Here is a 60,948-nt window from a genome sequence, read left to right as displayed (position 1 = left end):
GCTCTTGCTTTCGTTTCTTCAAGGGAAGAAGACGGTCATTGCCCCGGACCAGGGCTAATTAATTATCTTGTACTAATGGAAATGGCTTTGGGAAGTGCCCACATGCCCACATCTGAGCCAGGACTAGGCAGCCCTCCCCTGTTGCATTGTGGATGGTCTTGCCCTCGGCAGCACTGGGGCTCATGGCCATCTACAGAACGCAACCTTCTGTGACCGATACCCCTGAGTGAGTTACAGCCGGCGTCTCACCAGCCCCCCAGGCAGGCGGGTCCTGGTTAAAGCAGGAGGCATCGCTCAGGTTCTTTATTACACGTGCCTGGGGCACATAGATGATTCCCTTTCACAGAAAGGAGAGGGCCCCCCTGGATGGACCCGTCAAAGAGGTGACCTCAATGCACGCGGTCCTGCACCAGGCCATGGGGCTCAAGCTCATGCTTGTCTCCAGTGAGCTGGAGGGTGGTGTGGCGTAGTCTTCACCACATAGACAGTGAAGGGGGCAGTGGTGTTCGGGACACAGGGCTGAATCACTGTGGCCTCTCAGTGCTCTGTGTTGGGCCTGAGACTAGCAGGCCCTGCATTTAGGGCCATTCCTCTAAATGCAGAGGACAGCAGGTTTGCACGTGTGCAGGAGTCTCATGCAGGGGGAGGAGCCCTGCGGAGACCCTACCCTGGTGGCCTTCCAGAGCCCACGGTACCGAGGTTGCATTACCCATGGAGCCCACCGGGGTCAGAGCAGGTGCCATGCATAGCCAGTTCCCCACTCCCCATCTGTCACCAAAGCCTCTCCCCTCCACCAACTGGGCTGCACCAGCCCCACCCCAGCCAGGGCCATGGCTTAAGGAAGCCACCGGTGAGCAGAGCGGGTCCCGAGGCCTCATGGCTGAGATGGGAGCAGAGTCAGCATCAGCTCCGGGGCAGTGGGGTCTTTGGAAGCCCTGACCGGGAAGGGAAAGCACAGCCATTGACTGCGGATGGTGGAGGAGGGTCTCTGGCTGGATCTCAGGTGACAGAGCTGGGCTTGCACCTCAAGAAGGGCCTCTGTCTGGCAGGCCCAGTGCTGGCGAACAGGAGTTGCAGAGAGGGGTTCAGGTCTAGGAGCAGCCTGGGTCCTGCACAGTGATGACCACGGTGAACTCTGGCTCAGGAGCTGTCTCCCGGGGAGCTGGCAGTGTGGGAAACTGCAGAGCTCTCTCTCCAGGGTCTGGGCCCAGCTGCGTCACCTTCTCTCCCAGACTAGGATGGGTGACAGGCTGCCCCAGGGGCCAACACCATGGCTCTCTGGACACTCGACAGCCAGACCTTGAACCTGCTCCCCGGAGACCCCGATGGAAGGAGCTCCTGGGTGCACTGAGGACAGGGATGAGGTGCGGGACCTGTTTGTCACCTCCAAGGTTGATGTCAGAGCCACTCCACACCTCTTACAGGTGAACCTGTGGAGCGTGCTGGCTGCAGAGGTGTGGGCAGTGTCCGGCGGGCAGGAAGGGCCGAGGGCCACGTGGCAGTGGGGTGGGCGGGGGCTGAGCCTGGCGCTGCAGACAGCGCTGCTGGGTGGATGGCGCCTACACCACAAACTCCTGTAGGGGTGGGGCCTCTCCGAACAGGTCCAGGGTGAGGCAGTTGCTGGACCTCTTGCTGGGGAGAGTGGCTCTGTTCTCGCAGGGGGCTGCCAGCCCGCAGTCTGGGGCACAGTGGAAGGTACGGCTGAGTGAGGTGGGCGCTGGGTACAGGGCCAGCTGGTGCAGACGTGTGTCGTCCAGGCTGCGGCTGTGCGGCTCCTCACTGACCCCGGCTTTCATTTCCCAGATCTGCAGGGAGAGGACACGGGGTGAGGCCTGCCACCCCCTCCAGCTCCCACCACCGCAGATGGCAGCTACCCTGCTGGTGGCCACAGAGTCACACTCCTTGCCACTGCTCACCCTCCGCCGCTGTGCACGGCCAGCCTGCCCCTGGACGGGCTCCCCCAGCATATGCCTCTGTGAGAGAGGCTTGGCATTTTCTTTTTAAGCATTTTGGGAGGCCCCCACCTTGCCTAGCTTCTTTCCCAGGGCTGCTTTCTGCCTTTTAACTCAGTGGACCTGGACTCTTAATGTTTGGTGTGATTTAGGATCAGGTCTGAGTGTGGGCCTTGAACACCAGCTCTGGAAGCACCTCAGACGTCAAGAATGGCCTCTTATTTTTATACGGGAGGAAACTGGGTTCAGAGGTGACTGTCCAAGGTCTCATCCAGGTTGGCGTCCAGTGGGCAGCGTCATGGCCCTTAAGTGACACCTCCAGCCCAAGCTTCTCGGCTGCCATAGTCCCTCAGATCTGCCCTGGACCACTGTGCTCCCAGGAGGCAGATGAAGCCCCTGGAGGCTGGCAGCAGGGAGCAGGGGGCAGGGGCAGGCGGCAGGCCACGCTGAAGGCTGCCCAGCGCCAGGGTCTGACTTGCCCTTCTATGCGTGTTTTCTTGTTTTCAATCAATACGTCTTTCAAGAGTGACAGTCCCTGGCCCAGAGCTCAGGCGGCTTTGGGCGGCCGTCTCCTCCGGAGTGGGCTGACCTGGGCTTGGGATCACCCCCACTGGGATGAGTCTGTGCCTACCAGGACTTGCAGCCTCCCCTCCCTCCTCCCGTGCCCAGCCCTGTTCTCTCTCCATCCAGCCTCCTGTGCGCAGCCCTGTTCTCTCTCCATCCAGCATCACGATAACTAATCAACCACAGCTGATTTTCTCTGTCTTTCCAGGGGGATTCTGGACAGGGCTGACCAGAGGGGCCTCACCCTCCTGCGGTGGAGTCGGGGGTGGGGGTTGGGAGGGCAACTCGGAGCCTGACGGGGAACCCTGAGCCCACCTGTTCCCCACCTGGGCATCCAGGAACCACTGGCACTGCCTCTGCTCTAGCTCTCTGGGGGGACCCTAAGGCTCAGGGGCTCCACAGGAAGTGGGGGAAGGCCTGGAGCAGCCCTGCACACATGGGACCAGGTCCCAGGTGGAGGAGGTGGACGAAGGGGACGGGGGTAGCCAGTCTGCTACATGGCAGGTCGCAGGGCCCAGGTGTCCAGGTCCTGCCTACACTGGCCCGGTGACACTCAGGGCCCGGCCACCCCCGCCCCAGGCAGGACCCCTCACTCCCCCCAGTGAGCCGGCTCACTTGGCCCTGCGGCTGAGGCCTCCACCCACGCCCACCTGCCCCAGTGCCCGAGAGCCTTGCTGCTCCCTGACTTGCCCGCTGCATCTCTGATAGGCCTTGGAAGGTCCCCCGGGCCCCTGACAGGGGACCTAGGAGAAGGGGGTGGAGGAGCAGGGCCCGGGGCTTCTGGCCCATGACGGGGACTCTACCTGGTGCACAGCCTCGGTGCTCTGGCCTCTGGTCCTGACCTTGGCGCAGGGTTCCTGGCGAGTGCCTGTGGGAGGAGGCAGCCATGAGCACAGGGGTCTGGGTTCTGCCTGACATGGCTCCTCCCCAGAGCAGTTCCCTGCCGTTCTGGGGCCCTGGTCTCCGCCCAGCTTCTCCCGAGGCCCATACCGGCCCCTTGCTCTCGGTGCGGTGACTGCTTTGGCTCCGTTCCCTGACCTCTGATAAAACAGGCCCTTACTGCGCAGATGCGGGATTAGCACGGCGATTCCCGCCAGGTTACAGACCACGCAGCTTGCGTAAAACCTCAGAGATGGAGGCCAACCACCCCTTACTGGGGGACCAGACACTCCAACGGCAACGGTGGACACAGTGGGTTAGTGACAGGAATGCCTGGCCCTGGGAGGCCCTAGTGATGTTTTGTGACCCTGGATGGCCCTGGGTGACTGAGCCCTGGGGCTGGTCCCATCTGATCTCATCACATCCACCATCAGGGCCGTGGGGACACTCAGAGACCAGCAGAGCTGAGGTCCCCTTTCTGGGGCGACGAGGAAGCTCTTTACGGCCTCATACACAGGGACTGGGCAGGACGCATCCCTCAGACAGGGTGCTGCGTCCTGGGCCAGGTGGACACACGGCCCTAGAACACTCTGAATGGCTCTGTCTTTTCACTCCTACTCAACTGAGCATAAAAAGACATGAGTCTAACCCAGGCTTTCCGGCGGGAGGGAAGCTGGTGGGACAGGGCTTCCTAGGAGTAGGGGGGTTCCTAAGAGTTGGGGGGTTCCTAGGAGTCCAGGGGACTTCTTAGGAGTGGGGGGGCTTCCTAAGAGTTGGGGGGGTCTCTGGGAGTCCAGGGGACTTCCTAGGAGTGGGGGGATGAGGGGACTTGTTAGGAATGGGGGCCTCCTAGAAGTTGGGGGTTTGTGGGATGGGGTTCCTGGGAGGGGGAGGGGCTCCCTGGGCGGGGAACTTCCTAGGAGTTGGGGGGCTTCGTGTGTCGGGGGGCTTCCTAGGTGTGGGAGGGACTCCTGAGATGGGCTTCCAAGAAAGCTAAAGGACCTGGACTCATCTGCAACCCCAAGAGGACCCCACCTCTCCCGTCTCTGAAGCCAGCCTGCGGCTGCCTCATGGTGGGGACAGGGGACTTGGGCACTGCAGGCTGCAGGCAGCTCCTCGGTGCCATCTCTGTTCTTCCGGCATGTTCTGGCACATTTCCCGGGACTCAGGTCACAGTCAACCCAGCTCCTCACGTCCGGCCACTGGAGGGCAGGCCAGGGCTTTGCTGCCTCAGCATCCAAGGTCAGCTAAGCTGGGGCTGCCTGGGCTGCACTCACTGTCCCTGGGGCCTGAGCATCTCCCTCAGGCCCACCTTGGCTGTCACCACATGTGCTGGGGTGGCTGCGGCTGGTCCTGGAGCTGGAGGATGGCTCCTTCTCATGCAGCCCCTGGACCTCCAGGGGTGTGTCCACAGACATCTCTCTGGATTCCCTGAGCCAGGAGTCGGCCTCGATGCCTGACGTGTGGGAGCTGCCATGGCTGTCGGTGGAGTGGCGTGAGAGGCGGTGAGGGCAGTGCTGGCTGCTGACCCCGCTGCCCGGGGAGCCCCTGCTGTCCGGGTCCAGCTCCAGCCCATCGCTGATGTAGGACTCCCGGTAGCGCTGCTTCCCTGCAGGGAGCAGAGTGAGGACGAGCTGGAGAGGGACCATCCCCGCTGACGCAGGAGGAAGAGCCCGGGAGACAGAAACGCACACCCACAGCTCAGATGAGGACGTGGAACAGAGAGGGAGACCAGGTCTGTGGGTAAACGCTGAGGCCTTTCAGAACCTGCATTTCTTGCTCTTTGTGGGCACATGATGGGAGAAGCGGGAAACAGAACAGGAAACTGAGAAGTGGAAACCTCAGGCGGCTCCTCAAGCCCTCAGCCTCCCCCAGCCCCATCTATAGAATTCCACTCTGGGTAGAGCTGAGGGGCCACCACCTCGACCTTCAACCTGAGCATCTGGGGGATGCGGGAGCCAGGAGGCCACAACAGTGACAGACAGAGGTGCAGCCGGGCCGCAGAGCCCAGCGCGCCCAACCCAGCCCAGCCCAGCCCAGCCCAGAAGGTGCAGTCCGGCTGGGGAACCCAGTGCGCCCAGCCCAGCCCAGAAGGCTCAGTCCGGCTGTGGAACCCAGCGCGCCCAGCCCAGCCCCACCTTCTGCCTCCTCCCGCTGCCGCAGCTGCACCAGTGTGGGCCGCACGCGGAGGTGGAGCTGGTGGCTGGTGCGCAGCAGGTGCAGCAGGTGCCTTGAGCGCCAGGTGCAGCCCGTGTAGTAAACCAGCTTCTGTGTCGCGGGCAGCCCGTCCAGCTGGATCTCCAGCTTCTTCCCCTGAACAAACAGGAGAGAAGGCGCCACCCCACAGGTGGAAAACCACGCTAGCAACGGGAAAGGATGATTTTAAATTCAGCCATGGCCCCCAGGGGGACGGGGTTTAGGTTTTCACTGTGCAGTGCAGATGGCTGTTCACGGGCTCTGTGCTCAGGGCATGCTTGAGAGGACACAGCCCTCTTGGCTAGAAAGTGCCCGCAGCTGCGTGAGGGGAGCGGAGGTCCGCGGTGGGATGGGAAGACCTCAGTCTGGTTGTCCAGAGCAAGCCTGCTGCCCAGCGGCCCCCACAGTCACTGCCCTTTTACCCCTGGCACCCGGGCTGTGGGGTGGCCCTGGGTGACAGCTCTGGGGCCGAGGCGAGAGGAACAGAGGCCACACAGGAGCGTTTCTATGACCTGCTCTTATTTTCTCCCTTGGTTTTCTCAATTGAAAGCCAGTTTTCAAGCCATAACAACTAGACCTCACCGGGCAGCTAAACACCCAATGCCTGCAGGGCCAGGGTCAGGCGCAGAGCCCGAGAGGCCAGGACGGCCCTGATGCTCCTGAGAGGCCGGCAGGAAGGGACCTGCACCTCGTCGGGAAAAAATGCCCAGAAAATGCCCCAAGGATGAAGCCACCCCTGCCCAGGCTCTCCCGGGCACGGGGACCCCCCAGACACCCACCAGAAATGCCAGCTTCCCAATGTGGGGCCAGGGGAGGTCGTACAGCAGCTGCGGGGCACGGTCCACCTCCTGCGGGACAGCAGAGGCAGGGTGCGTCCAGGTGGGGCCAGCCAGCGCCCATGGCCACTGCAGGGATGCTCCACGGCCCAGACCCCAGCGGGGAAGGGAGGAGGGGGTGAGGGCAGGAGGAGGGGCTCTGTGAAGCTGAAACCCCTCGGGTCACCTGGTAGATGTGCACTCCCCTGAGGGTCAGTCCCAGGATCACGGTGGGGTGACCTTCCTTCTTGTCCTAGAGGACACAGGTCAGAGGTCAAGTTGCAGGCCTGGGGGTGCCGGGCCTCACTGATGGCAGAGTGTGGTCAGTCTGGCTAGGGGCCGAGGCCGCCATGGACCAGGCTGAGCTCTGGAGCCCATTTCAGACAGTTTCATTCACTCCAGCATCAGACCAAAGGCACAGTTGTCATAGCACAAGCCGGCCTTTCATCATGCTAAATAAACATCAGCCATGACCTACGAGAGCCCTGGCCATGCCGGCCCCGGGGTCCTGATAACACTGTCAGCTTGGGGGGCTCTGGTTACGCCTGCCCTGGGGTCCTGTTCCCACTGTTAGCCATGGGGCCTCCATCTATCCCTGGCCTGGGGTCCTGATCCCACTGTTAGCCATGGGGGCTCCGTCCATCCCTGGCCTGGGGTCCTGATCCTACTGTTAGCCATGGATGCTCTGTTCATCCCAGCCTGGGGTCCTGGTCCCACGGTTAGCCATGGATGCTCCGTCCATCCCTGACCTGGGGTCCTGATCCCACTGTTAGCCATGGATGCTCTGTTCATCCCTGGCCTGGGGTCCTGATCCCACTGTTAGCCATGGATGCTCTGTTCATCCCTGGCCTGGGGTCCTGATCCCACTGTTAGCCATGGGGGCTCCGTCCATCCCTGGCCTGGGGTCCTGATCCCACTGTTAGCCATGGGGGATCCGTCCATCTCTGGCCTGGAGTCAGAGACCAGCCCATCGCTGGCCGCCCTGGACTCAACCTTGTGCAGCCTGAAGAAGTGCACGGGTACGTCCTCCAGCCGGCAGGCCTCCTGGATGAAGCACAGCACGGCCTCCTTGGGGCTCAGGCCCTGGCGCTCACGGTGCAGGGCGGGCATGTGCCGGAGGATGTAGTCAATCCCCCTCTTGTTGATGATCTGAGGACAGAGCCGGGAGGTCACCTCAGACCCCTGCTGGTCCCCTGTTTGTCCTCGCTGGTCCCTTGCTCCGAGAAGCCCCCCCAGACTCCCACAGCTGGTGCCGACCTCAGTGGGCAGGGCTGGGGCCTGACTGCTGAGCCCAGACCCAGAGATGAAGTCTCGGTGCCCGCTCTGGCCCTGGGCTCTGTCTGATTTCCTGTCCCCCTCAAGTCCTCCCCAAGGGAAATGGCAGCAGCCAGCCCTCCTCAGGCACCTGCAGGTGGGGACTCCACCCTCAACAAGCCCTGGCTCTTGGGAACCTGCCCAATGAGGACCAGCTGGGGCCACCACCAGGACTGGGGTAAGACCCACAGGGACATGGAATCACTGAGGGTGGAAATGTGGCCAGAGGCTAAAGGCAGGTGTGGCGTCCACAGCGCTGGGAGGAAGCCTGGCTGGGTCCCACCCTGGCCTCAGCGACTGCCACTCAGAGCAAAGGTGAGAAGGCCCCAAGGTGCACAGGATAGAGAGGTACACAGCGATGAGCGATCAAGGAGAGACACCTAAAAGTTCACCCGGAACAGGACCTGCATCCCCGGGGTGACAGCTATCAACCCACGAGGCCAGCAGGCCAGACAGCGCCTGGGACCGGGCACACAGCGGCACGGCCCACGCCTCTCCATGGCCCTCCTCCCGGGGGTACAGCACTCCTTCCCTTACAGGGGAGGAAGCTGAGACTCAAAGGCTCCTACGAGTCCCAGGATACTTAGAGAAAAGCGGGAAGGTTCACAGCCATGAGGCCCGCGTGGTCACATTCCACAGCCAGGCAACCGAGGGGCTCAGAAAGGTGAAGCCAGTGAGCAGGGCCACACAGCTGGCCGGGTGCGTCAGGAGCACGGGCACCCGGACCTGCCTGCTCTGGGCCACTCCTGCCACACCGCCCGCCTTTGGGGGTGGTAAGGACCCTTGGGTCTTCAGGAGAAAAGGACAGATGATTGCCCTGTTTCGATCCCTGACCCTTCCTCCAGATCCCCTGCCAGGCCCTCAGCTCCCTGCTCCTACAGATGGCACCTGGTGGAGGTGGATAAGTACCAGGCCAACGGTGCTGGGAGGAGGTGGGCCCCGACCTTACCCACTGTGGGAAGTAGGAGTGTGGCTCGAAGTACCTCCCGGCGTGGGCCGGCTCCCGGTGGTCGCCCAGGTCAGCCTGCAGCGCACAGGCGGCCAACAGGAAGTAGGCCTCCTCCCGGTGGGCGCACTGCGACCTCAGCACACGCTCCTTCAGGTGGCAGTAGTACAGGTGCCGTGCCCTGTGGTCGCTGGAAGGCGGCAGGGAGTGAGTTCCAGGAAGGCCGGTGTGGGGACTCCTGGCCCCTCTGGCCCTGCCTTGTCCCTCCCCACGCCAGCTCCCAGGGCTGTCCTGAACCCCTGGTACCTTGTTCCTGTCTTGTTCTACCCACAGCTGTGTCCCTGCAGGGCCAGCGTGGCACAAGCCCGCACTCTTCCTGGAGCAGGACGCAGGCAACTTCCTGCCAGCAAGCAGCCGCTAGATGAGGCTCCACCTGCCGAGGTCCCGCTCCTTCCCCAGTGAGCTCGGCCTCCATCAAACCAGGCCCCAGTGCAGGAGAGCTGCACAGAGTCTGGGTGACTCAAATCCCTGGATGTGGACAGACCTAGCTCCCAGAGCTCACCGCCCAGCACGGGGCCTGGCCATGGCTGATATTCATTAATCACAGGGGCCGGGCGGGAGGTTCGCCCAAGATGCAGGTATAAGATCTTCTCATGTAATTCCCCCGAATTGGCCCCATAGCACCAGGTAGCTCCGTCCATCAACCCAACACCTTCCAGACCTCCCCTCCAAGGCTATCCAGAACCTTCCACATATTCACACACCCCCTACTCTCCAGAACCTGACACACAACCACACACCAGTGTCTCCAGGACTCTCCACACAACCACACACCAGTGTCTCTGGGACTCTCCACACAACCACACACCAGTGTCTCCGGGACTCTCCACACAACCACACACCAGTGTCTCCGGGACTCTCCACACAACCACACGCCTTTCACTCTCCAGAACCCTCCCACATGCCCCTCACTCCCTAGAACCTTCCACACAACCGCACGCATCCCTTTTGGAACCGGGGGGGATGGTGCCTGCTTAGGGAATTCCTGGGTAACCCCCTTAGGCTCCCCCCAGGGAAAACCCTGTTCATGCATCCCTGAAGCTCTGTTCTGGAAGAAAGTTTCAGGATCCTCCTGAGGGACATCTTTGTTTTCCTAGAAACTCTAAGGCAGCTCTGGAAGAAGTAGCCCCTGTTGGTTTAGAGTGCAGCCCACCAGATGTACAACTTCTCCTCTCCTGCCGGGGAGAGCTTCCCACTAGACACCTGCAAAGTGGGCAGCGAACAGCGAGAACCGCCATGCAGAAAGCGCAGCAGCGCTTCGCCCAGCGACCTCCAGAAGCCTCGCCCAGCCCTGGATGGTGTACCCACCCTCGAGAGGACGAGTCCTGGCGTGTGAGGAAGCACTACTTTAGGCCGGGCGCGGTTGCTCACACCCGTAATCCCAGCACTTTGGGAGGCCGAGGCGGGTGGATCACCTGAGGTCGGGAGTTTGAAACCAGCTTGACCAACGTGGAGAAACCCCGTCTCTACAGAAAATACAAAATGAGCCAGGTGTGGTGGTGCCCGCCTGTAATCCCAGCTACTCTGGAGACTAAGGCAGGAGAATCGCTTGAACCTGGGAGGCGGAGGTTGCAGTGAGCCGAGACTGGGCAACGAGAGTGAAACTCCATCTCAAAAAAAAAAAAAAAAAAAAAGAAAAACAGAAAAAGAAGTACCAATTTATGACACAGTCTGTAAACCTTTCAATTAAATAGAATTCATGTGTTCCCCCAAAGCAAACAGCCAATATAGTGGTGTTTTTTGTTTGTTTGTTTTTGGAGAAACTCAAATGTAATGTGTGGCCTTCATGGGACTTCTATGTCATGTGGCAGATTTTCAGTATTCCAGGAAACATCCTTTAAAGTCAGCATGCCGTTACCTTATGACCCTTCCGTTTTCCACGTAGTGCTGCACCTGGAGGAAGGCCACGAAGGGGGCTCTGGGTTTCTCATTTTCCTGGTGGGGAAAATACAAGAAAGAGCAAGTGAGCCACAGGGAGGTGCCCCCGACTGTCCTGTCTTCCCCTTTCGGGGGGAGGGGCCTGGATTGCTTCACGCTCAGTTCAAAGCCGAAGCTCAGGGGTCCGCCGCCAGAGCTGACAACACGACTCACGGTAATTTCTACGGGAAAACTCTAAGTGGGACGTGGTCTACAGCGTTCAAGAACATCTGCGAAGATGGGCTTCGGGGCGGGCTCACCTGCCTGCAGCCTCTGGCTCACTGCAGTCCCCTGCGGACGGGGCAGCTGCGTGGACAGAAGGCAGCACATCCCCACGGTCCAGCACAGTCCACCGTGGTGCCCTGCCCTCTCCCACCCCACGCATCCCTGTGGTCCAACACAGTCCACCGTGGTGCCCTGCCCTCTCCCACCCCACGCATCCCTGTGGTCCAGCACAGTCCACCGTGGTGCCCTGGCCTCTCCCACCCCACACTCTATACTTACTTCACATATTTCTTTCTTCCAATCTTTTGAGAAGTACTTGCTGAGCTTTTGCTCCAAATCCATAAATACATACTCATTGTCTGAAAGCAAAACAAAAGGCTTCATCAGAGTGGTCACCATGCTTCTCAGGTGTCACCGTTTGTTCAAAACTGAGTGTGGCTTTGAGAGAAGAGACGCACAGCTGAAAACTGTGTGTCTCCAACTGATGCTGTGTACGGGGCTTTTCTCGGCCGACAACGCAAAGAGCATCCTAACACACGTGCGGGTGTCAAATGCTTGCTTACTAAAACGATGTTCCAGCGTGCAGGAATATTACAAGCTGATATTCAAATCTGGCACATGCTCCAGGCACGCGCTTTGGGAAAGCAATTTAGCAACATGTATCCCTCCCCTCTTCCTCTGCAACCCAGGCACTTGTCTCTCAGCTATGGAATGAGTCATTTGAAAAATAGAGATGTCAGGGTTGGATGCGGTGGCTCAAGCTTGTAATCTTAGCAATTTTGGAGGCCAAGGCAGGAGGATTGCTTGAGGCCAGGAATTCAAGGCAAGCCTGGACAACATAATGAGACCTCGGTCAACACAGGAAAAAAAAATTAGCCGGGTGTGGTGGTGCATGCATGTAGTCCTAGCTACTCAGGAGGCTGAGGCAGGAAGATTGCTTGATCCTGGGAGTTCAAGGCTGCAGAGAGCTGTGAATGTGCCACTGCACTCCAGTGTGGGTGATAAGAGTGAGACCCTGCCTCATTCAATCAGTCAATCATCAATCAATAAAAATAGAGATGTCTATAATCTAGTACCAAGTTGATCAACTTCAAGTCAATGATCCGAGTTTTACCTGTTAACCTGGTTTCCCTGGAAACTATGAGAGATGCTTCTTTCTAAATTAGGTGTTTCTATATTTTAAAAATATTTGCCACCATGTATTTTCTTTATGGCCTGGAAGTATTAAACAATTTTCCTAGAGAGGAAAATAAAGCCTAGAGAGACACCCTTCATGCTGTGACTTAAAACAACGCATGATCCCTCCGTGTCTGCTGGGAATTGGTTCCAGGACGCCCCTCGGATATCAAAACCCGGGGATGGTGTTGAGTTCGCGTGTACCCTACACACATCCTCGTGTACACTTTAAATCATCTCGAGATTCCTTATAAAACCTGATGCAATGTAAATGCTGTGGAAATATTTGTTATACTGTATTGTTAAGCTTGGATTATTTTATTGTTGTACTATTTATTGTTATTACTTTGAGTATGTTCAACATGAGGCTAGTTACATCCGAGGATGCGGAACCCATGGATACAGAGCACTGTCTACTCTTATTTATATAAGAAAACTTGCAGTCCTGAGAATAAAAGCCACAGGGAAATGTTAGTCCCAGACATGGCAGTACTCCCTGACAGCCACCTGCATTACATGTGAAGATACTCCATCCCCAAAGGCTCACACGTTCTGCAGATAAAGGAAGACACCAGTGAGGAAGACTTACCTACGGAGGCCTGTAGAAAGGGTATCACAGGGCCAGGTGCCTGGCTTGGCCCCTCTCCGCCCTGCCTGTCTTTCTAATCTTTAGTACCCAGCTCTTCTAGATGGCATTAGACCCAGAGGGGAGGCTGCAGGGCCGGGCGCATGGCTCAGTCACTCTCCGCCCTGCCTGTCTTTCTAATCCTTAGTACCCGGCTCTTCTAGACGGTTTTAGACCCAGGGGGAGGCTCCAGGGTGTCACCAGCCCCAGTTGCCTTTTGTGTCAGGGAGGATCAAACACTTGGTCTCATCGGTAACAATCAAGCAACTCACTGCTTGGACACTGCGTGCCATGCTCTGTGCTAAAGACTCTGAACCAATCCCTACATCTTTAACCTGATGGCACTGTTATCTACTCCCATCTCACAGACAGGGAAGCCCAGGCTTGCAGAGGCCATTCCTAGGGGAGTCCCCACCCCACTCCATAACAGGCCAAGGACCCTCAAAGCCAGGGGTTAGCAAACCAGGGCCCCAGGCCAAACCCCAGCAGCCACTTGCTCTTGTTAACAAAATCTTGTTGGAACACAGCCACAATCGTTCTATTACGTCGTGTCCATAGCTGCTTTCGTACTGCAAAGTCAAAATATTTACTATGTGGCCTTTTACAGAAAAACTCTGCCAATGCCTGGTCTAAGCAAATGCTGAGTGAAAAGGTCTGGATCACCATTCTCTGGTCCTGACTCCCCCGAATTCACCATTTGGGTACACGAGCTTGAACACAAGTGTTTGCAGCATGAGTAGCAGATGTTGGGCAATGTTTGCTAAAGGATCTGGGGTTAGCTTTGCCTCAGTAAGGTCAGCAAAAGGCCCTTTATTTGTACGTTCATTACCTAAATCACCCTGCTGTATCCTTCCAAATTCCACCTCAAATCACCATGAGAAGGAGAGAAAAGGAACTCCTTAAGCTTAGTCCTTCCTAGTACTTAACCTCAAACACTATGAGAACAATTCCTGCAGCAACACCAATCTGGAAGACAAAGCCACTTGTTTCTCAAAATCATCACTGTCCCCTAAACCTCCACACCTCTAAAAGCAGGACAGCAGACATCATCACTTCTGGTGATGGGTGCACCCTTCTTAGCCCAGCCACAGTGCCCCGCTGTATGGTCAAGGCAGTCTAGATGTCACCGTGAAGACATTCTTAAGGCGAGGGCAACACTCAGGCTGGGTGCGGTGGCTCATGCCTGTAATCCCAGCACTTTGGGAGGCAGAGGCAGGTGGATTGCATGAGCCCAGCAGTTTGAGACCAGCCTGGGCAACATAATGAGACCCGACTCCACAGAGAAACACAAAAGGTCGTGGTGGTATTACGGACGGAGACCACTACTACTCCCCCCACCTTGCCTAGTTCACAAGACAGGAGGAGAGAGAAAGCAAAAAGTTAGAAAGAAACCAAAGTAAGATAAATAGCCAGACAACCTTGGCACCACCACCCGGCCCTAGGAGTTAAAAAAAGTAATAATAATAACATCAACCCCTGACCTAAACTACTTGTGTTATCTGTAAATTCCAGACACTGTATGAAAAAAGCGTTGTAAAACTTTTTGTTCTGTTAGCTGGTGCATGTAGCCCCCAGTCATGTTTCCCACGCTTGCTCAATTTATCACGACCCTTTCATGTGGACCCCTTAAAGTTGTAAGCCTTTAAAATGGCCAAGAATTTCTTTTTCGGAGAGCTCTTAAGATGTGAGTCTGCCGATGCTCCCGGCCGAATAAAAAACCTCTTCCTTCTTTAATCCGGTGTCTGAGGAGTTTTGTCTGCGGCTCAACCATTTCTTGGTTCCCTGACCGATTAACAGACGGTTGAGGCAGTCCCTTAGGCAGCTTATGCCTGTCCTATAGAGCATCCCTGCAGGGGACTCTGGCCAGCTTGAGGGATGCGGATCCTGAGAGTGCTCCCGGGTAGGCATTTGCCCTGGTGGAACGTCTCGTCAAAGCAGTGCACAGCAGGCCCCCGTGGAGGATCAACGAGTGGCTGAACACCGGGAAGGAACTGGCACTTAAAACCCAGACATCTGAAACTTGGTAAGACTGGTCTTTGGAACTTGCCCACTCCATTTGAGTGGAAGTGTGGCCTGATCACCCACGGCGTGCTTGTACCGGCACTTTGGTTTTTGTTTTTGACTTGACTTGAATTAACTGCTTGATACTTTGGTTTTAGTTTTGATTTTGACTTGACTAGAATTGCTTGATAAACAGGTGTGCCTTTATTGGCACTTTGGTTTTGGTTCTGATTTTAACTTGGCTTACATTGCTTGATGAACAGGTGTGCCTTTAACAACACTTTGGTTTTAGTTTTGATTTTGATTTAGTGTGAATTAGATGAGTGAGTGACCTTTTACCCTTTCTTTCTTGTAGTGTGAATGTTGTTTTATCTCGAGAAAAAAATAGGTCAGACACAAAGTAAGCCCACTCCGCTAGGAACTGTGCTAAAAAAAAATTCAAAAAGAAAAAAAGAAACTTATCAAGTCGTCAAAACTTACTCTATTAAATGCATGTTACAGAACCTTAGGGAAGGTTTTGCAGGAGATGATAGAGTTAAGTTAACCCCTAGAGGTTAAGAACTCTGTGTGAATTAGAACTGCCCTCTTTTGGTGTTATGGCCCACCGAAGGAACTATAGATAGAGAACAATCAGCTATGTATTTAAGGTGGTGACAGGGGTCGGAGGACAGCCAGTGTACCTAGATCAAATTCCTTTATACTGACTCACGGTTAAATATAATATAGACAAAAGCAGCATAAATTTAGCCCTGTTTAACAGCTTATTGCAAAAAAGCCAAGAGTAAAAGTAAGAGCAGCTTCACCAGCAGACACAGAATTAAAAAGGGAGTCCCAGAAACAGCAAGAGAAGCCAGCTTTGCAGGAGCTGCCAGAGATAATAGAAATTCTTTCTCCATATGTCCCAGCCTACCCCGCTTTACCGAGGTCAACAGCCCTCTCAGAAATGAGATTCAGGAGCTAAGACGACCCCAGGTCTCACCTCGAAGGGGAGGATCGGAGCCTCCAGAGGCCAAGGAAGGAAGTCAAGATAGTCAAGTGGGCCGTCTAGGATCTGGTCTTGCTCGAGCTATGCAAATGCCTCTCAGGGAGACTCGAGGACCTGTCTCTTATAATGACCAGGCCCACATCCAGGGGGGTGGGGGGGCAACAGACTTTGATCTATCAGCCCTTTTCAACCATTGATCTACTAAACTGGAAACACCCTGAACCCCGCCACCTTGCTCCCGGCAGCTAGAGCCCTGTCGAGCATGACTGTGTAGAGTTGTTGGACTCAAGTTTATTCTAGCAGACCTGACCTCCGGGACCATCCTTGGGCATCAGTAGACTAGGAGCTATACGTGGACGGGAACAGCTTCATCAACCCATAAGGAGAGAGATGTGCAGAGTATGCGGTGGTAACCCTGGACGCTGTCGTTAAGCTGCATTCATTGCTTTAATTTGGGCCTTAGAACTCAGTAAAGGTAAGACTGTAAACATTTTCACTGACTCTTGGTATGCCTGTTTCACCCTCCAAGTGCATGGAAAATTATACAAAGAAAAGAGTCTGTTAAACTCTAGGAAAAAGGGGGAGAAAGACCCAAAGAATGCAACTCAGCTTCAGCGTTTGCAGAGGTACTGAGAAGCACTTCCGCAGAGGCTAAAACTTGGTAGAAAAAAGCAAGTAATATAAAAAGATTTCAGGAATGCTTCAAGGAGCTGACAAGAACCTAAGTCAGTTTTATAAGGGACTCTATAAAGCATTCTGGCTCTACAGCCCATTTAACCCTGAGGCTGCTGAAAATCAGTATATAGTGAACACTTCATTTGCAAAGCAAACCCAGGGTAACATCAAGCAGAAGCTGCAGGCATGAATACCACCTAGTCTAGAAAAGTCGCCACCAAGGTGTATGTTAACTGTGACCAAGGGACAAAACTGGAAAAGAGCAAAAGAAAAAGAAAGACTAAGAATAAAGGTGAAAAAAAGCATCAGAAGAAAACAGGAGAGACAGACAGCAGTGCGCGGGGGCAGGGCCCGTGCCGTTGCCTGGCCCCACCAACTGGCCGTGAGAGCAAGAAAACTCAGGAAAAAAAAAAAAAAAAAGTAAATTGAAGACTTCAGAAAAAAAGCCAATCTGTTAGCAACAGCTCTTATAAAAAAATTAGCAATGTGAGAAGACGTGGACGTGGATATAAACGTGAAAAAAGTCAAGTTAGGCAAGGATTCAAGAGCCAGACAAGGCTAGAGAGAGATTAATGTGGGAAATGCAAAAAGAAAGGAGACTAGAAGGGTACATGTTCAAAAGGCAATAAAGGAAACGGCCAAGGCCACGAGACAAAGAGGCCATCAGCCAAGGGCTGCCGTACCTTGGAGGAGCCAAATACTGATCTGTTCAGGCTGACAGGAGCTAACAATGTAAACACAAGACTAGGGCAGACGAGGCACCTTCCCGTCAGGCTCCCGGGAGCCCATGGTCACATTAGAAGTTAAAAGCAGCCAGATTCTGCCGTATCTGGATTCCAATTTCTCACTGAAGGATAAGCCACTAAATAGAGTTATAAAGTGGGGCGGTGGGGGAAGAAGAACCCCTCCTCTAAGAAACTTAAACAGGAAAAAGAGCCATACCTTGTGAAAACCTGCTTACAGATTTCACAGAACTGCCCCGTGCTGGAGGCTGTCGGTACAGGCTAGTGCTTGTTTGTACCTTTTCAAGGTAAGCTAAAGTTTTCCCCACCAGGACAGAACAAGTATAAGAAGTGACTAAAGTACTGTTAAAAGACATTATCTCCAGGTTTAGACTACCTCTAACTTTAAAGTCAGACAATAGGCCAGCATTTGTAGCTAAAATAGTGCAAGATTTAACAAGACTGTTAAAAATAAAATAAAAGTTACACACAGCCTATTGGCCACAAAGTTCAAGAAAAGGTAAAACGCATGACTGGACACTAAAATCTCACGCTCCCTTCACAGCCCCTGACAAGGCGCTGCAGACCCTGGGAGGATGGTGCATGGGTCCCGGTGTCCTGTGCAGGGACACCCTGGCTCACTCACTCCCCTAGACAGAGGCCGGGTTGTTCTGGGGGAGCCTGGGAGAGGTCGGTTCAGGCAGAGGTCTTGCTCCTCCTCAGGTAGCAAGGCAGGGGGATACTCAGCCACCGCTGGTGAGCACTGAGCTTCACCTCCATCTGTCTGTGCCCCGAGTAGCCTCCCTTGGCTTGGCTGGGGAGAGAGGGCCAGGGCTTGTCTGTGCTGCCAACCTCAAGCCCCCACTATAGATGAGAAGCCCCCAGTCCTTTGCAGCACTGGATACAGGCGCTGCCACTCACTTCCTGGGGCCGCAAAAAGTGCACACGAAGCACTTCGGGTTCTTATGGCTCTTCCATGTGACGCGATCCGGCTGAAGGGTCTGTGGAGCCCAGGGGGCTGGCCCCGTCCCCCCACTTGCCGTCTGCATGTACTGGAACTCCAGGTAAGAATTCACATAAATCCAGGAGCCTGCTCCTGCACAGAGGCTTCCTGGAAGCCCCTGGAGCCAACGGCCTCTCAGAACAGCACAGTCGGCACTGTGCATGTGTGGTGTGTGCATGTGTACATGTGAGTGGTGTGTAGCTGTGCATGTGTGTGGTGCATGCATGCATACATGTGTGAGTGGTGTATGTGCATGTGTGTGGTCTATGCATGTGTACATGTGAGTGGTGTGTAATTGTGTGCATGTGTGTTGTGTGTGCATGTGTACATGTGTGAGTAGTGTGTTACTGTGTGTATTGTGTGGTGTATGTATGTGGTGTATTGTGTGGTGTATGTATGCATACATGTGAGTGGTGTGTAACCGTGTGCATGTGTGTAGTGCATGATTGTGTACGTGTGAGTGGTGTGTGTGCATTGTGGTGTGTACATGTGTAAATGTGCAAGTGGTGTGTAATTGTGTGCATGTGTGTGGTGTGTGCATGTGTACATGTGTGAGTGGTGTGTAATTCTGTGCATATGTGTGGTGTGTGCATGTGTACATGTGTGAGTGGTGTGTAATTGTACCTGTGTGGTGTATGCATGTGTACAAGTGTGAGTGGTGTGTAACTGTGCACATGTGTGGTGTGTGCATGTGTACATGTGAGAGATGTGTAAATATTTGTGTACATTATGGATGTGTGTGGTGCGCCCGCCCCCTTGACCTCCGGCAGACGTGGCCCCTGGGCATTTCTGCAGGTGAGGCCTGAGCGATGCTTACTTCTGACCACACAGAGGCCAAAGAACTGGGTGTCTCTGATGCTCACCGCGTTGCACACTTGCTGGAAAAGCTCCCGGCCAGTGGCCTTCACCTGCAAAAGAGGTGGGGAGGGGCTCAGGGAGGGGCTGGCACCTGTCCCCAGGGAGGCCACCTGAGCAACCGAGGCCCAGCAGGGCACCAGGGGGACCACCCAGTCAGGCACTCCCTGAAGCTAACAGGTCTGGTTCCCTCACTCTCTCCCAAAGCTGAAGGCTAAACACCAGCCTCATGCCCATCAGAGCACCTGTGAGTGCAGGGGAGTGAGGGTGGAGGGGGTGGGGTGCTCTAGACAGTAGATCAGGGCTGCCCCCTCCATCACTGTCTGTCCCTGGTGTGAGGATTTCCCGAGATCAGTCAGGGACACATGATGCAGCGTCACCTCCAGGGCCGCCCTCTGGGCTCTGTCCTCGCACAGCACAAATGAATGCTTGGTCTGCCATGAGCGTGAGCATCGGTGTCTCTCATCATCCATCGCCCAATTGATGAGAGTGATCCCAACAGTGTCCCTACAGCTGAGCCTCTGACAGCAGCCTCTAAACACCCAGCGTCTGGCAGCGTGTCCCTGTTTCCGGTGTCCCGTGTCCACATTTCCAGCGTCCTGTGTCCACATTTCTGGTGTCCTGTGTCCACATTTCCGGCGTCCTGTGTCCACATTTCCGGTGTCCTGTGTCCACATTTCCAGCGTCCTGTGTCCACATTTCCGGTGTCCCGCACGTGACGCTACTTCACACCTGTTTGGCCCCAGCATGGATGGGACTGGCGGGCATCCCCTGCAGAGCTCTCCCTGAGTCCTGTCCGTTGCAGCTCTAGGGCGCATCTGTGGTCACCCGGCAGGAGAGGCGGCGTTCTCCGGCGGAATTGCAGCACGCCAAGCCTGTGACCGATGGTGCAGACCAGTAGCTGTGTGCTTTGCTTTCAGACTCTCCCGAGGACCCTCACTTGGGGCTCCAGGAGGATATCTCACAGCAGGGCACAGCTGGGGCAGCTGGATCTGCAGGAGGCCATTTTGCAGTTCTTCATTTGTACAGTCTCAAGTCAAATGAGGTATCCAGCTTACTCATCCTGAGTTAATCCTGAGTTATTGTAAGACTGGCTTCCTTATTGATGTGGTTTGGCTGTGTCCCCACCCAAATCTCATCCTGAATTGTAGCTCCCATAATCTCCCCATGCTGTGGAAGTCACCTGGTGGGAGGTTATTGAATCATGGGGGCGGTTTCCCCCATCCAGTTCTCATGATAGTGAGTAAGTTCTCATGAGATCTGATGGTTTTATAAGGCGCTTTCCCCTTCACTGGGCACTCATTCTCTCTCCTGCCACCCTGTGAAGAGGTGCCTTCTGCCATGACTGTAAGTTTCCTGAGGCCTCCCCAGCCATGTGGAAGTGTGAGTCAATTAAACCTCTTTCCTTTATAAATTACCTAGTCTTGGGTATGTCTTTATTAGTAGCATGAGAACAGACGAATATGATTATTGTCTGCTTAACATGGTGAAGGGCAGGTCCCACAATGGCAGTAACACAGATCTTCAGTGATGGTCTTCCCAGCCCATCCCTTTCTAATAACTGGGCTTGACACATATTTGGTTGAATACAGGGTTCCTGTCTAACTGCAGACACAGGTTTGCACACACTCCGATAGAGGGTTCCCTGTCTAACTACAGATACACACGAGTACACACCCCATTAGAGGGTTCCTGTCCAACTGTAGACATGGATGCGTGCACACCCCAATAGAGGATTCCTCTCCTACTGCAGACACAGATGCACACACACCCCAATAGAGGGTTCCTGTCCAACTGCAGACACAGAAGTGCTCACACCCTGATAGGAAGTGGGCTCAGTGATTGCCAACTTGCCGGGCCCAGCAGGGGCCACAGGAGTTGCAGAGGCACTTCAGGGGGCTCAGTCAACAACAGACGAGCATGATTCACCCAGGCGGTTCACTGTGTTCTGGCTGCACGATCCCTCAGTTAAAATCTTACTGTGAAGTTCAGTGCAAGAAACATAAAAGTTCCAGCTCTTATGGGGCAGGGGGCCAAAGCCACAGCATCTTCCCTGCAACAGGTCCTCTTATGACCCCTCCCCCAAGCCTGAGGCATCGCTGGGGACCCCAGGAAACTACGGGACACCCCCCATTAGCTCAACTCCAGCTTCCCATTGCCAGGTGGGGACACAGAGTCTTGGGGGAGATTTTGCCACAAACATAGATATGGGCATTTACTTAAACACAGAACTCTATCTCCAGGCAGACAGGAGATTCCCAGGGGACTTGTACCAAGATATTACTAGCAAGTCATACTTCATTCCAGGTAGCGCTGATAAATTAGCTATACAGAAAGTCATTGTTCTTTAACAAACCACTCTAATTTTAATTGCACGTTTTCATTATCCACATAAATCCACATAAATTTAAAATGAAAGTACTCTCTCAACTCCTGTCCCCACAAACTCAACTAAAACAGGTAGACAAAATGGGGCAAAAGGAAAGAGAGAAGCAGAGAGACAGTGACGTCTGAACACAAGACAGGAGCTACCCCTTGGAAACCGGCTTCCTGGCGCTCTTCCCTCAGCGCTCCCAGGAAAGATGTGCTGAACCATAAACTTATTTCTCACAGCAACGTCTATCAGTGATGTTTCCTTCACAGGCCCAGTAAAAGGGCTGACCATCCGACACCTCACAGGCACCTGGCGTAAGCAGAGCGAGGCGGTCCAGGGATTTCTCAGTACACAGGCTGTGTCCTGTGGTTCTGCTCACCCCATACCCCTGCTCACCCCAACGGCCCTGCTCACCCCCATGGCCACCCAGGGCCCTGCTCACCCCCATGGCTCTGTTCACCCCCAAAGCCACCCAGGGCCGTGCTCACCCCCACGGCCAGCCGTAGCTGCTCCTGGCTGGGCAGCAGCATGAGGACATCCCTGTGTTCTGAGGCCATCGCGTCCATTCCCAGGGTCGGCTCCTGCCGGTTGCATGCAGGCCTCTCAGGACTGGGCTCCATCCATCGCGACCCTGAAGGAGGGAACGTGTCAGGGTTTGTCTGGGCAGGGTCTATGCCCCACCCTCTCGGGGGCACCGCCATGCTGACATTACTGGGCTCTCCCCGGCCATGGGTCACGGGTGGGTGCTCAGCACCTCCCAGATCACAGCTGTGCCTTCCAGGACCCGCCCTTGCCGAGTTTCTCACTGGGAAGGGAACTGAGAGGGAAGCCTGGGCTGGGAATCCAGCGTGGCCAAGCCAGGGCAAGGGTCAGAGCTGCAAATAGCTGGGTGTGTGGAGGGCGCCTGGAATGCAAATAAACAACCTCAGGGCACCGGCCACGCAGCGCTCCCATGCAGGGCAGCTCAGCACCCAGCCTCGCGGTGTGGACCTCGTGAGACCCAGGCTGGGGGAGACAGGACCCAACTCCCCTACCCGATAACCCCTAGCTCCTCAGAGTGCCTGCTCCTTCTTCTATAATGTGGAGGGGGTCATGTAAACCCCACGGGCACAGATGCCAGAGCCAGGGCTACTGGGGCTGATGGAGCAGCAGCAGGGGAGGAGGAGGAGGGCGGGAGGAAGGCAGCCTGGGCGGGCAGCCTGCCCCACATACCTCCTGTGGCATCTGCCACTGAGCTTAGGAAGCTACACAGTGGCCATTCCTGGACAGGTTCTGCCAGGAGGGACCCTGGCTCCCTTTAGGGGCTGGAAACTGAGGATACTTCATTCCTTGCCTAGGGCCAGCAAATCCCTTCCTGCCTGTAGCGGCTGGAAGGCCAGGAAGGGGGTCCTGGTTCAGGTGGACAGCAGACGGGGGCATCAGCATGAGGGGTGGGGACACTCCTGCAGGGCCTGGAGCCCTGGCTGCTGCTCAGCGGAGATGAGCAATGCCTTCGAGCTCTTTGGCACAGTGTTAGGGAGGGGAAGGGACCCCAGGAATCTGCCTGGCCCTGGGAGCACCCAGACCTTTGGGCACTGCAGGTCAGGAGATGCAGTTCCCACCGGCCTGGGCTGCAGAATTCTGTCCTCAGCCATGCGCTCCTTCGGTTTCCTGTCATGGAGTCTGGGATGATCTGGGACCGTCCTCTAGTAAGGGGTCTGGACCTCCAGAGGGGCAGTTGTTCATCTCAGGAAATTCGGACTCCAGCTGCCTTAAGGCCTGGCCCAGTGGGTTTAGAAGATTTAGGAGGCTCAGGTCTCACCTTCCCCGGCCCCTGGAATGACGCTGGCTCCCTCCCTCCCTCCGCTCAGATCCGGGCCCTTCCCAGACCCTCGAGGCCACACACTCACACCCAAGACAGCAGCGGTGGCCTCTTTTCTCTCCACAGCAAACGTAGAGCTGTTGACTATGGAAGATGTGGGGACCCCTTTAGCCGCGAGCATAGAAATTTTTAAAAATGGCAAAAAAACAGCCCCAGAGAGCAGAGGCTAGATTCTCATGGCCCTGGCACTGGCTCTGGTATCTGGGCAGCTTGTCCCCGTGCCGGGCGCCCTCAGCCTCTGCTTGGAGTCACAGTGCCGGCGTATCAGGAAGGGCGGCAGCAGCTGCACCTCTCAGGGATGCTTGGGCGCAGGACAGTGGCAGAGGGCAGGCGGGGGCTGGGGGTCGAGGGACAGCAGAACACCGCCGCCACACACAGCACAGAGGGGACAACAGGCACCAGGACCTCGGTGGGGAGAGCCGGGGACATGGTGGGGTGGGGAGTTGTGCTGATTGCACTCATGATCAAAGCGATGGTGCCCCACATGTGTGCAGGTGCTGGTGTGTGTGGGCGCTGGCATGTTACAGGTGACCTGGGGCCAATGGGCTCCAAACATCACTAGTGAGAAGAAAAGGAAAAGCAACAGAAACCTCCACATTCGTATTGATAAACACAATAAACGGATTCTTGTCAAAGCAGGACGTCCCTGGCCTCAGCTCCTTCCTTCCCACCCGGGGTCTCAGGGCCCACAGTTGAGGCTCAGTGCTCCAGTGAAGGCCACCGTCCATCCGAATGCCAGGGAGATCTGGGCTTGGGAAGCCCCGTCATATTCCTGGGAGAGTGCGGCTTTTTCCTGAAAACATGCTGAAGATCCAAGGCAAGGGTGGTCGCTGTGAGCAGCTCCCTCCAGGGCACTGAGGGGACACCGCGGGAACCTCTGTACTCAGCTCATCAGGAAGACAACTTTGCACCCGGAGAAAGAAGAGGCGTGACCAGGCCCCAACACAGACCCCACCTCTGAATGTCTTGTCTTCTCGACTGGCGTGTTCGCGACAGAAGAGGCTGGCTCGCCACGTTCGTGATGTCAGGGCCAGGCAGTGGACAGGCAAGGCCACGAGGAAGACAGGCCACCACCTGCGTCTCTTCAGGGCTGAGCCCTGGAGTCCTCCTCGGCCCAACTCTCCCTTCTACTCTACAGCTGGTTTCCATCCTCTATCATGAGATGGGCCTGCTGAGAACATTCTAGAACTCAAGCTTTGGAGACCTAAGTCCACAAAGCACAGGTTTTAGAAAACAATGTGGGAATGCTGTTCCATGGTGAAAAGGAAGGCAGAACTGACACAGGGATGGGTCTAAAAAATCCCGCTGCTAGGGAGACGCTGGACGCAAAAGTCCTGTCTCCATTCTGAGACGTCCAGCAAAGGCAGCACCTTCGGGGCCAGGGAGCTGGCGGCAGGGACTGCAGAGGGGCGAGGTTTCCTCTGGGGGCAGTTGGATGGCAGTGATGGCTGCACAGTTTCTAAATGCTCTGAAGTTTATTAAATGGTTCGCTTAAGAGGAATATATTTTACAGCATGCACACTACGTCTCAATAAAGCTATTTAAAAACACCACAAGTTATAAAACGGTCACACAAAAAGCCTTCAAGATACGGCAGGAAGTGCACTCGTGCGCCATAGCTCAACCCATTCCACCATGTGGGCGTGAGTGTGAGACACATGGGTGCTGAGTGAGGGCGTGCCTGTGTAGATGTGAGTGGGTACGTGCCTGCGCACATATGTTCACATGCAGCCTTAATGTCCGGGAATGCTAGGACTGCCCACCCCTCCTCCACATCCTCCTCTGCACAATCAGCCACACGGACTAATCCTTTTCTGCACGTCACAGAACGAGGCGAGGCCCTTTACCGACTCGGCTGTGATGGCCGCAACACCCAGTCTGTGGATGAGGAGTCTGGCTGGGCTCAGAGGCCAAGCTGCTCAGTGAGTGGCCAGCCGGGGTCTTGCTCCATGCTCAGCCTCCACCTCCACCATATGGCCTATACTCTGCTCTCTCCCTTCGGCCACCCGACCCTGCCTGGTTGAAATCCAAAAAGAAACCCAGTGTCTGCTGGAAGGAGCCCAGGGCTGCCCTCTGGGTCCCTGCTGCCTGTCAGCACCGTGAGGGCTTCTCGCCGCACTCAGTAACACACTTGGTCTCCTCGCACGTTTTCCCAGAAAAGAATGTTGGCCAGATGCAGCAGATTTTGCTCCTTGGTAAGTAGGGAAACTGAGGCACACAGCAGCTAAGTGACTTGTTCAGGGCCCCAGGCTCCAAGATTCCTGAGACCCGCCACAAATCTCCTCCCTGAATCTACTGATCCCCTTCTTCAGAAATCATCTCAGAAGAGAGAGCTCATTCTTATGAACGAACCATGCAAGCCCATCTTCCGGGATGACTGAGGCTGGTATTTGGGAGATGCACCACCTGACTTTTGCTGCAGTGCCCAAGTGGATGGTGCAGGGCCTGGGTTGGGGTGCGCAGCGGGGTGCAGGGCCTGGGGCGAGGTGGGCAGGGTGCTCCCCACTGCAGTTCTTCCCCAGGCACTGCAGGGTCCAGGTAGGGTGGCTGGCGAGTGTCCCAGGCAGCCACGGGAGCCAAGGAATCCAAGCCTGGCCCAGGGCAGATGCTCTGGGCAGCCCCTTACCCGTGGCGAGTTTGCGTGTGGAGCGCAGGAGGTGCTTGCCAGAAAGGAAGGAAAAGCGCAGCTGGAGACAGCCCTGCAGGACACCGCGGGGCTGTATTTATTCACCACCTGCTCAGATCTCATAAGGTCCATGAACACCTCAGCGCAGTAAACGGTGGGAGGGTGCAGGACCCAAGCCCATCACCTGTCTCAGTGCTGCCAGCTTCTTGGTCTTCTGAACTGACCTTTGGCTGTTGAGAAAGGTCAGTGACGCACTGCAGGGCGTCTCTGCTGTCTCAGACGGGATGGGCGCTGGAAAGGCCATGACCTGCCTTACGTGTATCTGAGCAGTGTGGAGGGTAACGCATTCCTGCAGGGGAGGCAGCGGTGCCGGCGGGAACCGCCCAGATCGAACTTCAAAAAGTGATTCAGAGAAAGGAGCTGCTGTGAACCAAGTGCCATGAAATCAGAACGATCGCCATCAACTTGAATGAGAGGTTAAATCAATGAATTCAGCCCAACGGGAAAGATGACCGAGAAGCCCGCCTGTTAGGACACTCCATGGGAGGAGGGTGTGAAGGGCAGCTGTGCATTCCCCATCGGGTGGCCGGGCACGGAGCAGACTCAAAAGGTCCCTCTGCCCCTCGGGAGACAGGGTGGCCTGTCCCAGGGAATGGGGCCAGCAGGGCTGGGGCCCCAGCCTTCAGGTGTGGACAGCCTCCTTGGCAAACAGACACCGATCTGGGGTCTGGAAGGTGCAACGTTCATCCCGTCCCTGGCCAGGGAAGACAGCAGAGCGGGAGGGCAGAAGATGGCTTATCAATGGCTTCTTTCCTTCTCTTTTTGGTGAGATGGGGAGGCAGGCGATCTCTCCCTTTCCAGCCTTTAACATAAGTCAATTCACTTGTTACGAAGTCTCACCGTATTTAAGCTTCCTAAATGACGGTCTCCCATACCTGGTCCCTCTTCTGAAGCCTCACTGCGGGCCGGGGACAGAGGGTGCCCCGAGTTCTGCGGGTTCTAACCGAGGAAAAATGGCCTGCAGCTTCTAGTAACCCCCACGGCCCCCCAGGTCCAAGTTGTGGGGTGTCTTCTTGGGAGAAGACTAGAGACGGCAGGTGGGGTGAAGGAGAACCCCGTTTTCAGGGGACTGCCTCTTCCCATTGGAAACAGCTCCCCCTGGGAGCTCATCAGCTTCTAGGGATTAGATGGAAGCATGAGGCATCACGAGGTCATGAAACCCATGCTTTGGTTAGAAAGGAAAATGGATTAGGAGCCACCGGGGCCACTGCAGACGGGAAAGGTGAGTTATTTCTCAGCGCTGTGCATATTGGGTTATGATGTACAGTGTATGTGTGTGTCTCGAGTTAAACGCATTAACTGCTGAATTAAAAAAGCCATAGAAAGCCAACAATTACAGAATGCCTCTGACACGCTGCTCTTGCCATCTCTTAGAGAACAAATCCCACAAAGAAGGGGGCTGGACTGCAGGGGTTTGGGGTGCCCCTGGACCGAGAAGAAAACCTCAGAGGCGTGGTCCCGTGGGGGAGGTGCCTTGAGCTTGTTCCCAAGACTGTCTCTTCCCACGGGCCCTCCCCTGTGCTGCTCCCAAACAAATGCAGGCGTGCAGGACCCGGGCCCCTTCGTGAGAACACCCGCAGCCCCGCTGGCTCAAGCTCACTTGCCCTCTGGAATGACAACAGTGCGGAATTTCATAGGGAAAAAGTCCTCTTGTCTCTTCTGTGTTATCCTCCCAAGACCAACTCTGAGATCAGGACATAGCAGGCGTCCCATGGTCGAGAGATCTCACCTCCCACCTCATTCCTCCCTGTCACAGGGCCAGAGCAGGGCCTGCCCCACATGGGGGTGGCGACTAAACGGCCAGAGCTGGCAGCAGAAAAGGTTGAAGGGCTGCAGCAGCAGAGCGGGCTGTTGGTGGAGGGTGGGACCCGCTCCAGGCCCTGTGGACACGGGTGTCCGTCCCTTCCGTGCTCCTGGTCTGTGCCAAGCGGGCACATTCCCACAAAGGACTGGCAGGTCCCTCCACCAACACTGAGCTCCACAGTCCCTCGTTTCTGGTTATAAGGAATATTTGGGGCAGTTGGGTGGCTCTGAGTAGAGACCCTGAACCAGGCAGTCATTAACGGCAGACCAGGATTCAGGGGTGACCTGGATCCTAGAGAACTAGAAAGGCCCCAACCTGAGGGCCTGTGGGGAGCCGGGCCTGTCTCACCTGACACACAGTGTGGAAGCTGCAGGAACTGACTCCACCAGGCCAAGGGGGCCGCACAGGCCCTCACCTTCTAGAAAGCAGCAGCAGCCTGGCTCAGGGTGGCCAACACTCCAGCCTCCCTCCACATGGCCACACTGAGGCCGCCTGGAGGGAGGGAAACCTTGTGGCAGGGACATTGGAGGAGCCCTCTCAAAGGCTTGGGACAGCCGTTGGGGGGGCCTCTGGGCATTTCAGTCCCTGGGAATGTGCCCCTCTTGCCATTTCTATGAATGGCCACCCACAGCCACACAGCCGGCCATGGCTCCCCAGGATGGGCCACTGGGCTCCAAGGGGTGTGCAGAGGAGATCAGTCACTTTCAATGAAGCCACAACCTTCATGAGAACAAAGGGACCAAGGAGGCCCAGACGGAAAGGCGTGGCCACCAGCATGGCCACCGTGAGAACTGCAGGGGGATCCGCAACCACCTCCCAGGTGTCCCTGCTCCAAAGCCTTCCGTGGCTCCCTATCGCCCAGCCACAGCATCCAAAGCCGTCCATGGCTCCCTATCGCCCAGCCACAGCATCCAAAGCCGTCCATGGCCCCCTATCGCCCAGCCACAGCATCCAAAGCCGTCCATGGCCCCCTATCGCCCAGCCACACATCCAAAGCCTTCCGTGGCTCCCTATCACCCAGACACAGTATACAAAGCCTTCCACGGCTCCCTATCACCCAGCCGCAGCATCCAAAGCCGTCCACGGCCCCCTATCACCCGGCCACAGCATCCAAAGCCTTCTATGGCTCCCTGTCGCCCAGCCGCAGCATCCAAAGCCCTTGTGGTCCCCCGGCACGCTGCAGAGCCGTAGGATGAGGGCAGACCTTCTGGAATGTTGTGCTGGGTGCTAATGGTGAATCACTTCAAAATTCAAAGTTTGGCTAAAAAGTACAAAGAGTAGAACATAGAATTCACACACATTAAACAGAAAGGCCCCGCACCTCCCTGTCATGAGGGCTTCATGGGATGCTGCCTGCCTTCCGGCTCTCGAGCCACCCCATCCCCAGCAGGGACACCAGCCACGTCCCCAGCGTGGACACCACCAATGTCCCAGCATGGACACCCATGTCTCCAGCACGGTCACTGCCTACGTTCCAGCATGGACACCCGCATCTTCATTGTGGACATCCACACCCCCAGCATGGATGCCGCCATGTTCCCAGTGTGGACATGGGCCACTGGCCATGCCTGATCATACATCCCTTGGGCCCTCCTCTGTCGCTCCCTCAGCATCCCCACACTGCTGTCCTTGTGGAACAAGCTGGGTTTCTCCCTTTCTCCCCACAATGGATGGCACGAAGATCCATGGAAACTGTGGGGGCTGGGGGGAAGCCCATGTGACCCCATTCTGCCCTGGCCTGTGCCCTTGGGCACCTGTTAGCCAGGACCTTTGCTCTTTACCCAGAGTGAGCCACACTCCTCCTCCTCCTCGAGGCCTGAAGGAGTGACCCAGCTGCCTCGGAGAGCAGTCCCCGATTCTGTGGCCACCTCAGCCCCGCGCTCACCAGCCACTCACCTCTCCCTGCTCACGTTCCCTTGGGCCTGGTTTTCAACAACTGATTTCGGTCTTATTTCACTTTTTTTTTTTAATGTGGTGTCTTGCTCTGTTGTCCAGGCTGGAGTGTAGTGGTGCGGGCTTGGCTCACTGTAACCTCTGCCTCCCGGCTCAAGCCATTCTCCCACCCCAGACCCCCGAGCAGCTGGGACCACAGGCGTGAGCCACCACACCCAGCTAATGTTTTATATTTTTTAGTAGACACAGGGTTTCTCCATGTTGCCCAGACTGGTCTCCATCTCCTGACCTCAAGTGATCTGCCTGCCTTGCCTCCCAAAATCCTGGGATTACAGGCGTGAGCCACTGTGCCCGACCTTATTTCACCTTTTTTATATTAGAAAGTTTGCAGACCGTGCAAATGATTCCTCCTACAGAGTGGGGTACGTGTTGGTCAGCAGAGCCTCCCACTCCGATAACAATGTCAGTCAACCCAGGTGCACAAAGAGGTTCAAGGGCCCTGTCAGCCACACATCCTGAGACGGCTCTGCGGGGAGATCGCAGGTTGCTGTCCAGGTGAGGGTGCGGTGGCCTCTTCCCACCACTCAGAGCTCTGAGCTGCGTGGGATGGCATGTGCAATGCATGGGCTGGCATGTGAGATGCACGGGCTGGCGTGTGGAGTATGTGAGATGCGTGGACATCCCACTCTCAGGCTACTCGCTGGGGAGATCAGGCTCCTGGGTCACATCACTTAAAGAGGGGCTGAGCAGGACACGCCCCTTAAAGAGGGGCTGAAGCAGGACCTATTCCTAGGTCCATCCCCTTCTGTTTCTGTTCACAGGGTCCCCAAGGACGCTGACCTCGCCGCCTCTCCGGGCACGGAGACCCTCCCAGACCCTCACGCTTCCACCCCTCGCATGGTGCTTCCAACCCTGGCCTCAGATCACAGATTGAGAACCTCGGGACTGGGGAGGGGCAGCATGAGCCAGCTCAGACACAGGGTGTCAGTGAGGGCAGGGTTCTGTGTGTGGTCCCACCCGGGCCCCTCAGCCCCGGGACCCTGCCCCGAACAGGCTTTCTCCCTCTGGTTCCGAGTCCCCCCCGCAGCCCCTCACCCCACCACAAGCCGGGGGTTAGGGCGCTCTTCATTCCCATCTTAGAGATAAGAAAGCTGGGGCTGAGAGAAGCTGGCGGGGGATGTCAGGGCCCACGCTGCCTCTGGGATGCTCCAGCTGGGGTCTCAGGGTGGGGACCATGTGAGCCCAAAGCCTGCAGCCATCACCCTCCTGCTGTCACCTGCCCCTGCCAGGAGGCGGAGGCCTCTGCGGACTCGGGTTCAGTGCCTGCTCCCCAGAGTGACTGGCTTTTTATTCTTGGAAAGAAACTATGGGCGGGGAAGTGGCTGGGAGGGAAGGCGAGCACAAAGGCCTCTCAGCTGCTACTGCTGCCTCAGCTCTGGACTTTTCCCTCCACCCAGAGGGCACATGCTTGGAATTCTCCTGCTGCCTCCCCCGGCATCTGATCTTTCTGGGCATAAACACTTGCCTGTGGGACCTCAGCTGCTGCCGCTGTTAACTCAGCACTTCAAAGCGCTCTAACCTCCCGGAAGGAAGACAGGAGCTGTGAGCCCATCAGGACCAGAGGGCCAGAGGCTCAGGCGGGCTCAGCTGCAACCAGGCAGGTGGGAGGGCTGTGTAGACAGGACCCCCAGGCTACCCTGTCACACCTGTCCCCTGCACACAGCACCAGCTAGCACAAGCCTTCCACTGGGGTCAAGGCAAACGTTAATTCGCATAAACACGTGCACTACTAACCAGGTGTCCGTGTGACCCACGGGCCTGCCTGTCCACCTCCCCACCCAGGTGTCCATGTGACCCATGGGCCTGCCTGTCCACCTCCCCACCGAGGTATCCGTGTGACCCACGGGCCTGCCTGTCCACCTCCCCACCCAGGTGTCCGTGTGACCCACGGGCCTGCCTGTCCACCTCCCCACCCAGGTGTCTGTGTGACCCACGGGCCTGCCTGTCCACCTCCCCACCCAGGTGTCCGTGTGACCCACGGGCCTGCCTGTCCACCTCCCCACTCCTTGTGTCCGGGTGACCCACGGCCCTGCCTGTCCACCTTCCCACCCAGGTGTCCGTGTGACCCACGGGCCTGCCTGTCCACCTCCCCACCCAGGTGTCTGTGTGACCCACCGGCCTGCTGTCCACCTCCCCACTCCTTGGGCCTGCTCTCGGGACACTGACCATACGTGTGCTGCTGAGAGCCCAAGTCCTCCCTGCCAGTTTGGCTCCTGGGGAACGGGAGCTGTGGCTTAGGGGAAGGGGACAATTTGGAAAGTAAAACAACTTCGTTCCAGGGCTGGCCCACATCAGGGCCATATATGCAGAGGCAGCAGCCTCCCTGGGGATCGGCACTGGGTGGTGAGGGTGGGCCCTGACACCAGGCACAGGTTCAAACACGGATCAGCCTCTGGCAGTGGGTCCCCGGGGGTCCCTGGATTTCTGTGTGCCTTCGCTCCCTCAACAGTACAGGGAGATCCTTCTGCTGCCGGTGGGTGAAGCGTCCAGGGTGCGTCACAGCCCCTGGGACACGGTCACTGTCAGCCTCACTGTTGTTTTTAGAGAATGTTTTTTGGGAGGCAACACCAGCTCCTCCTCGAAGGCCCGTGGACCTGTAGGGGACTCTTAGGAGGCTGCGGCTGCGTCCTCCTCCTTTCAGGGACCAGCCTCAAGACAGCAGCTGGGCTCTGGTCAGCTATCCTCTCCCTTGGGGAGCAGACCTCCGGGACGCAAGTGGAGGAGGACAAGGCAGGAGAGGCCGCCTCCGGACAGCTGTGTTTATCACTCACACTGTTTACCGTCACTGCACACAGATGATCAGCAGCAGACGGACTATCAGCAGCTTCCTTGCTGCTTCTGAATTCTCGACGAGGGTGCAGCCCTTCTAGAGCACTGGGGCAGGCCCCGTCTGTCCTCAGATCCCCGGGACGTTCCTGAGGGCCGCCCAGCGGGGAGCGGAAAGTCGAAGGCAGATGGGCACAGCAACTCTGTTTCAGACAGAAACGTCGCTCAGGTTTCACTAGAAAATGGAACTCCACTCCTAAAATAAGTGGGAAGCCGGGGCAGGTGCGGGAAAGCGCGTGAGCCCTGCAGTGAGAACAGACGCTCCCACGGAGGGGCATGAATCCCACCGGCGCTGGTGGTGCCCATCATCCACTTATTGAAGGGAGGTGCTGCCCTCCTCGCTGGCAGGAAAAGCAGCTACTCAGCAATTGCAGCCCATCCTCCACCTGCTCAGGCTGCAGGACGCGGGACTCAGTCTCTCAGTCTTAGCTCGGCTCTCCACCCTGTGTCCAGACAGTGAGCAAATCCCAGCGGTGTTACCCCCAAAACCCACCCAGCCTCTGTCTGACCCCGTTCCCACATCCACGTCCACTGCTGGGACCCAGCCGTGGCTGGCTTGTCTCCCTCCTGGATGGTGGCAACGGGCTCCAGTCTCTCTGCCATTCCTGTCCCTCTGCCTCCCACACTCTCAGCCCCGTGATCATACTAAACATGGACCACAGCAGAGAACAAACAGCTCCCTGCTCCCTCCTGAGCAGCCAGAGGCCTGAGAATCACCTCAAGTCCCTTGTGGGCTGGACTTGTTCACTCTCTGGCCTCATCCTCTGCTCCCACCAAGGGGTACCTGGGCTGCAGCCACCCTGGCCCCTCACCTCCCTGCCCCTGGGCCTTTGCATGTGCTGTCTGAGGGGCTCTTCCCCAGCATGGCTGCCCTGGCCCATCTCCTGCCTGTTCTCACTGCCTGCTCTGATGCTGCATTTCTTGGGAAGCCTGTTGCAAGCCTGCATTTTCATGGCTGCATATGGCATTTAGAGTAATTTGACCTGTGCCTGTTTGTTGTCTGTCTCTCCCTGGAAGGAAAGCTCTACCAGGTCTTACTTGCTGCAGTTTTGTTCCCTTCCGTCTCCCCACTGCTGAGAGCAGTTCTTGGCCACAACGCATGCTCAGCAGTGGGTGCTGCGCTGAAGTTTGTAGGAAACAGATGCCACCCAGGGCACACCTCCACCATGCAAGGTACTTCCACGTGATTCTCAGCCACCCTCTCGGGGGCTACTCTGTCCATTTTACTGATCTGCCAATTGGGGCTCATGAAGCCAACTCCAAAATCCAGGTCTCCTGGTTTTCATTCGAGGCTTGCCCACCAATTCCAGGCCATTTGCTGGAGACCTCGGGTCAGCAGGAAGCCCTCACTGGCCATCCGAGTGGACTCCCAGCTCCGCTCCCTGTCTTGGGCTCCGTGGGGAGAAGGTGTCTGTAAACTATGGGGGGTTATGATCTTGAATGTGAACCGCAAACTTTTCAGAGCTTAGTGCAAAAAGACAAAAGATAGCCCACACCTTCTTCCCGGTTCCAGACAACTTCCTGGTAACTAGAATGGTTAGTGCCAGCCAATAATAAAAGGCCAAGGAGCCACAGGGCTGGAGACCCTGCAGTGTGCGCCTTCCCGACAGAGGGCCAGGCTGCAGGTGGAGAGGCTCCTTCTCTGAATCCTCTTCCATGGACTCTGCTCTCTGTACCCCAAAACTGCTCCAGTTGGTTTTTCTGCCTGGAATGTCCTTTCTACCTGTGTCTCTGCCCAGAGCCTTCTCTGTCCCTCCAGGTTCCCAGCAGAGTCCTCCTCCTGTCCTCACCCCTCCTCTTGTCTCAGGGTCAGGCTCCTGGCGACTCCGTGGCCTCGGTCAGGTGTCAGCAGGATGGCTCAGGTCGGATCTCCACTGTGTGTCCTCGCCCTACAGTGTCTCTGGAGCTGGTGGGTGGATCTGGATGCAGAAACTCTGGGAGCAGGCCGGCAACCGCATTTGCGGGGCCCCAGCATCTGCGTATCTAGCAAGTGTGGTGCTGCCGGTCCACGACCCTGAGAACACGGCCTCTGAGTGACACATGGGCCCAGTAGAGGCCCACGGGCTGGAACTGAATTGCAGCTCCTCAGACACAGCGGCTGGGAGGCTACTCCGCAGAAGTGAAACACAGTCAACCAGAGACAAAACGGCCTCCGTTCTGCGTCCCCAGGACCCAGACTAACAGACTCACTGCCACGGGCCCAGCTCTGCCTTCATTCTGCTCATTCCGGAGCAGGTATGTCACTAGGAAGAAATGGTCAAGAGTGGCCAGTGACCAGCAGCCCAGTGTTCAGGTGTCCAGTATGAGCCAGGCGGCTTCCCCATGAGGTCCTTGAATGAGCCAGGCTCTGTCCAGCCTCCACAGCGCTGCACTTCCTGGCCCTCTGCTGGGCTGCCACTGGCCCATCTGTCGGCTTAAATGTCATCTCTGTGGACATAGCACTGCCAACCACCCAGCCAGGGGCCTCGCCAAGGATGCACCCGTGTGCCGCCGTGTCCCATCTGCTCCGAGGTTTGATGGGACCAGGATGGTCTTCCTTACTTGTCTATTATGTGTCCTGCTCAGTATCACAGCAGCTCCTCCACCCCACAGTCCTTGCGCATCTCCAGGACTTTGCAAAATGTTCTCGATAAAGACTCACAAAACAAATGCACACCGGGCTGCTCTGGACTGAAGGTCTGTGTCACCCAAATTCACCACGTGGAAACCTTTACTTGAGGGGGACGCTGTTAGGAGGTAGGGCCTTTGGGAGGCGATGCAGTCATGTGGGTGGGGCCTCAGGAATGGGATGACCCCTTTATAAGAGAGACCGTCCGCCCCTTCGTCCTGTGAGGACACTGCAAGAAGGTGCCGTCTGCAAGGAAGCGGCCCTCACCACACACCAAATTGCCTGGTGCCTTGGTCTCAGGCTTCAAGCCTCCAGACTACGAGGACTGAGTGTCTGTTGTTTAAGCTCCTGGTCTGTGGGATTTTGCTACAGCATCCTGAAAGGACTAAGACACTGTCCCAATCCAGTCACCACCAGGGGGACCTCTGCGACAGCCACCCTGTGAGCAGGCCTGGCCAAGGACGAGAGGACAGAGGCAGCCTTGACCCTGGATGTGCACACAACGTCGGTGTATCAGTCAGTTCTCACGTGCTCATAAAGACATGCCCAGGAATGGGTACTTTATAAAGGAAAGAGGTTTAGAGGACTCACAGTTCCACATGGCTGGGGAGGCCTCACAATCATGGTGGAAGGCAAGGAGGAGCAAAGGGATGTCTTCCATGGTGGCAGGCAAGAGGGCGTGTGCAGGGGATCTCCCCTTTATAAAACCATCAGCTCTTGTCAGGCTTATTCACCGTCATGAGAACAGCACAGGAAAAACCCGTCCCCGCAATTCAATGAGCACCCTCCAGGTTCCTCCCACCACACAGAGGGATGATTACCGTTCAAGGTAATAACCTCGGGTGGGGACATGGCTCAGCCATATCAGTTAGGTCACTGAAAACAGGTCCTGGGATCCAGAGCTCTCAGAACTCAAGGTCAGGGTCATCGTTCATCAAACGTCCACAGCCCGGCCTGTTGGCAAGCCCCACCGATGGCTGTGAGCTGACTGGCCCCACCTCACACTTGGCCACGCCAGCCCTGTGGAAATGTCACCACAGACCTGACAAGCAGCCTGCAGTGTAGACATTCGCTGAACTTTCACAGGAGGCTCAGGCTGCCTGGACCAAACCCAGGGCGCCCACTTGCCCGAGGCCCGGCAGCGTCCTAGGAATCTAAATCAAGGCAAACAGTCTTTGCACGAAACCTCGAATGAGGTTCTCAGATTTTTGTGTAGGCAGACCACGGGGATCAGAGGCCAGAAAGCCTCTGGAACTATTCGGAGACTGTCCACTGGGCACATGCACAGAGCAGGATAAACATGACCTTTATGATCAGACCCTCTGAGCAGCTGAGGGCCAGCGGCTCCCCAGGCATGATTAGCACTGCCTCCTCCTCAGGAAGCAAGGTGGGTTCTGGCCAGGTGGACTCCGGCAGGGAGCAACCTCTTTTGTTCGAGGTGAAATGAGATCTAGGGTTTTTTTTGGTTTCTTTGTTCTGTGGTTGGTTTGGGGTGGTTCTAAACGGCAGCCCTCAGGGCTTGGGGTTCAGTGTGGGATGCCTGTAAGGGACCCGCGCCCTCGGCTGACCCCTGTGCTTCTCCAGACTCTCCCTAGCAGATGACCCGGCAGCTATCCCTCTCTCTAGGTTGGCCAGTTCAGGAGACCCTCCCTGCTCAGCAAGGCCTGGCCCACTCTGTTCTGTCCACCTGCCTGTCTTCCCAGGCAAGCTGTGTATTTTTAAAAATAGATTTTATTTTTTAGAATAGTTTTAGGTTCACAGCAAGATTGAGAGGAAGGTGCAGACAGCTCCCATGTGCATGCAACCCCCACCCACACATGGCCTCTCCCACCCACACATGGCCTCCCCCACCCACACATGGCCTCCCCCTACCTAAACATGGCCTTCCCCACCCACACATGGTCTCCCCCCACCCATACATGGCCTCCCCAACCCACACATGGTCTTTTCCCACCCACACATGGCCTCCCCAACCCACACATGGTCTCCCCCCACCCACACATGGCCTCCCCCACCCACACATGGTCTCCCCCCACCCACACATGGCCTCCCCCACCCACACATGGCCTCCCCCTACCTAAACATGGCCTTCCCCACCCACACATGGTCTCCCCCCACCCACACATGGCCTCCCCAACCCACACATGGTCTTTTCCCACCCACACATGGCCTCCCCAACCCACACATGGTCTCCCCCCACCCACACATGGCCTCCCCCACCCACACATGGCCTCCCCCCACCCACACATGGCCTTCCCCACCCACACATGGTCTCCCCCCACCCACACATGGCCTCCCCAACCCACACATGGTCTTCCCCCACCCACACATGGCCTCCCCAACCCACACATGGTCTCCCCCCACCCACACATGGCCTCCCCCACCCACACATGGCCTCCCCCACCCACACATGGTCTTCCCCCACCCACACGTGGCCTCCCCCACCCACACGTGGCCTCCCCCACCCACACGTGGCCTCCCCCACCCACACATGGTCTTCCCCCACCCACACGTGGCCTCCCCCACCCACACATGGTCTTCCCCCACCCACACATGGCCTCCCCCCACCCACACATGGCCTCCCCAACCCACACATGGTCTTCCCCTACTCACACATGGCCTCTCCGACTTACAGCAACTTCCACCAGAGCAGTGCATGGGTTATAATCAATGGGCCTGTGCTGACTCACCACCATTACCCAGAGTCCATGGTGACACCAGGGCCTACTGTCGGTGCCAGCCATTGAGAGTGGTTCCACTGTCCCCAACTCTCAGCCAAGGCAGAACAGCTGGAGAACGCGGTGAAGGTGCTTACCCCTTTTCCAGATGTGTTCACCCACAGAGTCACATCAAGCAAAGGGTTTACATTATCCCCATTTCACAGTTGGAGGAAACCAAGGCCCGAGAGGAATAAAGAATTGCCCAGGTGCCTGTAATCCCAGCTACTCTGGAGGCTGAGGCAGGAGAATCGCTTGAACCCGGGAGGAGGAGGTTGCAGTGAGCTGAGATAGCGCTATTGCACTCTAGCCTGGGCAACAAGGGTAAAACTCTGTCTCAAAAAACAAAACAAAACAAAACAAAAATTGCCCAAGAAACAATTACAGAAACCAGAACCAAAGTACCCGGCCAGGTGCTACTTCTACTGGCCCCTCCCTCGCCACAACCCGTCTGTAACTCACCAGGGACTGGAGCCCCAGGGCAGGTCCAGTGTCCCCAGGGGCCACAGCAGGCTCTGGGCCTAAGGATGCCCTGGTGCCTGCACAAGGGGTGCAAGGGGTCAGAGGCATCCTGGACCCTCAACAGAGAGTGGAGTTACCCCTGCGCGTTTAGAGAGACTTGACAAAGCCTCCTCTAACAGAAGGGAGAGTGACTGTTTTTTCTGTACTTCACATCATGAATTTAAAAACCAGGAATCAAACTGCAGAAGGGGCACCGAGTGACCACAGCAATGTGGTGCCTGAGCCGCCAGGGACAGAGTACGGAGCCCACCTGGCAAGATGGCAGGGATAGTACTTGCCCGTCCCAGGTTCTGTGGCAGTTTCCAATGCCCAAAAGAGGCATGTTCCCCCGACGGGCACAACGGACCATAGTGCTCCCTCCCTCCCGGGCAGCAGGAGCATGAAGCTGACCTGTTAGTTGCTCAGAGGTCAGTGAAATGCAAGTCTGACCTCGGCCTTCCTGTCGTCGTGGACAAAGCAAGTCGCCTCTCAGCCTCTACACCCACCACAGGGCGAACGCGGCCACCCAGCCCCTGCCAGACCCCTGGCAGCCCCTGGCTTTGGACCGGGTCCTCCAACTGTCCTTCCTGTCCGTGCGCTCAGCCAGAACCCCAGACGGGTCTTTGTCACAGCCCTGAACTGCTCCCTACCAGAGTCTCCAGGACCCAGCACCTGTCGCTGGGGAGCAGGCCCAGGGCCCAGGGTTCAGACACAAATGCTCAGTGACGTCGACGAAGAAACGGGCCTTGTGCCTGGTCTCCCTCCGAAAACCCAGAAAAGCGGCCAGGAAGGTGCCCTGTACGGTTCCAGAGTCTTGAAGGAAACCATTGACCCAAATTGTGGTGTTCATGGAAAGGCACCAAAACAATTAAAAATATGTGAACCTCCAATCAGCGCTCTCCGGTTAAGTTTTAAAACCCCACACACCACTGTCCATTTAATTTTGCTACATTTAAGGACAACCCAGCTGTTCGGGTTGGAGGCCAGCACCTTCCCTTTATCTGAAGTCCACAGGCCTGGTCCGGTTTCCAGGCACAGATGTGGTTTCTCCAGGTCCTTGAAGTTTACTGAGAACTATGCGTCTGGCAGCACATGGATCACTGTGAGGACAGCCCAGCCCCAAGAGCTCCCGTCTCAGGTGCCAGCACTGAGAAGCCGGCATCCTCTTTCTACAAGAGCCCAAATGGAAGAGTTCTAAGACAGAGTAACTTCAACACGTGCACCGGAATGAAGGGGAAGTCATCAGCTTGGAGCTGGCCACGCTGGTAATTCTAGGCCTGAGACAAGGACCGTGGAAAGGGAGGACCACTGGCTGCTTTCAGGTGGAACAAGGCCACCTTCTTGCTCCCACCTCCCACTCAGGAAGCCTGGGCTGCCTGCACCTCTTAGCAGGACCGGTTGATCAGATGAACAAGCCAGTCCCCTGGCAAGACCTCTGGCGTGCAGCAGCCACTGGGCAGACAGACAAGGGCCACAGGCTGACCCTGACCATGGGGCCTGGGCCAGTGTGCTGCCCACATTCAGATGCCTGGGTCGTCGCTGGGCACCCTGCAGATGGGTGCCGACGTGACCCTAGGGGATGTCCAGGCCACACAGGGCTGGCCCACCAGGAACTGGGGTGTGCGCTCTGAGCCTGGCTCCCAGGTAGGGGAGTGCGCGGCTGTTGCCTTCAGGGCTCCTTGGTCTTAGCAGGAATGGCGGCCAGATGCTCTGAAGCCTCTGTTAGGATGTGTTTCCCTTCCTAGGTGGCATCAGAGCAGTGGTCCAGCGGCTCTGGCCATGGAGGCTGGTCGAGGGACGGAGGGGGCACGGCTTTTGAGTGCGTGCTGCCGGTCGGAGGCCAGGACCTAGCTGATCTCTGACTTATTCACTCACAAAATTGTGCACCGACCGCACCGACCCGGGGACACAGAAGTCTCCAAGCCTAGGGGCACAAAGGCACCAAGAGGAAGATTCATCCTGTGAGTTCAGTGCCAGTGACCATCGCCTTGGCACATGCACAGGGGATGGGGAAGCTCCCTGGAGAGCGGGGGTTGGGGGGTCCCACACAGGTAAGACCCCTGTAAGAGGCTCTATTTCCATGTATTTTGCATTTCCTATGTGGAGCAGAGCTGAGACAGGTGCTTTACTGTCACCTCTTCCTAATTCCTGCTGTAACCTGTAAGGTTCTTGCACACTGCCCAGCGTCCCAACACCTCTCTGAGCCGAGGCCAGAGCCCAACTCAGCCTGCTGAGCCCAGAGCACCTGGCCACACTCCACCGGCTGCTCCGTGTGTTTGATCACCACCATTAGAACACAGTTCCCACTGCGACTGGGACACCATGCCCCAGTGTGTCCATAGTAGGAAGTGCGAGGCTGCCAGGCCACCCTCCCTGCAGGACACCCTACACGGTACTGGCTTGGGATGTGACATTTTGGCAGCCAGTGCTGACCAGTGCACAGCTCCATGATGCACCGATGGCCGTGGGTCATTGGTGGGGCACACAGCCCGGCACCAGGCAGCCCCAGCCCTGCTGACTGGACAGGTGGGGCCAGGTGGGCTCCCGAGGCTTGGCTGGGGGCACCCGGTGGAAAGCATGTGGGAGGTGCCTGCGCCTCTGCCCTCTCCAGAACATGGAGCCCAGCGGGGGTGAGCCCGCCCTCCCCTGCAGCAAAGCCCTCCTTGGCCAGTTCCACTGTCCACCCTGGGTCTCTGCTGTCCCCAGCTCTCCTGCTGGGTTGCAGACGCAGCAGCCTCTCCCTCTCTTGACTGTGCCCTGCCCCCATCTGGCTGCCCCAGGGGTGTCGAACATATCATGAAAGGCAACGACCTTCTGGGAAGTCTCCACTGGGCCCAGGCCTCTCCGCTGTCCACCCCCAGTCCGTCTGCCACTGTGTGCTGTACTCACCATCCAGGGCCCAGGACACCCTGGCAAGCAGCTGGCACTCCATAAACACAGACAGACTCTGACTAATTGCTTCATTAGGAGTTTTGGACTTGACAATGGGTTTATCAGGGAATCAAATGCATTTCTGCACTTACAATATGTTTGGCTTAGGAGGAGTTTATCAGAAGGCCCATTGTCATTTGAATATCTGACCTTGAAAGGCAAATGGTTCCACATGGCTCCCAGAGCACCTGGCACTGTGCTGTGTCACTCACGCCCACGATAATCTGCTGTAGGCTGCCTGCCCACTGGGCAGCAGGTGGCAGGAGACGCAAGCAGAGATGGCGCGCTCCTGCTCACTGCCCGCCCTGGCTCTATAAATATTTGTTCAAAGAAAGAAGTGACCTTCCAGCCTCAGTGGTGCCTTTCAAGTGGCACTCCCCCCACCGAGCCTACGCCTGCTCTCCCTCCCCGGGTGGCACTGGGATGGAAGAGAGACAGGGTCTGGGTGAGTTACAGGCTCTAGTCATGGCTAGGAGGGGCAGGAATGCCTGCCCAGGGCGGGGGCTGCACGCTGTGGGCCACATGGACTGAAGGAGCCTACCTGGCCCAGCCCTCAGCCTTGTGGGCCCTCAGCTTCTGGCACCCTGGGTGATGAGTGTAGGGCTGGCAACGCCTCTCCGTGGATAATGACACCCCACCAGCCCTGGTGACCGGGGCTCAGGCAGATCCTGTGCTGAACTCATGGGTGCTTCTGGCTCAGGCAACACCAAAAGGACTCCTGATGTTTGATGGGACCCCCAGCACCATTCCATCTGGGGCCATGGCCATTGTCACCTGGTGCTCCTCCAAATGTTCCGGGAGGGACCCTAGGAAAGGTGAGGTTTCACTGACCCCTGGCAGCAGCAACAGTAAGAGCCTCCGCTGGCCCTGGCCTAGTGCCTCACCCACACGCTCAAGGCGATGGGAGAGCAGCCCCAGCAGGGTGACTGTGGCTGCAGCGATGGCCGCACTGGGACAGGCAGCACCTGAGATTGTCCCGGGCAAGACAGGCTTGGGGTCCACCTATGAGGAGGGGAGACTTGAGCCTGTTCAAAATACAGCCGTTTTCAAAACTGAAGGCAAAATTCCTGTCAAATCCAAAGCCCTGGTTTGCATCTTAGTGAAGATGCTCCGGACAAAGCTTAAGGCAGGGTGGGGAAGCTGGTGTGCTTGGGAAGCCACTGTACTTTCAGAATACTGAGGCTTCCAAACAGACACCTTGTAGATGTCAAGAAAATGACCCGACTGCTTCTAAAACAACAAACAAAATTGTGAAACATCAGACAAAATCTGTGTCGTAAACAACCTTGCCCTGCCACCCCTGCCAACACCGACTTTAAAAGCTTAGAGGGCCCTAGTGACAGCGTGGATAAGTGGACCAGCTCCAGCGCCTCCTTAGCTATGGGAGGCGGTCACTGTACCTGCAGGAAGTGAGTGAACCGCTGCAAGGCCGAAGCCCCTCCATTAGCAGGGGCCGAACAGAGCTCCTCAGAGAGGAAGCAGTGATCTGTGAGGCTGAGTCTGGGAATCCCCCTCTCCAGGTGCTTAGGAGGAGCTGTGGGGTCTCAGCGGAGGAACTGCACCAAAGACAGTCAATGCAGAGCCGATGCATCCTGGCTAAACTGGGTCTCGGTGACAGGCTGCCCTGCCTGGCCTGGCTTTCGGGGAGACATTTCCTGCTGCGTCCTGCAGAGAACACCCTGCGGTCCTCAGGTTCCCAACTTCCTTAGTCTTCTCAGGGCCTAGTGTTTCCTGAGTTCAATTTCAAGTTCATATCTGAAGGGGTCTGACAGGGGCCAGGCCAGAATCCTGGAGAATTGGCACCCCAATGACAAGTAAGCTGTCTCTGGAAACTTCTCCATGGGTCTGGACCCCCTGCTCCACTCTGGGGTATATGTTCCCAACTGTGGAGCTCATACAAGCCCACCAGGCCATTCCAGCCATGCCCAGAGACTGGAAGGGGCCCTGTAATGCCCCCCGAGTCTCAAGAGGCCTCCCCATTGCATGACAAAGCCCAGGGTGCCTGGTGACCTCTTGCGCTGCATTCCTGGGCACCAGAGAATCCTTCTAAAGCCCACCGGGGAAAAGGAGACATAAAAGATGTTGAGTGGGGTACGACTGACAGAGACCCCTGTGTCCCTGGCCAACCAGGCTGCACCCCCTGCCCCACCTGGAGCGCCTGGTGCTGGGGACGGCTCCTCCCCAGCTCCTGTTCTGCCTGCCTCTTTCTCCAGAAAGACAGACTGCACCGGCCCTGGTCCGCGGGAGCAGGTGGGATAGGTGAAGGTGCAGCCCACTTTGGTCTTCAGTCATCTTTTCGTTAATGCTTCATGGGGCTGGGGTGGGGGCTGGGGGGGAGGTCTCACAGAGAAGGGCTGAAGTTCTGAAGTGGCATGGGTGGGGAGAGGCGGTATTTAGGGCTGCCCAGAGACGGTTCCCCTTCCCCACCACCCCTGCCCAGTCTACTCAGGAAACACCACCACCTAGGCCCTTCCAGACCCTTCCCGGCCCTTCTAGACCCTTCTTGAGGTCCCGCTCCCACGTTCACTCATCTCCCACTCCAGCCTTACTTTCAAAGAGGGGAGAAAGGGGGAGCTTTGGACGATCTCATGGAAGAAAGGCGAGGATGTCCTCACCTTGGTAATTAAATGCTTAGATGTCATTTTGTGACCTCATGTCCGTTCCTGCCCCTGCAGCACACAAATCACTCAAACCTGCACCTCATCTCAGGTGCCCGCCTTTTGGCTCTGGAAGCAGCCACAGCTGCGTTTCTAGAGGAGCAAACTTGGTTTGTAGAAGGCAGGAGCAGAGCCTGACTCCAGGATCCTCCAGGCTTGTGTGGGCACCTTTCAGGGTCCAAAGCCCTCTAGAAACACGCTCCAAAAAGCAAATTCCAGCCCACACCAGGGTGAGGGTGGGGCGGGGAAGCGGGCAAAGGCAGGCAGAGCTTCCGGTTCCCTTGGCCAGCTCCAGCTTCTGAGCACAGAGCCCTGGGGAGGGCAGACAGGAGGCTGGGGGAGGGGACAGGTGAAAGGGAGAGTGTTGGACTGGAGGAGAGTTGGGGAGAGATGGGAGGAAAAAGGGGGAGGTAAAGAGGAGGTGGGGGAAAGTGGGGAAAGTGGGGGGGGTGGGGGCAGGGGGAGAGGGCCGGGGCTCCTTCCAGAAGGCAGGCAGGGGGCACATAGCGCGGTGCAGGGACGCCCGTGGGCTGGCGGGTCCTCCCAGACCCGGCCTCAGTCCTGGAAGCCCCAAGCGGAGGACAGCGGAAGCCCTGGGGCGCAACCCCTGAAACTCGACAGTTCGCGCCACTCCCCGCCTCCGGGGTCCCCTCGCCTGGGGCGGCGGCTGGAGAAGGGCGCACCCCGCCCGCGGAGACCCACGCGCTCACCTGCGGGCGCCAAGGTCCGGCTCCTCGTCCGGCTCCAGGCTCCGGGCCGTCCCGCGGGCAGTGTAAAAGCGGCCGCCGCTCTTGTGCCCTCCGGGTGGGACCACGTGGGGAGGCGGCCCGCGCTCCGGATTGGCCGGCGCCGCCCGCCCCCTCCCCGCCCAGCCGACCCTCCCGGGCGGGACCGCAGGCAGTGCAGGTTCTCGGGGGTAGCACCGTCCTGGAGGTCGCACGGCCCCAGAGTTGCCTGTCCCAGGGGTCGCCCAGTCCGGAGGGTCGCTCCATCCCCGGGTCGCACGGTCCCCGATTGCCCGGCCAGGGGCTGCAGCATCCCAGCCTTGCAGAGGCGAGCGCGCCACCCACCCCAAACTGGCCTCCCCCTGCGCGGACGCACCGGGTTCCGCGCCCTGCAGGCTGCTGGCGACCCCGCCGCCGGGTTTCTCCCCGGACCTCACAGCGTGGACAGCCCACTCGGAACGGCGGTATGCATTTGAACCCATCGCTGCCTGCGTTGTCGGTGGACGCCGTGGACCCTGGGCGGGCAGCGTGGAGCACGGAGCGCGGAGGGGAGACCTGCTCTGGGGGACAGTGGCAGGGAGGGGATGGTCCTGGGATTTGCATGGGTGATGGGCCAGTTCCAGCCCTGGGAGCAGGAAGACGACGCGGAGGTGGAGCTCTAGGAAGGGGTGGATGTTACCACAGTGCAAAACCACACCACTGCCCAGGGCGATTTGCCCCCTCTGAGGGTGACATTTGGGCAGACACCTTTAGGAGCCAGGGAGGAGGCCTCCTGGATATTTGGGGCGAAGTCGGGATCCCAAATTGAGGACCAGCAAGTACAGAGGCCCCAGGCATGCTGGGGTTGAGAGAGAGCAAAGAGGGAGAGAGGGCGTCATTCCTGACCGCTGAGGCTGAGCGCCCAGAACCCAGCCTTGGCTGTGTTCTGAGGCTCTTGGGAACCAGGTTCCAAACCGCCCAGCATCGCGGCTCAGGGCACTTCTCTACCGTCCTAGTTTGGATTTCTCCTTCCCCTTCCTCCCCCTGCCCCAGGCCTCATATATTCGTGGCTGGTTTTCCTTCCATACTGATCTTCCAGCATGTGATACTATTTAGCCGTTCATTTTGACAGCCTCCCCAGGTTAGAATTTAAGTGCCAGCAGGGCAGATTTTTAAAAATCTATTTTGTTGACTGCTAAAACCCAAGCACCTCCAAGAGCTGCTGGCACTGGAGAGTTCTTGGTGGAATGAATAATTCATGTATCAGGGCCCAGATCAAATACAACAGCTCAGGTAGAGTCCTCCCACTCCGTTCAGTCACGTTCAGCAAACCTGGCACCTTGCCTTAGGGGAAGTAGCTCCTAGGTGGATTGAATTCCCTTCTCCTCCTCTTCCTTCTGCGCTCTAGAAGGAACAGAGCAATGAACCATTTAAATGAAGGTGGTTCGTGCCATCCACACACTTGCACAATAAGGACAACTGGGTGGCAAAGAGCTGGAGGGCTGAGTCAGGAGGTCACAGACCAGCAGGAGCCAGAAATAAGACTGGGCCTGATGTCATGGTGCCTGGGAGCTGTGTATCTGCCCTGAGTGATTTTTGCTTTTTGTGTTTATTTGTAAGCTGGTAGCAGACAGGTGACGACTTCCGTATTCACCTGCCCTGGTCGTCTGGAAGCAGTCTCTTCGTCACACCTTTCACCCAGGGAGTGAGCCCACTCTTGGTCCGTGATCTCCGTGGGGCCCTCGCTCAGTCGTTGCATCTGGTCCTGTCCTCTGTGGAGATGGGACGGTGTGGACTCAGTCCTCCACATAGCCCCAGATGACAGCCCGCCCGCTGTTTGGAGCTGGCTGTGATCTCATCTTTGAGTCACATCTCAGCGTTGCCTCCTTCCCTTGTAGATCTCGTTATTCTCTGCATTGCCACAAAATAACCTGCATGTGAGAATGACGAAATTACTTCGTGAAAAGGGTGGTGAAATACCAGGTATTGCTGATGCCCAGTATGTAAGTGCGTCAGTGTATGCAGAGTTATCACACATAGCAGCAGCAATGTGATGGAGAGAGCGAATTGGGACTTAACTCGGGAGCCTCTTCAGTGCCACAACGACTCGGTAGCAGTGGCCCTGCCTGGTCTAACTTACAGGACACACAACGCGTCAATCCTCATGTGTCCAGAAGGTGCTAGAATAACAGCTGCTGGTGCTGCCGTGCTGCCACCCACCTGGAGATGCAATTCCCTGGCGTGAGAGGACGTCTTATGTGACATTTGCATAATAAAACAGCAAATAACTCTTGACTGTTGGATTGGGAGTTTAATGCTTCTTTCTCCTTAGAAAAAGACAAAAGCTTTTATGTCTGGGGAAGCGAAAGAGGAGGAGAACAAGGATATCACTTCAAATTTTAATGGCGAAGACAAGGAAGACAATTCGTAAAAATCATGTTTTAATATTTACAGAGAAAAATGTCTGGCAGGAAATACATTAAAATACATCAAAAGGAGTAAGATGTCCTGGTTTTTTTTTTTTTTTTTTTTTGCTTGTTGATTATAAAAATGAATAGTTATTTGTATAATAAGAATTAACAAAAAGAATGAAAACAGCCTGAAGAGTAAATGCTTTAACTCTTGGAAACAAGGCGGGTTTCCCTGTGTTCGATTTCTGGCTGCAAACGGAGCAGAGCTTTAGGACCAGGAGCCAGCAGCCTGGCTCTTCACACCTGCTGGGGCCGGGAGAGGTGCAGCCTCTCACTGTCAATCATCTCGTCTCTAGCGGCTTCTTGAGTAACTCGCCCCAAATCACCTGTGTCAGTTTCTCCTCCGCGAGAGCTTCTGCAGTAAAATTTGGCCCCAGGTGTGTTGTATTTTGTGGCTTTAAAAGGCTCCCCATTGCCCTTCTCTGAACGTCAGCTTTGTCTTCGGACCACACCCACCTGAAATCCATGTTCCTGACTCTGGCCTTGGCTGCCACACATCACCATGTGATTCTTCTCTTCAACGGAACAGTTGTGAAGAGATATTTTTTCTTTGTTTTGGTGTCTTACTTTTTAAAGGGCAGCTACAGGAACTCTCACTCATTGCTGGTGGGAATGCAAAATGGCACAGCCACTTTGGAAGACAGTTTGGCAATATCTCAGGAGACTAAACATGCTCTGACCGTAGGATCCAGCAATCACACTGCTTGGTATTTGCCCAAAGGAAATGAACACTTAGATCCAGAAAAACCTTCATGTGCCTGTTTATAGTAGCTTTATGCATTGTTGCCAAGCTTGCAAGCAATGATGATGCCCTTCAGGAAGTGAATGAATCAATCGTAGGACCCCCAAACAAGGGGGTGCTGTGCAGCAGCAGCAGGAGCGTGGAAGGGGGCGTGGAAGGGGCTGAGCCACGGAGCAGGGTAGGTGTGGAGGAGCCTTCCAGGCAGGGCCTGCTCCGTGAAGGAAGCCGGCCTGAAAATGCTTCCACCAGCATGATTCCAAGGACGTGACATTCTAGAAAAAGCAGAAACATGGAAATGGGGAAAAGATCAGTGGTTGCCAGGGACTTGGGAGAGGAAAGGATAAACAGGTGGAGAAGAGAGGATTTTAGGGCAGTGGAACTCTTGAGTATGACATGATTATGGCAGAGACGTGCCATTGCATGTTTGTTGGAACCCAGGGATGCGCACATGGAGGCTGAGCCCCGGTGTGCACCGAGGACTTCAGTCAGCAACCACGTCCCAACGTCAGCTCACCAGTGACGACAGCTGTGCTAGGCCACACAGGATGTCAAGAATAAGGGAAATTGGGGTGCGGAGAGGGGTACATGGGAACTCTGTACTTTCTGCACAATTTTTTCTGTGAACCTAAAACTACTCAAAAAAATAAATAAAGCCTATTAGAAAAGTGGGAGTAGGATGTACTTTTAGCTACCAAGGGTGTGTGTCCCTGTAAATAAGTGTTAGGGAGGGAGGAATTGGCTGGGTGTGGAGGCTCATGCCTGTAATCTCAGCACTTGGGAGGCCGAGGCGGGTGGATAGCTTGAGCCCAGGAGTTTGAGACCAGCCTGGGAAACATGGTGAGACCCCGTCTCTACAAAAAACACACACACACACACACACACAAATTAGCAGGGCGTGGTGGCTCACGCCTGTAGTCCCAGCTACTCAGGAGGCTGAGGGGTCACTGCACTCCAGGCCGGACGACAGAGCTGCCAGGGGAGGTGTCAGAGCCCCATCATCAGAAAAATGGTCAGCTCGTGGGTGGTAGGTAGTAAGAAGAATCTACAGACAACAGCATAGGTTTGAAAAAGGAAAGTTTTAGGAGAAAGAACGCTGCAGAGGAGAGCAGTGAGCATCTCAGTGAGGGGACGGAGTATGCAACAGTGGGTATTTCTTAGGGGCATTTATGGACCTTAAAGCAGGGGCTGAGGGTAATTTAGGCCGCACTAGCCATGGAGGTCATGATAAATGACTACATCTGTGGATGTTTTTGTGCCCTGAGTCAGCAAGGGTTGCCCAGTGCGTTTCAACATGCATGCATTCCAGAGATGCATAGAAATCCTAGTTACCGATGAATTCTTGGAAAGAGGCCTGGAACCAGATGCCGGCTTTAGATAATAGGGAAGCCCAACGGCTTCTGAATTTCTCAGATAAGGAGATAAGGAGTGCTGTCTCTGGATGGCCTGCTTGATGCTCACCAGGTGACCTTTTGCTCTCCTCAAGAGCAAGACCTTGTCTCAAAAAAAAAAAAAAAAAAAAAAAGGGTGGGGTGAGTAGAGAGGGGAGGGGAGCATTTTGAAGACTTGAAGATGAGTTAATAGGCAGTGACAGGGCTGTCTGAGGGTTTTGCCTGATGGTTGCTCCCTGGGCTGTGGGCAGGTTCTAGCCAGGCGGAGGGAACCCCCGGGCAGGTGGCACCCTTGCTCCAGGGGTGGAAGGAGGTGTGAATGGCAGAGGCTGCCGTTCCTCGGCCAGGGCTGATCTCTGCGGGAGGGAGGACGTGTGAAGGAAGGAGGGGGAGGAATGGAGGACGGAGGAGGGACGAGGGTGGGACTGTGCCAGACCCTCCATGTCGGGGCTGGGTCAGGTCTGGTGGCTCCTGGGAGAAAATTTCCCCCTTTCATTCTCAAAAGACGACATCAAAACAACTTAAAATCTTTCCAAACACAGTTCCCTGCACTCACCACTGAAGGCCATGCTACAAGGAGAAACATATGAAGGAAACATGTTCCTCTCATGCATCCCTAACGAGCAGGCTGTAGGAGCTCGTCTGTTGTGAGATGGAGCAGGTCCTGAAGTCATTCCTGATGGCTGGAATTTTCACAAACCTTTCTCACTGCATAGCACTAAGAATCCAGTCATTTGAAAAATCGTGAGTTATTTCCTCAACAATTTGCAAAGGTCAGAATTATTATTTCTTTGCCATTCCTTTGATAACAAAAGTTTTCTTCCTTGTCATTTGTGGGATGTTTTTGCTGGGTGACAGGCAAGTAACATGACACCACCCTATGAGCTGTGTTTTAGCAGAATTTGAAAAACAAGGGGCTGGGCACAATGGCTCACGCCTGTAATCCCAGCACTTTGGGAGGCCCAGGCAGGTGGATCCCTTGAGGTGAGGAGTTTGAGACCAGCCTGGCCAACATGGTGAAACCCCATCCCTACTACAAATACAAAAATTAGCTGGGCGTGGTGGTGGGTGCCTGTAATTCTAGCTACTGGGGAGGCTGAGGCAGGGGAATCGCTTGAACCCAGGAAGCAGAGGTTGCAGTGAGCTGAGATTGCATCACTGCACTCCAGCCTGGGCGATAGGGCAAGACTCAGTCCAAAACACAAAAAAATAAGGTGGCTGGGGAGGAGGTGGGAGGACCATGAGAAGGGAATCTGCAGTCCTCTGAGGCCTGGCCGGGCTGGACCGATGCCACCTGCACCCAAATAGCTGCTGGCAGGATGCCCAAGGTGCCCACTCTGATCTGAGCATCCTCTCAGGGAACATTTGCAAATTGAGGCCAACAAGAACCCACTTACCAACAATTTTGAATTTTTGTGTTGTGAGTCAGGCATCCTCTCACCCCAACACAATAAGGCTTCTGTATGACAAAATCCAATTATTTGCCTAATAAAAATCTCTGAGAACATTTCATGCTGACCTTTCTTAAAAATAAATGTGGAAGCTGGTAGGGGTTTGAGAGAGCTCTCTTCCCAGCGTTGGGTCAGGTTGACACAGTTGGGATGTGGAGTGTCCTGGTGATATCCGCCTGCTTATATTTATATTACCCACCTGCAGCTTGTCCCAAATGCTGTCAGCATAGGCTGGTTCCCTTCATGACTGAGAGGCTTTGAATATTTGGAAAACATCCAGTCACGTATTTCTGTTCCCAGGAAATATGTAACAGTGTTTTCACCATTTCTTCATTGCACTAGGTCTGGAAGATTAAAAATTTTGTGTGAGTTTAACATTTAGTAACAGAATATGAACAGTGTTTTCTTTCTAATTACTAATTTGTTCATCTCACCTCAAAATTTAACTGATTAGCACGTTTAAACAAATCAAAATTAACATTTAAGCAAATCAAACTTAAGATTAAGATTTTAAATCTTAAAAGAAGCAAGATTTTGCAAACTCAATTTTGATTAGTAAAACAAAACATGTTTTTATTAACTACAGCAACCTTCTGAGTCTTTGCAAATACTGTCTCGAAAGGTAGAGGCATGCTTCTAGAACATTTTGTGAAGATAGTTTTCGTAGCCATCCAGCTTTGAAAAGGCTCTTGCATTTGCACCTGTGTTCCTGGGAAAGCGAGGCGGGGAGGGAGGGAAAGAGGAATAGGGGAGCTCTGTGAGACATGGGCCAGGCTCAGCGATGTCTGGAGCCATGAGCTTCAGGAGACTGTGCCCTCCTCATGTGTCCAAGACCCCCAGAGAGGAGTGCTCAGGGTGGGAGTAGGTGCCTTGGCCAGCCTCCAGTAGACAGTGAGGATGTGGCTTAAACTGGAGAGAGAGGGGTTTACACTTCTAATTCCAAAGAGTCAGTAAACAATGCCCCATTCTTGAGTTTTCCAGGGTACACCTGACCTCGTGTGGAGGGCTCGGTTTTTTGCCTCACAGACACAAGCCGCAGCCATGAAATCAGTTTCTTAAGGGCTGCGGTGACAAAGGGCCACAAACCCGGCAGCTTAAAACAATGGACCTCTACTGTCCCACAGCTCTGGAGGCTGCAGCCCAAAACCACGGTGTGGGTAGGGCTGTGCTCCCCTAAGTCTCTGGGATTATCCTGCTTGCCTCTTCCTGGTTCCTGGCATTGCTGGTGGTGCCTGGTCCTCTCTGACTTGCAGACACACTGGTCCAAGCTCTGCCTTCCCATCACGGGCGGTCCTCTCTGTGAGTCTCTGTCTCGTTTTCTCTCTAATGAGGACACCATCATATTGAATTAAGGATCCACTCTATTCCAGGTGGCCTCGTCTTAACTAATTACATCTCTGAAATGACGTAATTTCCAAGCAAGGGCACATCCTGACGTCCTGGGGGTTAGGACATCAGCTCTTTTGGGAGAGGACACAGTTCAGCCCGTATGATACATCCCTAGGACATTATTCTTTATTTCAAGGTTGGGGCTGCTGTCACCAGGACCAGGGTCAAAGGGAGGAAGGGCAGAGCCGAGGGAGAGAGGAAAGGCCATTTTCCAAGCTAATGTGATGCGTGCTGCCTGTTTCTAGGGTAAATGCAGGAGTTGGCAGCACTGATCCATGGGTGGAGGGACGTGGTTTCTCCCAGACCAGATCGACTTTCTAGCCATGTTTTCTAGGAACACACCTGCCTTCTGACCCACCTGAGCCAAGAGATTCACTGTAAGAAGACTCCGCTGCCAGCCGATGGCACTCAGGCCTAACAGGCAGCCCCGCTGGCAGCTAGCCCTGCATTGATGACAAGGACGCCTCACTTTACCTTTTATATGGGCCCCACCAGCTGCATAGGGTGACAGTTCCAGCTTAGCAGCAAAGTGGCATTATCAATGCCATCAAGCTTGTTCCAACGGAAAGAGCTCTAAGTGAAATTTAAGTACTGCATTAGGGAGATGAGGCCAAGCTTTCCACATGCCCGGGGTGGGGTGCCTGGGAAGGATGGAGACCCCACTGAATTGTCTTCTTATCAAATAAAGAATAGCAGCAAGTGGGAACCAGTGTCTGAGGTTTCACTGAGCTCAGAATCAAGCCAGATGGAATTCTTCTCTACGCTGAGATCTAGAGTGGGGAGATTTCAGTAAGGCAGCCTTGGAAAGTCAGCAGGTGCCCAGGTAACAGATACACAGTCACTCAACCGCAAAGCTTTAAGAACACTGTCCACAATAGACTGGGCACCTCCATAGTATATGCACTGTGCCTTTCTGGCTACCTCTGGCATAATGACTATATTTTATTTTTTTTAATTGATGGAGCTAAGTTTTTAAGATGTGCTATGTCGCACAGTGATGCCTTCAGAATGAATAAGGTACCTGTCACTGAATGCTCCCACCCTAGGGGCTCCAGACGCTGTTACATGAACAAAAATTCCTATTATCTTTCATTTTAACTTTCTTCCCCCTTCAGTATCAGCCCATCAGTTATCACTTCTTGACATGATCAATATTTCTTCTCTTGCCCCCTTAATTTCCTTTTTCCAGTCTGCCATGGCAAACCAGCTCAAGAAAGGCTATAAGAATAGAAGCTTAGGTAATGGTCAATTGGCTCTGTGTGTAAATGGTCAGTCATACCTAGCTGAGTAAAATGAATGACCTTTGTACATGAACTTTGGGGCCTTAGAAAAATTATTCAGAGATATATTTTCAGCCCACTTCTTAATTCTTTGTTGTGTTATGGACAGCTGAGCTTCTCTAAGAAGGGACTTTCAGACAGGATACATGTCATCTGCAGTGTCTCAAAAAAGACTCAAATCCAACCTGTTATGAAATGCAGGATGGAAGCAAGTGAGCAATAAAATGAATTCAAAGAATGTTGTCTCAGTAAAAGCCAGACATTTTTATAACAGATTATTATATCCTAGTGACTTAGAGTTCCTAATTACTGTGGTTAAAAATTAAAATTTTATATTGTTTTCTATTTAATAACTCTGTAAACTTTATACAGCATGACTAAGTGTCATACTCAGATGTCATCATACTTAGGAAGGCGTGTTTGGTACCAGCAGAAAGGGAAAAGAGAATGCAATTTTGGGTGAGGTTAAGCATTTTCCCACCCAAATCCTATGTCAAATTGAAAATTCATTCAATTCAATCAACAGTTATTTACTGAGTACTCACTGTTTGCCACCGTGTCCCCAGCCAAGGGGGCAATGTCTCAACCCCAGACCATACACATTTGAATGACAGAAGATTGCCACAGATGAACTAATGAATGTATTGTTGATAAATTGTGATGTTGGAAGGGAAATTGGTAGAAAGTTATGACGGAAAGTAACTGTGGAACTTAGATTTGTTGTAGAAAATGGGTGTTTGACTGTGGCTGTGAATGAGTTCACCAGTCTAATCAATATGAAAATGTGTAGACTACTGTCATACAAGACCACAGATCCCGGAGTCTAATCAATGTGAAATTGTGTAGACCCCTCTCTAGAGGACCACAGACCCCAGATCTAATCAGAATGAAATCATGTAGACCGCTCTCATAGAGGACCACAGACCCCGGAACTAATCAATATAAAATCATGTAGACCCCTCTCTAGAGGACCCCAGACCCCAGATCTAATCAGTATGAAATCGTGTAGACCCCTGTCTAGAGGACCACAGACCCAAGAGTCCAGTTGCTTTCCTGCGGGCCTCCAGCAGACATCAGTGCAGCCCCAGGAAAGGCTGGTCACCAGGACCTGCCGAGGGGCTCAATCCATGGGGGCCAACAGGGAAGAAGCCAGGATGAGTCAGTTTTCTGAATTCGGTGACGGAGCAACCAGTAGGCTGCCGTTTGCTGATGTGAGGAACACGTGAGGAAGACCAGGTGGATGAGCATTCCAAGATTGGAGTTCATCTTGGTTTATGTTACTTTTAAGACGTTTGTGAGATATCCAATAACTCAGCTAGAGGCAGCGTGCAGGGTTCTGTGTGGACCCCCGGACCACATACATTTTGATGGCAGAAGGTTTGTAGTAAGGGCCTGGCTGGGGAGGCCTCATCATGCTACGACTGTTCCCTCCATGTGGCCAATACAGCAGTGGAGGTGGCTGCTACCCCTCAGATGTTCCCTGAGGAGCTATCAAAGGGGGCAGAAGAGGCAGGGAAGCTTCCAGAAGGAGAGGACTTAGGCTATCAGGGTGAGCAGGAATCGCCAGGTCTTGGGGGAGTGAGGGGGACAGTGGTTTACAACATGGGAGTCCCATGGCTGGTGTCTCGAAGGGAGCCCTGTGCAGTCAGAGAGGGAGGGGTCTGTTCAGTTCCTGGGGTTTGTGGACCTTTCCCTAAACCCTGCCTTCAAAATGAAGGGGGTTTGACTGGATGTGATTGAAAGAGAAAAGCTCTGGTTTAAACCTCCAGTTGTGACAGATGATAAAGAGGCATGCGAGGTGGTGGAGGGAGCAGTCAGTGCTGTCCCGCTGTGGCTGAACTGTCCTAACCCCTGGGACCTCGGGATGTGGCCTTGTTTGGAAACAGGGCCTTTAACAAGGTGACTTGACTAAGGGGAAATGAGGTCCTTCAGGTGGGTCCTAATCCAATGACTATTGTACCTTATAAAACACTATATAGTTTATAATGAATAATCCTATACAATTATAAAAGAGGAGGTTTGGACCACACACACACAAGTGCACACACGTACGTGCATATGAGCACATAAGCACACCCATGTGTACACATGACAACCGTGTGCATGTATGTACACGCGCACACACACACACACACCTGCTACAGACTGTCCTCCTGCGAGACCGAGATGCAACCGCCCTCAATGAAGTGTCTGTGAAACCCTGCAGCACATGAAAAGAATCACTAACTATGCCTACTCTCAGATTATCTATGTGGCTTAATATTGGGAAATCCCTTAATTGAATACAGTTTCTCAACAGAGTAAAGGATTAAAGTTATAGGGGTGTTTTGACAGTTGCTCTAAAATTACTTGTAAGAGTTCCCAATATTTTCATGATAGAAATATTTGACAGATTTGGAATAGAATGATACTTTCCTAAACAGAAGATTCTTTCAACCAATGAACATCATTCTTGACAGCAAGATACTGGCCATAGACCCATTAAAGTGAAAACAGGGTGCCTCTGACTCTTACTGGTATATTACATTGTTCTGGAACTTCTAGAAACACCATAAAATAAGAAAAAGAAGTTATTGGCACCACTGTTAACAAGGAAGACACAAACATATAACTGATTGCAGGTGATATAATAATTTATTTAAGTAAAAAACTAAATATGGTAAGGAGTTCAATTCTTAAAAAAATAATTCATAGATTTAGTGAATTTCTAACTAAAATATCCAATTGAAACATTTAACAGTGAACACATAGATGAAAATAGCCAAGGAAATGCTGGAGGAGGTGGACAGGGCACAGCATCAGCAGAGGACGGACAGACAGGGTGGCAGCTGATGGGCAGAAGGCGCAGGTCCTGAGGTCAATGAATCCACTGTGTGGAACGTCATGACGGGCAAAGCGGTCAGAAGAAGGAGGGTCGTGGAACAGGCAGTGCCAGGAGGACCACTGAACATAAGGAAAACTTAGACTCTTATTTCATGCTATACACTAAAATAATTCCCATCATAGTCAAAGAGTTAAAGATGTAAAAAGTAAGCCACAAAACCATAAAAAGTAGTTAGGAGCACTAGACATTGTTCAAGGCCTTAACATGCATTCACCCAGATATTTCCATAGAATGCTTCTTGCCTTGCTGTTTTTATGATTACAGAAGTACAGAAAATATTGACAACCAACAATGGAGACTTGGTTTTAAAGTACTTCACATCAAGATGATAGAATATTTCTGTAGATTATAAAAACTGTATTTTATAACATTGCTTTCACATGGGAAACTTTCATTTTATGAAAGTACAGATATAAAAGTATCATATAACCCAAATCTTATGTTTCATAAGTGGAGAGAAATACATTAAAGTGTTAGCAGTCATGATCAGAACATAGAATTTTGTTTTCTGTGTTACTTTTATAACAAAGGAAAGTCCAGAAGTCAAGTCGGCCTCCTTCCCATGAAGGTGTTGAGGCAAAGCTTCCTTTGGGGCTTAAATGGATGCCTGATGGCCTTGGATCTAGAATTCTCTACGTGTGTGTGGACCAAACAAATTGCTGTCAAATGGGAATGTGGATACTGACTTAGAGACCTTTCTATGTGATTTCTGCCGAACCATGGCTACAGCAAACCTGTGACGACTGTGTGCGCGTCGCCGTGCCGAGACTCGGCTCAGAAAATTGGGCAGCACCTGATCCCGACAACCAGGGCACCTGCCACGGCCCTGACGTGGTTCTGGGATGTGTGCTCTGCCAGCTTTTGCCTGTAAGTAACCAACAGAGGGTTGCCCGAGCTTGTGAGGAGTACAGCGTTTAGCCTTATCAGCAGCAACACTGGAGAGTGATTCTTATTTACCACTAGAGATTTTCCATCTCTCAACATTTTGTATTTATGCAGATGTGATGTATTTACACTTTTGCATAAACCACGGGATCTGCTTGGATCCCAGAATGACTTCTGTTCATTGTGGCAGGAATGGGAGCCTGCAGACCCACGACGTGGGGTGTGTCGGAGGAGTGCAGAGACACACACATCATTCTCAACCTTCGCTGAGGCCTTCTATGTTTTATCTTTTTTCACCCTGAACAAAAGTGAGTTGGTTAGAAGATACAGAGAAGATGTGTTAAGGGTGAAACAGAGCAAAACAACAAGAACCAACCCTAAACCAAGACCTCATAACATTGGTGCAAAAACCAGATGAGAGAAACGTACAGTGCATGGTCACAATGCCCCGGCAGCGAGTGTCCCGGTGCCATTTGGACAGTTTCACATCAGTTTCATATCATCTCCAAAACAGGAAGAATTCCCCTCTGTAAGAGAGAGGCCACGTCTCCAGTGAAGGAAGCCGGCTGGCAGGCACTGCATTCTGGGGAAGGACAGGTACCGCTACACTCCCGGAGAACGGGATGGGGAATCATTTCAAGACGTCTAACCTGGTGATGGTACCAGGAATAACTGTTCTCTGGAAGTGTTGTATTTGTCTTCCTGTTTGCCACCTTGTGGTCCAGGAGACCAGGTCAGGAAAAGAGAGTGAGAGACAAAGACTGATGGGCAGCCTGCAGGGCCCATCCACCCATCTACCCATCCATCTATCCACCCATCCACCCACCTGCCATCCATCCATCCATCCATCCACCCACCTATTCACTCATCTACCCATCTAGGCACTCATCTATCCACCCACCCATCCATCCACCTATCCATCCATCCATTATATGTCATCTATCTATCATATGTAATCTATGCATCAATCTATCATATGCTGTCTATTATCTCACCTATCCATCTATCATATATCATCTGTTCATCTAGTCACCTATCCATCTATCATATGTCATATATCTATGCATCTATGTATCCTATGCCTTTTTTCATCTATATCATATGTCATTTATCATCAGTCTCTTATATGCCACCTGTCTGTTTGTGTAACCATGTATCATATGCCATTTTTCTATCTATCAAATGCCACCTATCATATAACATTTTAAAAATCTATCTATCGTATACCATCTGTCTATCATATGCCATCTATCATATGCCATCTGCCTATCATATACCATCTGTCTATCATTTGCCATGTGTCTATCATACACCATCTGTCTATCATATGCCATCTGTCTATCATATGCCATCTGTCTATCATACACCATCTGTCTATGCAGCATGTGTTTCTTTGTCTGGGAATTAATGTAGGATCTATCCCTTTGGATCTAATGTAATCCACAGGATTCTGGAGTTCATGTGGGTCTCGAAATATCTTGGAGACTGAAGGGAAGGACAGGTGTGATTCAGGAGGGGATGGAGCCAGGGGACCTGTGCTGCTAGCCTGGGTCATGGACACCCCCAATCTTGTGAGGGAGAAAGTCGGTGTTTTCTGTCCAATGTCCTCTTCCCTGTGGTCATGGGACATTTGCTCAAGCAGGCAGGGGCATCACCTCCCTCCCAAGCCGGATACATCTCTCTCAGGGAAGCCCAGGCTTCACTTTTGCTACAAATGACCAAGTCCCTCTTGACCCAGACAGGGCTTCCATTGGAGTGATATCAGCCTCTCTCTTCTGGTGGGAGACCCACCAGGTCCTGACACTGGTCCTATCTTCAAGGGGGATACTGGTGGTGTCCCCGAGCACTGTGCTCCCTGGTAAGGCCAAGCCCATGGCTTCGACATCTGCCTCCTGGAGTCCAGGCCACTTGAGGAAGGCACTGTCTTGGACATTCATCACCCGCTGCGGGCAACCCAGGAGAAACCTGGGAGAGTGTCCCCAGCTGGGCCCGGCAGCCCACAGAGCTGAGAAGAGGAGGCGTTGTTCATGGTCTCTGTCCACGCTGGGCCTGGCAGCTAGAGGAGCAGAGCTGAGAAGAGGAGACATTTTTCATGGTCTCTGGCCACTGAGATGGTGGGACAGAGACAGAGCAGGTGATTTGCTGCCATTCCATGATGCTCAGAGCTCATGAATAGCCAGTTACACTTACTCCAAGCATGAATTCTGGTGGTTGTTCTGCAGTTTTCACTTTGTGGATGACAGAACCAAGGTTTAGGGCTGGAGCTCACGGTACCCCGAGATGCAGAGCAGGATTTTCCTGCTGCGCCATGCTCTCTCCACAGGCCGAGAGTGTGCTGTGAAACCGTGAGGCTGAAACCACCTTCACATTGGGAGCAAACAAAAGGACCCGCGGGTGAGGAATCTGATCTGTCTCCCAGTGAGATGTCAAAGGTCCGCTCTTCAGAATGAGTCAGCCGTGAGCAGCAGCTGCTGATGGGCAGAGTCCACGAGTGAGCCCGGGTACCTGTCAGCCTCCAAGGCACAGGAAATACCCTGTTTCTCAAGTGTGCACACACATTAAGTTAATAGGACAAGTTACGTATTCCCACGTTGTTTTCCGGTGGCCTGTCTAGGGCTGGGCTTCACGTGTTCCCTGTGCTTTCCGCATGTTGAAGGAGGCCTGTGTTTCTCTCCCTGGCTGTCAGCCTCGGATCTGATGGTGGTGTGGGAGGGGCTGGCTGCCTGTGACAACTCCACAGTGTCCCCAGCTCCATCTGCGATGTGATAGGAGATTAGGAGAGCTGCCGCGGGGCCAGAGGGCACTAGGTTCCAGCCTGCCCAGCGTGTCTAGCAATTATTGACAGTTTTGTGTCCTGTTTTCCCATGGATCCAGGACAGCAGAAGACAAAACCAGGTTCTCTTCCAGAAGAGCAGATTCAGCCAAGGACTGTCCCCATCATGAGCAGGGCAGGGGGCAACTCCTCCACCATCGTTCCGACTCATCCAGGCACCTGGGACTCCTGGGACCACAGACCACGCTGGGCAAGACACGAAACTCCCAGCACATGGGAAGGCTTCTGAGGGCAGCAGTTGGAGCTAAAACATGTTTTATTCTGAGGTTGAGTAGAGTGATCTGGAAATTGAAATGAAGGCAGTTTGAGAGTCTGAGTGACTGACAATAAAATACAGATTGCAATTGAATAAAAAAATAATTAATTAAAAAGTGCATTTTATTCTAGGGTTACAAAGGTATGTTTTTCAAAAATAATCAATTTTTCATGGAATTATGGGATTTTGAGACAAGATTGTATCACTGAGGTCCGAACAACTCAATTATCAGTGCCCTGTTGCACCCAGAAATTTTATTTTAATTTTGCAAATTACCTGAGAGCCACTAAGCTGGGTGGGCTCATGGCGCCCTCTGTTGGTCACATGCAGAGCTGTCCCGTGTGTTTTTTTTTGACTCCTTTCTTTGGGTTGACGTTTCTGTGCCAAAATCCTCTTTTCCTCCTCACATCACGCACAAACCTGACCCAGGCAGGTGTGCCTGGGCTGACCAACGAGATGGGACGGGACGCATGTGAGGGTTTGCCCCAGAACCTTGCAAGGCCAGAGACCCAGGAGATGACCTCTCCCAAAGCACCTGGCTCAGGGAATGTGGACGTGTTGGTGGCTGAGTGTGGGGCGTGAACGGTCAGCCACGAGAAGCCCACTGGTTGGCAACCCTGACAGCGTGGACAACGTGGGCCATCGTGGCTGGGACCATCTGGAGACGTGGCTGCGATCAGCCTTCCCTGAGGAAACCGTCCACCGGCACCTGCCAAGGCCTGTGAGGTGGGGGGGGTGTGCAGCCCCCAGACCCTGGCATTTCTTCCCAGTTCTTATCTGGCCATCTGTGTGCTCACAGCAGTTAGTGACAAGGGTCATGATTAACTGGGCTCCACA

The 60,948-nt window shown here is 54.6% G+C and overlaps 1 protein-coding gene across 6 annotated transcripts; it reads right to left on the bottom strand.

Moving 5' to 3' along the window:
* Positions 1-227: 227 nt before the first annotated feature.
* Positions 228-45,011, bottom strand: FRMD1 (FERM domain containing 1). 6 transcript variants are annotated; one of them, XM_030929401.1, is made up of 13 exons: positions 44,539-45,011; positions 21,773-21,915; positions 18,873-18,963; positions 11,148-11,227; positions 10,585-10,661; positions 8,670-8,856; positions 7,400-7,555; positions 6,594-6,659; positions 6,371-6,439; positions 5,534-5,708; positions 4,708-5,004; positions 3,320-3,384; positions 228-1,805 (listed from the first exon to the last, which is right to left on the bottom strand). In XM_030929401.1, exons 1-13 carry the CDS (start codon positions 44,864-44,866, stop codon positions 1,560-1,562), a joined length of 1,980 nt encoding a protein of 659 aa, XP_030785261.1. In that variant the 5' UTR covers positions 44,867-45,011; the 3' UTR covers positions 228-1,559. The 6 variants fall into 6 exon arrangements, with proteins under 6 accessions (XP_030785261.1, XP_030785264.1, XP_030785265.1 ...); XM_030929404.1 differs by having other exon boundaries at positions 18,919-18,963; positions 44,539-44,633; XM_030929405.1 differs by lacking the exon at positions 44,539-45,011 and adding an exon at positions 21,997-22,065 and having other exon boundaries at positions 18,919-18,963.
* Between the last annotated feature and the right edge of the window lie 15,937 nt (positions 45,012-60,948).

This window comes from Rhinopithecus roxellana, chromosome 4 (assembly GCF_007565055.1).
Source record: "Rhinopithecus roxellana isolate Shanxi Qingling chromosome 4, ASM756505v1, whole genome shotgun sequence".
NCBI classification, from domain to species: Eukaryota; Metazoa; Chordata; class Mammalia; order Primates; family Cercopithecidae; genus Rhinopithecus; species Rhinopithecus roxellana.
The sequence above is the reverse complement of the archived record's forward strand: the minus strand, read 5'-3'. Positions and strand labels throughout refer to the sequence as shown.

Excerpts from the sequence above, each read along its gene's own strand:
- FRMD1 (XM_030929401.1), bottom strand. The coding sequence starts at position 44,866 with ATGCTGCAGCCCCTGGCCGGGCAATCGGGGACCGTGCGACCCGGGGAT. Across the intron at positions 11,228-18,872 it reads TGGCCTCTGTGTGGTCAGAA|ACAATGAGTATGTATTTATG; the intron begins GTAAGCATCGCT and ends TTTTGCTTTCAG. Across the intron at positions 8,857-10,584 it reads GAAAACGGAAGGGTCATAAG|CGACCACAGGGCACGGCACC; the intron begins GTAACGGCATGC and ends GCCGCCTTCCAG.